At 40.1% G+C, this 72,089-nt stretch overlaps 3 protein-coding genes across 3 annotated transcripts in view; 2 read left to right on the forward strand and 1 right to left on the reverse strand.

Moving 5' to 3' along the window:
• Positions 1–1,332: 1,332 nt before the first annotated feature.
• Positions 1,333–3,748, reverse strand: LOC108644873. Its single transcript, XM_031891640.1, has 3 exons — positions 3,147–3,748; positions 1,667–1,963; positions 1,333–1,567 (listed from the first exon to the last, which is right to left on the reverse strand). Exons 2-3 carry the CDS (start codon positions 1,884–1,886, stop codon positions 1,347–1,349), a joined length of 441 nt encoding a protein of 146 aa, XP_031747500.1. The 5' UTR covers positions 1,887–1,963; positions 3,147–3,748; the 3' UTR covers positions 1,333–1,346.
• A 314-nt stretch (positions 3,749–4,062) lies between these two features.
• Positions 4,063–32,562, forward strand: tbc1d10a (TBC1 domain family member 10A). Its single transcript, NM_001142904.1, is given in 9 exon segments — positions 4,063–4,271; positions 18,667–18,766; positions 23,137–23,244; positions 23,409–23,515; positions 24,359–24,473; positions 24,553–24,618; positions 28,894–29,083; positions 30,866–31,020; positions 31,106–32,562. Coding segments are annotated over 9 exon segments (1,521 nt in total). The 5' UTR covers positions 4,063–4,089; the 3' UTR covers positions 31,604–32,562.
• A 15,582-nt stretch (positions 32,563–48,144) lies between these two features.
• castor1 (cytosolic arginine sensor for mTORC1 subunit 1) overlaps positions 48,145–72,089 on the forward strand; it is a 27,641-nt gene continuing 3,696 nt past the window's right edge. The window contains 8 exon segments of the mRNA NM_001103010.1: positions 48,145–48,494; positions 52,886–52,956; positions 63,569–63,762; positions 66,707–66,836; positions 68,948–69,071; positions 69,271–69,384; positions 70,648–70,730; positions 72,050–72,089. The exon segment at positions 72,050–72,089 is cut by the window's right edge and continues 55 nt beyond it. Coding sequence (NP_001096480.1) covers positions 48,382–48,494; positions 52,886–52,956; positions 63,569–63,762; positions 66,707–66,836; positions 68,948–69,071; positions 69,271–69,384; positions 70,648–70,730; positions 72,050–72,089 — 869 coding nt within the window. The 5' untranslated portion in view covers positions 48,145–48,381.

Below are 72,089 nucleotides of genomic sequence, written 5' to 3' on the forward strand. Positions count from 1 at the left end.
CAGTTTCACTTCCCTAAATGCAATGGACCAGAGCTTAACTCAGCCCCAAAACAGCTTTTTTTTTTTTTTTTTTTTTGCATTTGTCAGGGCAACCTACTCTCCACTCTGCTGTGTGTGCCTGCACTAAGGAGGAAGCTGTAGTTATTTAAGTGCAGGCACATGGAGCAGCATATGGAAAGATTGATTGTTCTCTCCATTGAGGTTCAGGGCTGTGTCGTCAGATATGTAGGTAGAAATATATATATATATATATATATATATAGATTCTTAGCACTAAATTATAAAACTTTGTTATATATCTGTTAAAAAATTGTACCTGTCTTAAGATACAAGCAATTGTTTCTGCAGCTTTCCTTTCTCTCCCTTGATCTCAAATCCATTTGAAGTCCAGTGGCTGCTGGCCGTCCTGCTCGTGTGTGATTTAATGGCAGCCCCTCCGATGCTTAAATGCTAGACAGGGTTCAAGGGTGTTTAACCCTGATATATCTACATATTTGTTCTGGAATTGCTGCCCCTCAGAGCACCAGGGAGTAGGACGGCCAGCGGCTGCCTAACTTGAAGGGGGAACATGATGACCGGAGAGAAAAGAAAGCTTGTATCTCGGAACAGGTATAACATTTTTAACAGACATATATTACAAAGTTTTATAATTTAGTGCTAAGAAACTATATATATATATGTATTAAAAAAAATTAGAATACACAGTAGTGATGTAAATTTTTAGAAAGTACATAAAGGAATATTGCAATAAATACAGAGATTATGTGTCACATGGTAAGAGGCATAGAAGGAAGGAGATCCCCACTCAGTAGGTCTTATAATCTAAGTAGATAACTAAAGCTACAGTACGGGTGGCCATACACGGTCAAATTTTGTATTCTTAAACAACCAATAATCCCGTAATGTCCGATAATGTTATTGTATAGTTGGTGGTGTACAAACAATTGCAGATTCACCAATCAGTCCTATATTATGATTCTGAAAATTGATAAGATGGGTTAAAAGATTTTGGTAATTCAACAATAAAATCTGCCATTGGATTTGAATGGCAGATATTTGTTGTTGAATGATAGCTTTCTGCGCATGTAATGACTGTACCTGTGAAGTCAAGGAACATAAATGCAAAGACCCAAACATTGGTTTTATATTTTCTATTTACCTTCCTGCATAACCAGCAAGCCTTGGCAACTGGTGACATTAATAACAAGCAGGCAGACATGTTAGTTACCTTGCTGTAATAGCATAATATATTAATAGGATAAAATAATACTTATACAAATTGACAAAACAGAATATTTGTATTTATTTTTTTATACAAATTAACAAAACAGAATATTTTTATATTTTTAAACCTGAGCATTAGAAAAAAAATATTCACAAACATTGCAAACATTTTTACATATGGTCTCGAGTGTGCTTTCTAAAGCTATAATAGAACTTTTAATGTTTGCCAACTCTTGCTTGCATTTGTCAATATCTCCTAAGATATTCTTGAGATTTTTGGGATCAGAAGCTCTGGAGGTTCGTGTGCTGGATACCTCTTCTGAAATTTCAAATATATTTTCTTCTGTGGAATAAAGCAAAAAAAAAAAATATATATCAGTTGTTAGTTTTGACTGAGGAGGGCACTTGGAAATAAAACATATAATAAGAACCATAAACCTACCTGCAGTGGTAACCAGAAGGGCTGAGCTGCTAGGAAGATTTTCATTCAAGTTTTTCCTTGGGTATGCTGGTGCTTCAGAGGTTTCATGTGTTTTTGACTGCTGAACTGAATTGTGGTTTTGGCATTCTTTTTCTGACTCATGGAATCTTGTTTCTTGGCTCTTGTTAGCAGTGTCATTGGAATCATAAGCTTCCTCCTTAATATCCTTCATACAAGGCATATCAAGGTTGTGCTCAGAATCAGAGACACCTCCTCTAGTATGTTTTATTGCCTGAAGGAACTTTTTACACTTTTCCTCTGTAATATAAAAAACACCTTTATTAGAACATGCATTTACATAGGCACAGTACAGTGGGAAACGCTTCAATAGCACACACACCATAAAGCCATGTATATACACATAGACAGAAACACACAGACACAGAATCGCAGAATTAGAAAATGTTTAAAAAAATCTATTTATATTCTGTGACTGTTCTGTTTCATGAAATCCTGCGAGAGTTGGTCTTTTTTGCCTGTGTAAAGCAAGAACTTGTCACCCAAGTTGCTGCATAATAGTTGCATGTGTCCTTTTTGACTATGGTACACAAAACTACATATACCTGTATATCTGTGTTAAGTATTAAAAGTCTCTAGTCTAGACAGTAAATGTATACGAGCAAGCATCTCTCTTTCCAGCCAACAATATCCCTAGCTAATGTACATCTAAAAATAAATAAGAATCTCACTGAGATTCTGATTTCTAATGCTTAGAAGTTGCTCTTTTTTTTCTCAATTTTAAGTCTGACCACCTTTTCTGAAGCTGGTCTTAAAGGAACAGTAACACCAAAAAATGAAAGTGTATAATACTAACTAAAATATAATGTGCTTCTGCCCTGCACTGGTAAAAGTTGTGTGTTTACTTCAGAAAGTCTACTATAATTTATATAAATAAGCTGCTATGTAGCCATGGGGGCAGCCATTCAAAGGAGAAAAGGCACAGGCGCATAGCAGATAACAGTTAAAACACTATTGTATTTTACAGTACTTATCTGTTATCTGCTATGTAACCTGTGCCTTTTCTCCTTTTTTCCAGCTTGAATGGCTGCCCCCATTGGCTACACAGCAGCTTATTATATAAATTATAGTAGGGTTACTGTAGCAAACACACCAATTTTACCAGTGCAGGGCAACAGTACATTATATTTTTATTACCTTTAAGATCTTGTAACACCAAACTTTTTATGTAGCCCTTTGATGCCCATGTCCAAAATAATATTTTTCCTTGTATTAGGCCAGAAATATTCTCCCTCCTTGCAGTCTTTTCTTTCCAAGACTGACACCAAGTACACCATCTCATTTTTGGACATAGCAGTAGGCTTTCTCCTGTCACTGTCATCCTCCAAAGCTTGATCCCTCATGTGCAGCTTGCATATGGCGTCTGAAACCAAGTTTTTGTTTGTACCAAAACCTTTTGTTTGTTGGCCAATTTGTGACTTACCTCGGTATGGAGAGGATCTAGTGCACAGCAATCCAATCTTTGCATCTGAGCGTTTGGCTGAGGGACACCTTTACTGGCATATTGCAGCAAGCATTTTATGTTTAAAAAACACACCTAGGCCAACTTTTGTTGGTTCTGTTACTTAGTTTTGCTGCAAGGAAACCATTATTGTAATAATAATTTATTTCAGATATTCCCAGCTATAATAGATCATGCCATTGGAGAATCTTATGAACCCTGAATTCTTGAGAGAATTAAGATGAGGAAAAGTTTGTGGCAAAAGCATAGCACTCCCAGATGCAAGGTAAAGGGTAAACTGGTAAGATGGATATTCCAGTTCCCACAGTAAAAGAGACAATAATGGGTTCTTAAAAGCTGTAAATCCAAAATAATCACAAATACCTTACAAACACCTAGTAGTACTTAGTAAGCAAGTCATAGCGGCATTTACTTGGCCACAAAGCTATGGGGGCTCTGAAAGAAGTAGGTGTGGGCGGCGCTACCACAGGATATACACGCCACTGGGCGGGCCAGGGCTGATTGAGACTTTCAGTGTTTGGAAGCTTCTGTTGACAGGAGACATTCCATAGAGATTAATAGAGCATTGGTTAGCTTGCCTAACCATAGATTCTATAATGGGTGGGGCAAATTACTGATTGGCTCCGTGTGGCCAAGGGGCTGGGGATTTGCTTTTTCCAAGCGAATACTTTGCTCGCAACTATTTTCCAAATTTTGATTGGCCGGTGAAAGAGATGTTCGCGGGATTGGTCTCATGTCGGAGGATGTCTTTGCTGATTGGCTGCGTGTAGTCTGTAAGGTTGGGTTTCTCAGAGAGGCCCGAGAGGTGTCGGCTGCTGCTGTTGTGGGGTGAACCGAGTGTAAGGCGCGGCGGGGGGATTAGGTAGAGCAGATGGCTCCGCGGTGTTGAAGCGGTGGAGCCGACATGGCGCGGAGCCCCGGGGAGGGCAACGCGTCCCCATCCGCCAGTTTACGAGGTACTAGGGAGACTCTGAGTGACTCCGAACTAGAGTCTGTGGGCTCAGACTCCGAGATCAACGGGTATGTAGCAGAAAGGAGGACCGACCGGTACGGCTTTCTTGTGAAACCAGAGTCCCAGGGAGAACCGTAAGTATCAAGCGAACCCACTGTAGGGACTGTTTGCGTCTCTGACTGCGTTCGGGCATCAGTATTTGTCTGAGGGGGGATAGCTAGGAGGGAGAAAAGTGAATGAATGCAGCCAGGTGGAACTGGACAGGTCGGAGCTTTCTGGAAGATGAGCGAGAGTAGCAGTGGCGGAATGTGCATTAGCAGGGCCCAGGGACGTGTGTTCCTGCCAGAATGTCCCTGGGATTGGAGAGAGGGATTACACGCGATTTACTGACACTTTGGGATTATAGGAAAAGTGTCAGCTCTGAGGGGAGTGGGAATCATTGGGAGGTGGCGAGAAGTGTCAGTGGGAAGGCGGTGGTTTGTGCTGTAGGGCTGACAGTGCTGCTACTCAGGTGCTGCTGATGTGTCACTGCCGTGTGTCATGTGGACTGCGGGGAGAATACTTGGACCTTTAAACTGGGTTCTGAGACAAGTGCCACAGTGCTTGATTGTGTTTCTGGCATTTGCCTGGCTTTTGGGTAAAAGATAGTGCCACTGTGTGTTTGAGCAAAAATCAGAAGCAGTATTCACACCACTATGTGTTGAGTTTGGCAGTAGTCAGAACAAGCATGTATGTGAGTAACTGAGCCACTGTGTCTTCCGAAAGTTGCATTTTATCAGTAATAAGGGCAGCATAGGTATCATCAGTCAAGGCAGTTAATTTACTTTATCAGAGAGAGAGAGAGCTTTTTATGGAGATTGTCATTTCTTTACCATATTCCTACAGCATGCTGTGGTCAGTGTCATCATGAGACAACCTGTCTATATGTTTTTAAACTCTAGAAGGAATCTTATGCAGAGAGAAAACATAGGAAACCCTTGCACATAGTGACCTGGCCACAGTCTAACTTAAGGCCATTGCTAACCTCTATGATATTGTGCCACCCACTTTGCAAAAGGCCATTGTGTTTATCATGGGAAAATTGTTGCTGGTCCCACTGTGTTTTGGTGGGGAAATCAAAGCCACTGAATGTACGTGTCACATGTGGTAGCAATTTCTAACAATTAACCTTACTGATACTAATGTCTTGTTATAGCTCTATCCCCACCATCAGGGTAATATATGTTATATGTTGAAAAAAGTTTCAAGTGCAGGACTTCATTCCTTGCAAACATGTGTTTATTGTGCCATTGTGTATCGAATGTTTGCAAAAAATGAAGTTCTGCAGCTAAACCTTATTTTAAGTGTGATGGAAGTTAGTGTCACTGTCAGTTGCAGTCAGTCAGTACCACTGTTTGTGTATTTTTGGATAGTTAACTCGGCACCAAGGTCAGCAGTTAATGACATTTTGTATCTGTGCTTAGGAAGAGGGGCACAGTTGACATAAATACATTGACATAAGTGTAGGGGCAAAATGGCAATAACAGATTAGTGTGGGGCAGTGACCATTCGTGTACGGGTAGCGCTAAATAGGTCATGCTTCAGGCTGGGGGTGGTCCAACATTTATTCTAATTGTGTTTCATTATGTGAGCAGTCTCAGGGCGTTCAACAAAAAATAATTAGCTGCTGTGTATGGTAATGGGCAGGAAGTTTGTATCGTTATACTACACTCAGGGATTAGGAAGTATGGGATAGTGCAAGTTTAGTTCCCTTAACCCAGTGAATAGGTTAAACAAATGTGGAACTAGTAGTCAGTATTTGCTTCTATTGCTGTGGGGGGTTGTTGAAAAAAGCATGTCTGTGCCTTTAGGGGGTTTCATTTGTCAATAAAGTATTAAATCAATGCTTATATGTTTGGCAGGGAAACAATATGAATATTGTATTCAGTAACAACCATAGAACTGGTCGTTAGGGCTATTGTGATTCCCAGTAAGGTGCTAAGTGCTGTTATGTCCATAAAAGGCGATGGTTTCAGAAAGAAATGGCATTAAGTAAATTTCCCGGCAAAGGGGTTAGTTTTCATGTGAATAAATGAGTATACTAGCCTGTAGGTTTTATTTTGTTGGTAGATCACAACACTAGCAAAGGCTAAGACTTTACTAGTAGCACAAATAGTGAGAAATAACAAATGTATCATCTAATTATAGAATGCAAAAAACTTTTGCTACCCCAATATTTCATATTGAAGACAAACTACATTAAAGAAAAATATACCATGTTTTTTATATGAGCGCCTTCAGTTGGGCTGATGTAAAAATGGTGCATAAACACTATCTGAACTACCAAAAAAAAAAAAAATAAAATAAAAATAAAAAAAAATATATATATATATATATATATACATACATACACAGATATTTTTTACACAGATATAACTGGCTGGTGTTCAACCCCTTAGGGTCCAACTGTAATGCAATACCTGCCTCACCTTGTTTCGTTGTAAAGTGATGTATTCTGAGGCTTGAGGTTCCATTGTTTTCCGTAGTGGCTTGTGCACAGATTATCTGGATAGCAGAGGGACCTTAAACCCCAAAATCCATCACTTCATTATGGAACACGGTAAACATTTTGCAAAACTGAATTGCACAAGGGGCTATTCCCAGAGTTTTGCTGCCCATGTGATTTCTGTCTTGGCAGGTAGGAACACTGGGAAATACACCTCCTTGCAAGTTAGGTGATTATGAAGAAGCATGGCGAATACCAATAAGTGAGGGAGGGATGGGCATTTTGAGGTTATTCTCCTTTAACCATGAAACAAAACAATTGAAATCTGCCCATGTGCAACTGCTTTTGTCATGTGAGCATTTTACCGTTTTTTTTCTGGGCTTTCCAGAGCTGATCTACCAACAACTCTAAGCATCTACAGGAAATGCTGTGTCTAGAGATACACAGTAAATTGTGGATTCTGCATTGTTCATACCACCACCCCCACCTCCCCCCATCTGTGGGGAATATAAAATCTGTTATTGATATTTACAATAAGAAACCTGCATTACTGGTGACCCTGTGCACACCTTAGTGTAGTGGTCAGTACGTTGAAATATTTTCCCTTAAAGTCACCATTAACAAACTTTGAAGAAAACCATAATGGTGTTATTGGTATTTAACATGAAGCCTATTGTATTGTATGTTTTCATAATTTTTCTGTAACCAGTGCTTTCTGTTTTGTACATGGTGAAACAAGACAGACAGGTATATGCATTTCTAAAGTATTCTCTGTATCTGTTGTTAGTAAAGTATCTTTTTTTTATAGATAAGTAGCAAGACAGCAGTCTTGCGTCTTGAGAGAAATATGACATATTACGTGCTTTGTATTAAATCAGAGAGTAAAATCATTAACCTACCCTAACAGGCTTTCAGGCTTTAATAGGTTACATATATGCATTTTTTAAATGTGTACCAAATACACAAAAAACCCAAGACACATATTTTATATATTTAAGGACATCAGTCCAAAATATAATTTTTTTGCCTAATGAAGGAAAACATGATTCTACGCAACTTTTCAATATGAATTTATTACACATTTTTAGTGCTGTAAAAGTTATTTGTAAATGTAATTACTGTTGAGAGCAGCATTTTCTTAACTCCTGGTTGTTACTTTTTAAACAATGTTGCAAAGGTCAGACTCCTCCAGCAAGACAGGTCTTTTAATCTGCTGGCGTTTGTTACATTGTTTTAAAAGTCAGAGACACCAGGGCAAAGAATAGAAAATGATAGACAACACTGCTTTTATTAGTAAGTATATTTACAAATAACTTAAAAACCATTATAAATTTGTAACAAAGGTATATTGCAAAGTCGCTTGGAATTATGTTTTCTTTTATTAGGCAACATTTCATTTTTGAGGTTGGCATGCCCTTTAAGAACAACCTTTACATTCATGACATTTTCATGACATTTCTACACACTGTACACACTTGCACAAAACGAATGCACTTTAAATAAAGGTTAATGTGATTTTGCATTGTCCCAAACATACCAATAAGATGAAATTGTTGCTGCTAATTAAGTTCAGTCGCCTTAATCACATTTGTAAAGAGAAACTAAATACAGCACACAAGTACCTTATTTTCCATAAGAGTAGAATTAAATGACATGTTGCTCCTTCCAAGAGTATTTCTTTCCCATGGTATATTGGGAAATGCAGTTTAAGCAGACAAGTCACAGGCTAACCAGATCTGAAATGCTTTTAACATTGTTTCACTTATTGAAAATAGACTGGAATTGCTGCTGCAATTCCTACACATCTTTGCAGAATTTATTTGATGTACTTGCAGCAGTTGAAACTGGAATAACAACTAAAGCTTCCCATAGTTCTCCATATTTCACTTCCCTTTTGGTCTCCTGGTAGAATGTGGCCCTTAAATACAGCTACAGTGGAGGAAATAATTATTTGACCCCTCACTGATTTTGTAAGTTTGTCCAATGACAAAGAAATGAAAAGTCTCAGAACAGTATCATTTCAATGGTAGGTTTATTTTAACAGTGGCAGATAGCACATCAAAAGGAAAATCGAAAAAATAACTTTAAATAAAAGATAGCAACTGATTTGCATTTCATTGAGTGAAATAAGTTTTTGAACCCTCTAACAAAAAAAGACTTAATACTTAGTGGGAAAAACCCTTGTTTGCAAGCACAGAGGTCAAACGTTTCTTGTAATTGATGACCAAGTTTGCGCACATTTTAGGAGGAATGTTGGTCCACTCCTCTTTGCAGATCATCTCTAAATCCCTAAGGTTTCGAGGCTGTCTCTGTGCAACTCTGAGCTTGAGCTCCCTCCATAGGTTTTCTATTGGATTAAGGTCCGGAGACTGACTAGGCCACTCCATGACCTTAATGTGCTTCTTCTTGAGCCACTCCTTTGTTGCCTTTGCTGTATGTTTTGGGTCATTGTCGTGCTGGAACACCCATCCACGACCCATTTTCAGTTTCCTGGCAGAGGGAAGGAGGTTGTCGTTCAGGATTTCACGATACATGGCTCCGTCCATTTTCCCGTTAATGCGAATAAGTTGTCCTGTGCCCTTAGCAGAAAAACACCCCCAAAGCAAAATGTTTCCACCCCCATGCTTGACGGTGGGGACGGTGTTTTGGGGGTCATAGGCAGCATTTTTCTTCCTCCAAACACAGCGAGTTGAGTTAATGCCAAAGAGCTCTATTTTGGTCTCATCAGACCACAGCACCTTCTCCCAGTCACTCACAGAATCATTCAGGTGTTCATTGGCAAACTTCAGACGGGCCTGCACATGTGCCTTCTTGAGCAGGTGGACCTTGCGAGCCCTGCAGGATTTTAATCCATTGCGGTGTAATGTGTTTCCAGTGGTTTTCTTGGTGACTGTGGTCCCTGCTAATTTGAGGTCATTAACTAACTGCTCCCGTGTAGTTCTAGGATGCTTTTTCACCTTTCTCAGAATCATTGACACCCCACGAGGTGAGATCTTGCGTGGAGCCCCAGAGCGAGGTCGATTGATGGTCATTTTGTGCTCCTTCCATTTTCGAACAATCGCACCAACAGTTGTCACCTTCTCTCCCAGCTTCTTGCTAATGGTTTTGTAGCCCATTCCAGCCTTGTGCAGGTCTACAATTTTGTCTCTGACATCCTTGGACAGCTCTTTGGTCTTTCCCATGTTGGAGAGTTTGGAGTCTGCTTGATTGATTGATTCTGTGGACAGGTGTCTTTTATACAGGTGACTAGTTAAGACAGGTGTCCTTAATGAGGTTGACTAATTGAGTAGAAGTGTCTAACCACTCTGTGGGAGCCAGAACTCTTAATGGTTGGTAGGGGTTCAAAAACTTATTTCACTCAATGAAATGCAAATCAGTTGCTATCTTTTATTTAAAGTTATTTTTTCGATTTTCCTTTGGATGTGCTATCTGCCACTGTTAAAATAAACCTACCATTGAAATGATACTGTTCTGAGACTTCATTTCTTTGTCATTGGACAAACTTACAAAATCAGTGAGGGGTCAAATAATTATTTCCTCCACTGTATCTGTTAGAGACCAAACACAAGTGAGAGTCCTATGCTGGTCAAATGCATGAGTGAGAGCAAGGAGAAACAAAAGTGACATGGTGTAGTTGTTGCTTGTACCATCAAAGCTTGGGTGAAACAACATTTAGGCACCACAGTATCATTTAAAAAAATAGTAATAGTAGTTATTAAATGCAATTGGTTGCAGTGTTTTTCTCAGGGCTGTGAAGTCTGTACATAAAGCCTTCGACCCCTCAGTTTACAGCACCACCGACTCTAACTCCAGTTACCCAAAACTGCTTCAGACAACTTCACAGCCCTGGTGTTTCCAATGGCAGCAGCATTATAAAAGGTTTGAACGTCAGTAGTTGATCTCTGTTGCACAGTTTGCCTATGACAGTCTTACCAGAGTGCTTTCAGAGCTCTTTAAGCCACTCTAAAGCTGGCCATACATGCACCAATATTATCATACAAAACAAGATTTCATACAATATTCGGTGCATGTATGGTGTATTGACAAGGCGACCAATATTGCAAAAGCCTTGGATATCTGTTGCCTGATCGATCGGGTGGAACAAAAGATTTTGATGGCGCCTGAGCAAAGCCTGCTTTTGGGGCATTTCGCAGATGGGGTAGAATTCCTATTGTTCTACCTCAATATCTGATGAACGATCTTTCCTGCAACCAATGAAGAAGAACAAAAGTCTCCTGTAACCAATAAATCTGACAGGTAGTATTATCCGGTGAATAGCTAAATAGACCCCAGTCACGCTGTGGTGCAACTAAGTTTATTACAATGATTTGGAGTACTTATTTGTCTGGTGTTTTTATCCAACTTCCTTGCACATGCATAGAAACATGTACAGTTTTGCATGGATCGGCAAAGCAGCCCTCTGGGGCCACTGATCTCAACTAATGCACTATTCTGATACTTTTAGTATTGTCCTTTTGAGTCAGGCTTGGGAGCAGCATCCAAAATAGCCAATTGGATGATGAGAGAGACTTCTCTGGTCTCTGCCGACATGAATACAAATTAACTTTCATTTTGGAGGTTTTAGAGATTCTGTTTGCTTAGAGACTGGAGGAAATTACAGGGATACTGAAGAGATTCCAGAGCTAACTGAAAAGAAGCTATCCTGAGGAATGTATGTACTGGGAAGGGTGAAGGGCCAGCAAAGCATATTTTAGTCTGCTGATAAGTACCAGGACAGGAGTGTGGCCAGACACTGGAAGGGCTTATAACGGAAGGGAAGGGGAGGGGAGGGTTTAACTACCTTATGCCTGTCTAAGCTCTCTAGCAGCATTTTACAGGGCAGCTTTAATTAAAGGAGAAGGAAAGGCAAAGTCTATAAATGGTACCATTAAATAGAGCTAGTATTGATAAACAAAAACGCTACACTTTTGGCTCTATTATAGCAAGACAAACTTCTAAAATCTTACTTTAAAGTTTCAGCTCCATCTAAAGAATGGTGCGGCCATCTTGGAAGTTGAATGCCCACTTCCTTTCCTTCAGCGTGTGCACTGCGTATGCGCAAGCTTCCTCCCCCCCCCCGCCTAGGCGCTTCCATGTGGGCGGAAGAGAGGGCAAACTCCAAAAAGCAGCTAAAGGGTTAATCCATTTGTAAAATGACAGCAGCAAAATTGCAGGGCAGATGGATCCAAGCCAAAAAGAATAGGATGCAAGAAGCCCAAATCCTCAGCACCGATCCACAGCACCAACCCGCTGCAGGGAGAGAGCAAACTCCACAATCGCGTCCTTGAATGAATGAGCGCCGCCGGATGGCTTCTGTTTATAGCGCTTCACAATAGCAACGAGACACTTGCTAATGGTCCGTGTTTCTAGGGGCCGGCTCAGGAGATGTAATTGATGGGGAGCGCGCCTGCTTGTGCGCGCCCACAGAACAGACACATGCGCAGGTGCCGCCTCAGTGCAAAGTCATCAAGTCTGGGCAGGAGTGAGGGATCATGGGAACTTTTTTCACACAGCTCCTCGGTTTTGTTTTCGTTTTGGCTTCTGTACTTCTAAACCATGGAGATATGGGGAGACTTAAGGGCACCTTTGAGACAACAGATGGTAAGCCTCCAGCCTGAGATTAAGTCTTATGTAGCCTTTCCTTCTCCTTTAAAATTTTGGTGTCATTTATTGGAGATTGGATGTTATTGGAGACAGACTGTGGGTCAGATTGTTGTCAAACTAAGTGTAAACTCTTCGTTCTCATTGAAAACCCCACCACTAATTTATATCCTAAAATTAATTAATTATTAAAGAATCTTGCCAAAGCAGCATAAGCATATCTGTAAAAGATGTTTACATCTTTCACTAATCACCTGAAAGGAAATAATGTATGTATCAGGATGGGATTTAAAGATAGGTGTGTTCATTCGTTGGCTTATGTAGTGTTGTAGTTGTTAAAAATCACCATTTGTTTATATAACACATAAAACTCTAGATAGGCAGGAATGATCGTTAGAAAAGCTTAAGAAAGCTTTAGCAGTACAGCATAGCTCTCGCTCTCTTTCACCCCTTTTTCAGTTTACTTTCATAACATGGGATCAAAAAGTCACTTTCCCAACTTCCTTTTAGTGACAACACTTTCCTTCCTGAATTCAGGAGTTGATTGTATGTATGACCCTTACCCTGTCCAGTGTTAGGACTAAGAGAGAAAGAAAGGTAAAATCAGTGGGTGGGGGGTGCCAAAATGTTAGCTACCGCCTAGTAATTGTAATCGCTTTCCTTATACTCTGGGCTGGTGCTCCTGTTTGGAGAAAACCGCACCAGCCTGGGGAAGCTGTGAGACAGCGATCCTCTTCCATCTGTCTTCGTTCTTCTAAATCCCGGGGCCTGTGCATGAGCAATAGGGTGAAAATGCGACTTTCTAGTTCAGCTTTTCACCATACTGTGCATGCGCAAGCGGCATGAAGACAGAAGAAAGAGGATCACTCTCTCACAGCTACTCCAGGCTGGTGCAGTTTTCTCTAAACAGGAGCACCATTCCGGGGGTATAAGGTAAGCAATTACAGTTAATATCAAATGTTAGGCACCCCCTAGTGATTTTACCTTTCTTTCTCCTTTAAGGCAGTAAGTTGCTGAAAGGAACCCTCATTTTTGAACAAAGCATTTGCTATTGGGTTCTTTGCACTTGCCACCACACCTTCCACTGTTTCAATCTATTGTCTCACTCAGATTTAAGGTAGCACCAACAGGAAAGGATGCTTTGGAAGTTGGCACTTTGAATTTGACAATAGAATCATTTATTTGTTGTGTTTCTTGCTGGTACCTAGTTCAGAGATATGGTATAAACCTGAAACTTGTTTGTTTTTATTCGGCCCCTGGTGGTGCTGTTCTATTCAAGTTTGAGAATGGCTCTTTATTTTAACTCAACAGAGCAAGCAGTATTTAACCTACCACTCATATGCATGTTTATATTTATGAATATAAGTTACTGAATATCCCATGTTTTTATTTTTAATAAACGTTTAAAGGAAAATTATGTGAAATTGTATCCTATTTATAATTAGGTTTTACTTTCCTTTGAAAAAACACTGCTGCCTTTATTCATCATGTTACCCTATTTCCTTATCGGTTATTTAACTACTTATCAAACAGCACAGCAGAGAATGCCAAAGAAAAAACCAGGTTTGCATGTTCCCGCTTTTGATCAGTAACTTTACAAACAAAACACAAATGTGCCTGACCTTCATTTTACTCTGTAATGGAGCTTTATCAAAGGCATGATGCAAGTAAGCCTTTAGTTTTTTTTTTATTTGCAACAAATACATTTTTTTCACACTCTGTGGTTTCCAGTGTGTTCGTCTCATGCCCATTGGCACAATGGCACATACATCTAGACTGCTTTTATAGCATCATGTAAGGGCTAGTTGTCACACACTAGAAATGTCATAGTCTATCACTCTACATACATGCAATGATTTACTAGATCCAGGATTTGGTTCTGTACTATGCCCATTTCCATCACTTTTTGAAGGGTTCAGATTTACTTACTAGCTCCTCATCTCTACTTCAAATCCACCCGAGGAAAGGCATAGAAACACTATTGGGGGAATTCACAAAAGTGGTGCCATTCATTTCACTTTAAAGGTGTATCCTGAAGGGTACTCAAAGTGTACCCAGGAAAATTATATATCAATATTTTCAGGACAAGCTGAGGGCACTGCTGCTAAAACTAAAATTTTGCCTGGGAGGTTTTAGTTTTCATTTAACTAAAGATATATACAATATTTTAATTCAAAACTTTTTTTATTCCATCATTCATTAAGCTAAAACTAGCATAATTGCTAGCATAGCAAGCATAATAATGCAAATGTGAGGTAAAAACTTTTTATATATAAGGTATAAATTAATATTTTCTGTTTTTCTCAAAGTTTAACTTGTTTATAAAAATGCACCTAGGGTTAGACAGAAACGGGTCCCCTGCCAATAGGCTGCTAATCCTCATTAATCTGCTAATGAACCCCCAATGGTGCCCCTACAAGTGGTGGTACACTGAGCTTTACTCCCTTTTGAAAATGTCAAGATAAATGTCCAGAAAGATGTTGTTCAAAATGTTGTTTAAAAGACAGATTCACAAAAGTATCTGTAAACTGTCTTTCTTTCACCAAAAAGTGACAATTGACTAGGAATTTATGTGGATTTTTGTTTGTGGATATGGAGAAAGTGTTTTACACCAGTTTTAACCAAACTCCAAAAAAAGGCTATCTCCACTTTTGCCCCCACCCACCTTTTATATGTCAACTGCTTGCTTCCCACTGAATGCCAACATGTACCAGCACACAGTGTTTTGTTATAAATGATATGCCATAGGCTTCTTGTATAAGCCAAAGAGAGAGATCACTAAACACTAGGCAAATTTGCACCTGGGCAGTAACCCCATAGCAACCAGTCAGTGATTCGCTTTTGTTCCAGCCAGCTGCAAGTAGAACAATAAAAATAAATTCCTCATTGCCATGGACTACTGCCCAGGTGCGAATTTGCCCAGTGTTTATAAATTACCCCAGTTTGTTTTGTTCTCCACTTATAGGTGTTGTAAAACAAAATAAGATTTCTTATGCAGAGTCATCCTCCCTAGATTTGTAAGTATTCTGTAATATCCATGCAGCAGGGCTTCCATGCCTCCATATGCTATGTCAGTGCTGTCCAACTGGCGGCCCGTGACCCCCCTCTGTGTGGCCCCCTCCTGTCTGGCTGCTTTGATGGCTTACCTTTGTGTAAGATTTAAATTATATCAGTACTGTTATTAACTGGCCCCCTGCATGGTTCTCATGTCTGATTTAGGCTGTAATCCCCCTGTATTGTTTAAACATGTAATCTCCTGTGTTGTTCACACCTTTTAATCCCTGCATTGTTCACCCCCTGCAGTGTTTAAACCTCAGGCTCAGGCTGTAATCACCCCCATTGTTAAACTGTTCACACCTCAGACATTGTATGTACTGCCTGGACTATGCTGCCTGTGTGTATGGCACACACAGGGAGAATAGGGTAGATAGATTATGGCACATAGACTGCATGAACAGGGAGGGTATGGCACACACAGGTAGAGCAGGCAGATTATGGCACACACAGGCAGGGTAGGGCAGGCAGAGCATGGCACACACAGGCAGGGTAGGGCAGGCAGAGTATGGCACACACAGGCAGCATAGGGGCAGGCAGAGTATGGCACACACACAGGCAGCATAGGGCAGGCAGAGTGCTACCTGTGTATGCCATACTCTGCCTGCTCTGTGCTGCCTGTGGGAGGTTAACCTGGCAGGGGTTTGTTGTGGGTTTGTTAGCAGTTGGAAATAGCCATTAAATGGTCCCTAAGGTGTGTAATTATGTTGCTGGGGTTGCTGTGCTATCCACAGGGGAGGAGGAGACATATGGATTTAAGGGTATATCTTAATATGACATAATATGATTCTTTCACATATGAATGACGGTTGATATCCCCGCAGTAGGGACAAAGTATTTGGGATTTTGCTGTGATACCACCATTGTGATAAAATAGGTGTGGGTGTGGTTTAAAAAAGGGGAGTGGTTAAAACTGGCTTCCATTAGCGGCCCTCCACCATTTATGCGAGAGAAATTCCGGCCCTCGGCACCGAAGAAGTTGGACAGCACTGTGCTATGTTATAGCCTATATAGATTTACACTGAAATACTGTCTTTGTTCTGTTTGTAAGGTTTGCTGACCTTTGTGGGGGAGTAATTTTTTTCTCTGCTCCTCTTACTTCCTGGTGAGGAAGTTGTGCTTCTCCTGTTATCATACAATGGGAAATTAGTACAGAGATACAGTTCTTTCCATAGCCTGCTAAATATAGCACATGCAAGTGAAACTTTAGGCCATGAAAGAATAGTTTCATTAAAGAAGCCAGCCAATTTAATGCAGGGGTAGATATTTAGCTGATGGAGGCATTGGAAGGCCTTGATTTACAGCCCATTGCATCTCCTTTTATATTTCAAATGTTGCCTTCCCCCATTGGCTTCCACTGTAGGATCTAACACTTTATAACTTAGATTTGAGCTAATTATTCCAATATAGATCTGGCAAAGTACTGAACCCTAGTATGCAGGGTTTTCCAATTAAAGGGGTTGTCCACTCTCCAAACTTTTTTCCAGTACACTTGTTTACAGATAGTACTTAAGAAACAAGTCCAGTTGCTTCAAATTTATTTATACTAGATATACCATGACCTGGATGAATGAAAATCTTCATAGACATAAGAAAGAGAAACTTTTTTTAACTTGCTTTCTAAGCAATTTAGCAAACTGTTCTAGTTCGACACTAGTTGATCCATTTCGTATCTTTGACCCTGTTGGGTATCATCAAAGGCAGCTCTTATAATTCATATAGTTTCAACTGATCTGATGATGCATATTTCAGGCCATATGGGATTTGCAAAAAAAAAAAGAGTTGGATTTGTTGCTTTTCCCTCTCCTATATTACATCATGTTCAAAAATTGTGTTGGAATGACAGACAAACGGACTTGCTTTTTATCAAGTGCTCAGCAGAATGGTGAGCAGTGCTGTTGGCAGCAGTTAAATCCTAGACAAACTTTTTGGTTTTGAAACTGCTTGTTGTACTTTGCATTGAGAGCTAGCTGCAGGACTGTGTACAGAGTGCAATGACAAATGCTCTTTAGCCTATGGAAGCTGATGTAGCCTTCCCCTCCCACTTCCCTATTCCAGGATTGACTCCACATATCTTACCCTTCCCAGGATTGTAGCACTACATTATTATACAGCACAGAGGGACACTCCTGCATTTTTCTACATCAGAGGACAGTTCTGCCATTTGGCTTCAGAATGAACTTTTCCAAAGCAGTGCAGCTGTTATTTCAGTGAAGATTTCAAATTTTAGTGTTGTGAAAAACTATTCTTTTACCTCTACTATTATATAACTGTGCTCTCTGTTGCTTCGACAGGAAGTTACACTTTTCTTCTATCCTGTTTGGTGTTTTTTATGACACATACCTAACTTCACCCTGCTATGATTAACGACTGTTAAAGGATGAGAGGCACAAAGCTTCACTGATCCAGGGGACTGTTAAAACCTAGGGAGAGATTTGGGTTTTTGTGGGTAGACCAACAGGGGTCACTGGAAGAATTAAGAGTTTTTCAGAAAAGACAGAAAGCATGGGTTATCTAATTATATGACCAGGATTTAAGTTATTTATGTTCATGTCCATTTCCATGTCTGGACTGAGATACAAAATAGGCCCTGTCATTCCAAGTACATAGAAGCCCAATGAATAGTGATTGTCATGGCATCTTACAGCCTCCCCTAGGCTTATGCTAGAATCTACAGATTGCCAGTCTGGTTCTGCCTATTTCCTTGGCTGGTTCCAGCAAATATACAAAAGGTTTTGCCCTAGCACACTTGATTTTTGCTGCTATATTACTGAAAAATTTTTCTACCTTGCGAGTATACAACCCCCTCCTTTCACCCTTTGTTGTAATTATTTTGTTAGCAGGAGTTCTTTATGCAGAGGGATAATCTCTGCACTGGTAATCTCATTATCTACCTCGCAAGGACCAAACATGGAGAAGCTTCAATCTCCATGTTTACCTTGTTCATCTCAAGAAATAACAGAAACCATAGATTTTCATGATTAGCAGATTAGGCAGAAAAGTATGTTCAGCACAAGTCCTATAGCACTTAACTCCCCTGTCAGTGTTGGTAGTAGACATGTGCTTGTCTAACAGTGACTGTGCCTGTTCTGCCAACCCCAAATTCCAGCTCTATTAAGTATGTCTGAGATAGGGCCAAAATTATTGGTTTCTGCCTCCACTGAAATTGTCCACAACTCCCATAGGTTTTACTACTTTCAAACAAGTCTTCATTGCTTGTTAATGTACTTAATTTGGGTTTATGTATGCCCATATTAGCTTCTGAAAGCCACAGGGCTGTGCAATAAATAAAAGGAGAATGCAAATAGTCAAATAACCAGTTTATGGCAATATAATGGTAGGTTGGTTTTAGTGATACCATAAAAACTTCCTACTTTGTGTTTTTACAGGCAGGACGATTTACCGGTGGAGGTGCTGAGGCAGAGGGAGGCAAAATGGCTGGACATGCTGTCAAACTGGGATAAATGGATGGCAAAGAAACACAAAAAGGTATGTGAAAAATATTATTTGTGTAGTAATGAAGGTGTTAACAGGCTCCAACCAAGAAATGTTCTGGTTTCCTCCCTCTTCTCTAAACTTTCCTAAATATGTCATCAGCCAGTGACCCTCCCCTTTAAACTGAATGCAGTGTGACAGGAGTTCTCTGAGCATGCTGAAATGCTCTAGATCAGCTTATACATAGCACTTCAGGAACAAATTCCTGCTTTGCGCCGCATAGACCAAAGGCTGAGGAGATGGCCTGCTTCAAGGTCAGTTGGATAGCCTTGGGCATGAGTGGCCAGCTAGTATCTCTACAGCAGTAAGCACTGTATTTCCCAATGGGGCATCCTTTAGGAAATCATTGGACCAGTGCATCTGTGGCCCCTGTGCAACATAAATGCAACCAGAAGTTAACTAACCCCACCCAAAACACCAGGTAAAATTGTTCATGAGTTAGGACCCCACTTGGCCTTCTGTGTTTGGGTGGGGGGGTTTGCACAGTTTTCTTTCCTATTGTTATGCCATTGCTTGCTTACCTCACATTTTTTTATTTGAATAAACCTTATATCTAATTTCACTGGCATTTTTTTTTCTGCAAATAAGCCAGTTTTAGCAATTTTTTATTATGAGGGTAGAGGATATTTTGTCTGAAGTGTTGGACTACTGCCTACAGATTTAGCAGTAGTCCAACTACTCACTCACTTGTGTGTCTAGGTGTATGGTACTAATCTTCAGGCTTGTAGTATTTTATATACAAATTAAGTATATTTATTTTATTTAAGCATAGATATTTAATACAGGTTCTTACAGTAGTGTAACACGTCTGACGTTGAGTATCAGAGAAAGAGTTAAGTGTTCAAATAGTGTTCAGAATTATTATTTTTTGAGTAACATTTACCAAAATAGATACATTTTGAGGAAGGAATGGTCCATCATTGGCTGTAATCTTTATTTTATAAAGTGGAGAACCTATTGCAATCTTCAGAAAAGAGAGCTCATGAAAGTGGTCAAATGAAACCCATTTCTTTAATTTTGTAAAATATTGAGCCCTAAAGATTATCACGTTTTGTAATGATGGAATCCCTTTAAATACACCCGTTTCACCTGTGGCACAACATTTTAACCACAAGTTTCATTCTGCATAGAGATGCTTTAATATCCAAAAACAAGCACGATGAATCATTAGTAAAAAAAAAAAAAAGACAAGGTCAAGCTTGCAGATCTGCTAGTATATTTCTAAAATCTGCAAGTGGTTAAAATGCTAGTTTGTTTTTGTCAGGATGCAGGAAATAGATTTCCTTTTAACCCTTCCCTCTGGGCAGCATGCTGCAGAGTGAGGAGTTAGTGGCTGGATCTGTAACCGCAGAGCTGTAACGCTGCTAACAATAATTGTCGGGAGGGGGTTGCTGACAGGCAAGAACAGTGCAAGTTCAGTCTTGCTGCCATTGCAGTTTCATGTGCTTTATGACTTGCTGTGATTTGAGAGATCTGCAGTAGGAATCAGTTAATCTGCCTGAGCACTGTCATTATAGGGTGATTAATATTAATAGAGTAAAATCAGTATGAGTGGGGGAGGGATAAGAGAAGACACAAAGAGTTATATTGTTCTGATACAGGCATGGCATTTCTTATTGGAAACCCAAAAGCTCTGAATGACGGGAAGGCCGTCTTCCATAGCGTTCCTATTTCTCTTTTAATAATGAAAAAGTAGTTCATACTCGATCCAAACAAAAATGAGTAACTCCATATGGTGGTGGTTTATATTCATGATAGTTTCATAGTATGCTGTCTAAATTATCAATATACTCCTTACCGGTAAACCCCAGGCCCCAAGAATTAAAGTAGATCCCATACCTGTATTTCATAATTTAATAAGTGCATGCTTAGGAGTTTCTTATTAGATTGCGCACTTGCAGAGAAAGAAATGTTACAAGGGTTGCTCCTATATGAACAAAATATATATAAAGTGGGGTTGGGGGGGGGATGAAGAGATCATCTGCACTCAATCATGTTAATATATTAAGGACATCAACTCATTTTGTGCATAAAGTTTCAAGCTGGCCAACTACGTCAAAGTCATCCCCGGTCTGGCCAGTCCTACATTCACTTTTATCTGATTCGTTAAAGGAGAAGGAAAGGTCTAATCCCTGGGGGGTGCCATAATGTTTAGGCATCCCCCCCCCCCCCCCCCCCCCCCCCCCCACTGCGTTGAGTGAAAAGCTGAACTTAAGCAAGAAAGTTGTCTTTTTAACTTCCCGGGATTCCAAAGATGAGTGAAAGAAGAGTGTCGCTCTGTTCCATGAACCCGAGCCACCCCCAGTGATAGTTGCTTTCCTTGTCCCTGAGCCACCTCCAGTGATAGTTGCTTGTAAGAGTTCTAGTGTATCCATGGGCATTTTTACATGAATTAAGTAGTACCTCTTGTTTTCCTAAGTTAAAACTGTGCTTTTTTTTATTCAACACCACAAGAATTACCTGATAAATATAGGGTATGATGGGAGCTACAGGAAAGAGCTCAGCATCTGTGTAAACTAATACCAAAAGGGAAAGCGGTGCTCACCATTGAACTACATACCCCTTGTGTCACCCTTGCACAAAATATAAACCTGTTACATACATAATGCAAATCTAATAGCTCTACTTTGGAGGGGATAAGGCTACTTTAATTTGTCCACCTCCCAATTGGCAATCAGAACAATATAACACATTCAGAATGCTCACATAACTAGTACATGAAGGCATAATCTGCAGTTACTCAGCTATACTCCCCCATACACTGTTCCCTCTGAACTGTGTGTATGTGCAAACACACACATTTTGAATCCATCAGATAGCTACAAATTTCGGTGTGCACAGTGAGTTTTGTGGAAAAACAATTGTGTAATTATTCTGACCCAACCACTTCTCTGCGCATTCAGTCTTAAATCGATAATTTTTGCGCACACAGCCAAAAAACCTTGCCCCACCCATTCCCTAAAGGCTGTCAGGAGTTTGAGAATTTTCTGTCGCATGGAGAGTTGCAGCTTAACAGCCCAAAACTAGATTGTTGGGGCACAGTCTTTTTGCGCAACAAGTAAAATGTAACTTTCAAAGCTCAGTTTATTGCCTGTAGCCTAACTTTTATGTTATGGACATTCATACATTATTCCAGAGTTAACTTTGGCTCCATACTGCGAATCATTGCCCTGCGGAAAGGTGATTTATTTCCCCAAGCTTCAGTGTTTAAGTAGATCAGAACAATTTTTCCCTTGCAGCATTTCCCTTTTGCTCCATACATTCTCCTTCATTTTAAGCATGATGCTGTTAGCACAATGATGCTTTCCTGCTTTGGTAGTGTGCTGAGGGAAGGAGGAGATGATATGAGTTTGTCCCATACATATCAGATAGGATTTGAGATGGGGTTTTGTTGTTTCCTTGCTAACACCCATACTAGCTGTATTTAGTGTTAAGCCTTTGATATAGGTGACACATTCAAAGCTTTCTATGTGTTTCTTTGTGCCTAACTTTGTTAGTCTTCATGTGTGCTTTTTCCTTGAATTCACTGACTAATTAGAAAACTGACAGTTTTATTTAGTAAACAATACTTTACAGCTTCAGATTACCTGGTTCTGAATCTTGGCAAGGTTGCCAAACGAGCAGATCTTCTCCCAATATGACCACCTAATGGAGGCCATACGGAGGCAGATTTTAGCTGATTTTCAGACTGATTTGGCAACTTATCTGCCAATGCATGGGCATCCCCGATGGGCCTACCTGACTTACATCTGGCCTAAAATTTGCCAGATTTCGGTCAGGTATTATTTTCCATCAGAGTAGGGACCGCTTTGGCTCGTTGATAGGGTCCTCTGTCCAACGACACCTATGCCTGCAATTTTAATTCAGTTGTTTGGCCCTAGGGCTAAATGATCGAATTAGCCCAATATCACACACCTCGAAAGAAGATCTGCTCAATTGTTGACCTTGCCAAATGAGCGGGTCACAATGTGTATGGCCACATTAAGGTGGGCTATATCAGGCTCATTTTGAATTAAAACAGCAGGCATAGGCACCATCGGACGGAGGACGGCATCAACGAGTCGATGCGGGTCCCAAACCAATTGAAAATTAAACCTGCCCATTCGAGATCTGGCCAATTTTAGGCCAGATGTTGGTCAAGTAGGCCTGTCGGTGGAGCCGATACATGGGATCGGCAGCTGAAATCTGTAATGTGCCATTAAGGGTAATGGCAGCAGGCAGAAATAACCCTACATAGGATACCATGGTAATCACGCTGTCCCTACAGATACATTTGCTGGTCAGGCGATTATTGTGCAAAAATGCAGCAGTGAGCAAGAAATAATGATAATGCTTGTGATAACAATACCTTATTTTTTGTACAGATAAAGCTGCGATGTCAGAAGGGTATCCCTCCTTCACTGCGTGGCCGTGCTTGGCAATACCTTTCGGGAAGCAAAGTTAAGATGAATCAAAGCCCCAATAAATTCATTGTAAGTAATGCCATTTAGCTGGAACACAGTGTAGCATATAAGCACCGTTCCTTGTTAAGTGAGTGTTTGATGTGTGATTTTTACTTACAAGTAATTCCATAAACGGGGACACTTCACATTATGTGCAAATTAAGTTTTCTTTTGTCCTCTTCGTTCATACATAGGAGCTGGACTCCATGACAGGTGATCCCAAATGGCTGGATGTCATAGAAAGAGATCTACACAGGCAGTTTCCATTCCATGAAATGTTCGTTGCTCGAGGGGGGCATGGGTGAGTTAATGACATTAGTAATAATTACATTAGTGATATTGACATGTTATTTTGACAAGTTATGGGAATGTGTCTGATTTATTAGGAAAGAATGGCACCAATCTTTATTTTTGTACAAAAACCCTCCCAAGGCTAATCCAGCTCAGTGATAGGTTAGAGTGATGGGTTAGAGTGCTGTTTACATTTGTACTCCAGCTTATGGAAGGATTGCCCCCCCCACCCAGCTCAGCTTGACAGACAGAAGCATATCTCTCTACTGGTCATGTAAGTAGCTCTCTCCTTAGCCTCGGTATTTTGCTGAGCAGGGGTCCGTTTTGTACAAAAAGAAGGCTGCAGCCCTTCTTTCAAAGTAATACATACATGTTTGTATTTATTGCCCTAGAAATGTAGTACAGGTATGGGATCCCTTATCCGGAAACCCAATATCCAGAAAGCTCCAAATTAAGCCTGTCTCCCATAGACCCCATTTAATTTTAAATAATTCAGATTTTGAAAATTGATTTCCTTTTTCTCTGTAAAAATAAAACAGTGCTTTGTATTTGATATATAATTAATCCTTACTGGATGTAAAATAATCCTATTGGGTTTAATTAATGTTTTATTGATTTCTTAGTCAACTTAAGGTATGAAGATCCAAATTACAGGAAGACCCCTTATCCGGAATACCCTTGGTCCCGAGCATTCTGGATAACAGGTCCTGTACCTGTATAACTTTTTTTTTTTTGCTCTTGGATCTGCAATTACAGATTGGCCCTCAGTGGGCTATCTTGTAAATTTAAACTTAAGCTTTTATAGAAAATTTGCCAAAGGCTGTGATCACTTCTGAATTCCTTCTGTTTGCAGCCAACAGGATCTATTTAGGGTTCTCAAAGCATATACGCTGTACCGCCCCGAGGAAGGATACTGCCAAGCACAGGCTCCTATAGCAGCTGTCTTACTCATGCATATGCCAGCAGAGGTAAGAATGGTAAATCTTCCTCCCTCAAATATCATTGATAGGTAAAGTTCGTTTGATTGAGGGCTTTTTTTTCTTTCAGCAAGCCTTCTGGTGTTTGGTGCAGATCTGTGACAAGTACCTGCCAGGGTATTACAGTGAGAAGTTGGTAAGAAATTCTAGTTTGACTTTGTTTTGTACACTCAAAATAATTCCTAAATGGTCTTTTAAGGAATAGTATCATTCAAAAAATGTATATAGACCAAAACTATGACATAAATTTAGATAAGTAGACTGGTGTTGAAAGTTTTGTGATTAATATTATTACGTATTAAAATTGGGCTTGTGTCTAAGTTGAATAACCCAATATATTTTATTCTACAAGATTTCAGACAAAGCACTTCAGCTGTGTCAATAGGCATTATTAGTGGTCCTTATGTAAATCACCAATAATTGTTTGAAAGGCTTGGAACTTTACAAAGGATATAGACATACTACAATAGTATGTTTTGTTTGACTTTTCTCATCTTCCCTAGGGCCAGAACTAAGGGTATACAGCAGATACACGTGCCTTTAGTTCTATTTGGCGTAGGGGTGCACAGAATGCAGGATTCGGCCAAGATTCTGCCTTTTTAAGCAGGATTTGGATTTGAATCCAGATTTACTCTTCCTTGTTCTAATTTTGCATATGCAAATTAGGATTTGGATTCCGTTTGGTATTCGGGCGAATCTTTCGCAAACGATTCCGCGCATCCCTAGTTTGGCGGGAGGCTACATTTTTTTTTTTCGAGGGCTGTGGGGATCAAGCAGCTGTGGGAAGGTACGTGGGCCAAGCTCTTTTATAGTGGTTGTGTGCTGGTAGAGCAGGGGTAAGCAGGCAGGGCACTGGGTCAAGTATGAATACATAAAGTGACAATACAGAGAAGATTAGTGTGTCACATGAGTTACATCCATTATTTTAATTTACATTCCAGTGCTTCCATATACAGCAATATAAGCAAGTGTCTCCATTTGTAATGTATATGTTTATTACTTTTGCCTACCCACTGCTTGAAGCTGGGGCTTCTCTAATTTCCTTTTGGTAGTTATGAGTTACTTGGCCTGGAAAAGGGCCGCTGTTAAAAAATATCCATAGATATACATAATTGAAAGCATCTTCCGGGATATCTAAGTCTTAACAGAGCAACAAAGGTTCCATTTAGTTAGCATATTGATTTTTCCAACAGTCCAAAAGACATGATGTTATTTGCATTTCCACATCATGTACGTTATTGCTGAATAACTAAGCAGGTAGGATTCAGAGTAATCTGGAAGTGCTATTAATGTCACTGTTTTCCACAGTTCGGTTCAGCATATAATAATAAATATAAGTAAAATGAAACCCTACTGTATTCACTAACCTTAAACCCCCCCCCCCCCCCCAGCACTTCTCTGCCATCTTCGTTGATTTTCCCATTTATTCTTTGCAGTGTCCTGGGCCGGTGCATAAGCAGTATAGTAAATGTGGAAATATCTTTAAAAATGACTATACTGTGCAAGCACCAGCCTAAGGGTGACATAAGGAATTCCTGGAAAAAATCATAGAAGATGGCATCTCTCTAATGGAAAGTCTCCTAGGCCTGTGCCTATATTTAGAGAAGAGACGTGTCGGCCCATGGTTCCAGGGTAGTGATTAGTCACGGGGGGGTTGCAATAGGCAAATTGCTTTTTTAACACAAGCCCTGTTAATTAAGCTTATGTTTAATACAGTTGTATATTGGCTCTTTAACAATACTGGGCTAGATTTACAGCATGGGAGAAAGGCAATGAGGTCTGTATCTACCAGGAAAAAATGCAAGCAAAATGTGTCTCTAACTTTTTTAACATTACACAAAATTTTTAAAAAATTACAGTAACTAAATTCCGCACCCCGCAGATAATTTTTTTGAAGCAGTAAATCATAAACATGGTGACATGGCACAAACACACATGTGAGTAATACTAGTTTCTCTTTTTAAATAAGTTAAATAAAGGCCCAACTAAGTATCTCTATAGGAAAGTCAGACAAAGTAAAGCAGGCAAGAGCTGATGGTTTCTGAATACTGAAATGGTGACATTAACCTTTCTGTTGCTTTCACATTCAAATCTATTTTCCACTGAAGCACAGAACACAGTCTATTCTTTCACAGCTCTTATTTTTGCTCAATAAACCAAGCATTGTTTTCCCCAGAGAATCTGAAATGTGCCAGCCTAGCAGTTCAGTGGCATGCCAATGTGTCATGCACATGGACAAATTCTGTTCATCTTTTCATCCATGTCATTCCAGTGTATATATGCTAGGAAGTTGTTTCTTATAAAGCCTTTATTATATGTCGCCGTGGTCGAAAGCATTTAAAGGAAAACTATGCCCCAGAATGAATACTTAACCAACAGATTATATCAGTTTATATCCTATTAAGTGGCCTATTAATGAATCTCGCCAAACTGGAATATATATATATCCGTAAATATTGCCCTTTTAGATCCTTTCCCTTGAGCCACCATTTAGTGATGGGCTGTGTGCTCCCTCAGAGATCACATGACCAGAAATTATGCAGCTCTAACTGTAACAGGAAGTAGTGTGGAAGCAAAAGGCACAACTCTCACCATTAATTGGCTGATGTGGCCTAGCATGTATGTGTGCCTTGGCTTGTTTGTGTGCACTGTGAATCCTATGATCCCAGGAGGCGGCCCTTAATTCTTAAAATGGCAATTTTCTATTTAAGATTACCCAATAGCACATATTACTAAAAAAGTATATCTTTGTGAAGATGGTTTATTTAGATGAAGCAGGGGTTTGCATGAGTTTGTTTATGTAATACATTTTTATATAGACCTTCATTGTAGCTTGCTACAGGTTTGAAGTGTAACATAGCTGAATATGTTTAAATGGTGCTAGCTAAGGCATGCTGTATTGCACAAGCCCTTTTACACCCAGAATTGTTTTTAATGGTCTCAGTGATGTTCTATAAAGTGGAGACGTGGAACACAACCCGCAGGATTCCTGAGTGGGGGAACGAAAAGGGCAGCAAATAATACACATGTTGCTTATTTCAATTGGTTTAAGCTGCTGCTGGAACCTGTTTGTGTTCTGTGATATAAAAGGATCCCCTTCTCATATTTTTATTTTGATCCAACCGTAAAAATAGGACATCATGTTCACTAACATAACTTAAAGGGATTCTGTCATGATTTTTATTGTGTACTTTTTATTTCTAAATTATACTGTTTACATAGCAAATAGCCATCTCAGTGCATTGTGCCTGAGCTTTCACAAAGAGCCAGCGCTACACATTAGTTCTGCTTTCAGATAACCCAGTGATCCCCAACCAGTGGCTCACCAACCCCTTGGATGTTGCTCCAAGTGGCATCAAAGCAGCTGCTCATTTTTTAATTCCTGGCTTGGGGGGCAAGTTTTGGTTGAATAAAAACCCAGTATAATGCCAAACAGAGCCTTTTGTAGGCTGCCAGTCCAAAGGTGCTATTAAATAGCCAATTATTTCTCTTATTGGCACCACCAGGAAACTTTTTCATGTTTTTGTTGCTCTCCAATACTTTTCCCATTTGAATGTGGCTCCAGGGTATAAAAGGCTGGGGGTCCCTGAGATAACTTATTGTTATCTTGTTATTCTCCTACTCCCATGTAACTGGAGGAGTCCCAAGCCGGACTTGGATTTCTTAGTATTGAGTGCTATTTTGATATCTACTGGGAGCTGCTATTTTGCTACCTTCCCATTGTTCTGCTGGGAGGGGGGTGATATCACTCCAACTTGCAGCGCTACAGTAAAGTGAGACTGAAGTTTATCAGAGCACAGGTTGCATGGCTGTGGCACCCTGGGATATGAAGAATATGGCTAGTCTCATGTGAAATTTCAAAATTAAATATAAGGAAATTGCTTTCTTTTTGAAAAACAGATTTCAATGCAGGATTCTGCTGGAGAAGCTCTATTACCTTATGACAGTATTGCTTTAATTATTGGCATGAAAATGCAACGCTTCCTATTTCTTGTACTTAGCAGGATATTATGACTGTTCGAGATGTAAGAAATACATATCATAAACAAGAATTGTGGTTGTAAAAAGTTCCTTTTGGGCTTTACAACAACCTAAAGTGGCATGCATTTCACATGACTCCTTCACAGAACTATTTAAAAACTAGTTCACACACGAAATGAGGGAAAAACAATCCCTTTAGAACTAATGTTGCTGGAAAATAGAATAAAAATAAATCTAGTATGGGGACAAATTTCTGATCTCCAAATCTTGTGTGCATGTGATGGAGCAGTTGAACAGTGACAGTCAAAGGTCTCTGAGGTGTTAGTTGATAGATATTCTGCGAATGACCTGTTCTACATCATTACATCGCTTTGATCATTTTAACAGCCAAAATGTATTCTTCAAAAATTGCTTCTTCTGTGCTATGCAGGAAGCTATTCAACTGGATGGAAGGATTCTCTTCTCACTGCTCCGCAAAGTGTCACCTGTGGCCTACAAGCACCTAAGCAAGTACAAAATCGATCCAATCCTATACATGACGGAATGGTTCATGTGCGCTTTCTCACGCACGCTCCCTTGGAGTTCTGTCCTGCGTGTCTGGGACATGTTTTTTTGTGAAGGTAATGATTGTGACTAGAGTAGTCACGCTACTAATTTACTACTATTTCCTCCTATAGCATTGACTATTTTTTCTGTTATATACAAAGCATGAAGGAATAATTTACTTAAAGGTCTTCACCACTGACTGCAATACGTATGCTGTTGGCACATTTGCAGAATACATGGCTATCATATTATATCATTATTATTATAATAACAACTGCCATTTCTATCATTGGAAACTGTGGGAATAGTCTGTGAACACGGTGCCCCCTTACACCGTTACCAGCATTTTACAAGATATGCAAGATAACAGCAGAGTGTTTAAGTTGTGTGAGATAATGTTTACTTTCTAAACCTGGTTACTGACACCTAAAAGTTTGATAGGCTGCACGAATATCCTCCCACATAAGCAGATTCATATATGTTTTTATAGTTCCCTTTCATTCTGCAGCATGCCTCATTTAGTTCAAATGGCTACAAGATGCTTATTGCTCTGCAGCAAGGTGCCAAACCCTTTCTCTTGCCTCTCTGGATTTTCCTGTCTTGCCACAGCTGGAGAAGATAGTATGGGTATGCCTATATGTCAGGAGTTTCATCTCCGAGTAGTGTGACGCTATAATTGGATATGGGCACCAACCAGGAGAGATCTGGAATGGGGGTATAGGATGTGAAGAACACTTACTCATTTAGGTGTGTTCATAGGCAGCATGGCCTGTCTGTACAGGGCCTGCAAGGACATGCCAAGAATTGTGTGTGTGTCTGTGTTTTGGTTACTGTTTCAGCATTAGTTAGCAGTCTGTCATGCCCTTCCCTTTATGTGTCATTTAATGTATTTGTTATTAGAATTTTTTTTTACTTTTACTCATTATTATCACAGTTAAGTACCTTATGCATTAAAGGAGAAGGAAAGGATTATTCAGTGGGGGGTGCCAAATATTAAGCACCCCCCCCAGTTACTGTAAACACTTACCTGATACCCCGGACTGGTACTCCTGAAATTGCATCAGCCTGGAGTACTTCTGTGGAAGCCCCATGGAGCAATCCTCCATTTGTAATTAGTCTATAGAAGCATACTTTATAAACATTATATTGTAGACATAAGTCTACAATATAAACATTAAATAAACCCAATAGGATAGTTTTGCCTCCAGTAAGGGATTAATTATATCTTAGTTGAAGTTACTGTTTTATAATTAAAGAGAAAAAGAAATATTCTTTAAAGATTTGAATTATTTGATTAAAATTGAGTCTATGGGAGATGGCCTTCCCATAATTTAGAACTTTCTAGATAACGTGTTTCCGAATAAGAGATCCTATACCTGTATATACATCCCTGCAGCAGTGTATGTATATTCATACAGAAGTATGTATGAGCCATCATTTGGATGTCATGTCTGTGTGTGTGTGTGTGTGTGTGTAACTTCCTGTGCTAAATGTCTCTCGGTGTGATTTTTATTATTTGCCGCTTCATCTGCAAAATTTCATTTTAACACGCAAGAGACTTGTTGCTATTATTGCTAAGGCACGAGCGGGCATTTTGCTTCTCATGAAAAAGTGGTGCCTGGCATTAGGGAATGAGATGCTGAGGTTGATGCTTAGCAGGGAGAGCGAGAGATTCACAGAGATGTATTTGGTGAAGGTGTTCAGGTTCAAGGCATTCAGGTCAGCATAGGCGGATTCATATGGTGGGGTAAGATGCAGAGGCTGATTCTGCATTAGGAGGGTTGTATTTGATTGGTGGTATGTTTTCAGATGCTTTATTTGCGTTTGTTGTTAATCCAACCTTTCCAATTTTGTAGGTGTTAAAATAATATTTCGCGTTGCGTTGGTTCTTCTGAAATACACTATTGGCTCTTCTGAGAAACTCAAAACCTGTCAGGGTCAGTACGAGACCATGGAAAAGCTAAAGGCTATCGAACCTCAATACATGTATGAGGGTTTCCTAATTGCAGAGGTGAGATTCTACAGCCTTCACTAATCACCTTTAGATATGAAAAAGAATACTTGTAAGTGACTTATTACTGTGTTCTTTCTCTTAGATATTAGACATTCCAATTACAGAACGAGATATAGAACGTGAGCATCTAATTCAGCTGAAGAAGTGGAAAGAAGAATTTGGGGAGCTACAGTACAAATGCCCTTCCCGCATGCATGGGTCCAAGGCTATTAGTGATTCTGAAACTGCAAGCCACAAGCTATTGACACACTCTCCTTCTATCATTCTTCCTCCCGATACAGCCACAGGACGGAAAAACAAGAAGCATGAGGAGAAAGAACAGGAGAAACAAAAAGCCAAGGAAACAAAAGAGAAGGAAAAACAGGAAAAAGAGAGAAAGAAACTAGAGAAGAAGAAAAAGGGCAAAGGAGACCAATCTAATGGAGCAGTAAAGGAGGAAAATGGAGGAGGAGGGACTATAGACCACCGGCAGGAACCGGAACAGTCTCTGATCCCTAAGCAATCCCTAAATGCAGCAATTAAAATGCACCAATCCAATGAGAGCTTGTGCTCTAAGGAAAGTGAAGACACCTATTTATAAAGTGTTTCCGCATTTAGAAAATGTAGGGATACAATCACCTTTCCTCTCTCCTAGGTGTCTCCATCAGGCATCCTGTAAGCTTCCACACACTACCCTCTAAATCACAGCTATATTGTGTAATAGCTTCAAAGTGACAGTGAGTAAAAGTGAGGGAAGGTAAACCTTTATGGAACTGGGAGGTGTAGAAACTAATCTGGATGGATAATATTTGCACATGGTAGGAATTTATGGATTATAAACATAGGACTGTACCGAGTTTACAACCATGCCACATATAACCATACTTTAGTAAGCTATGGTTTGAACCTAACACTGAAAGCCTGTTCTGCCTGAGAATTTTTTCCCAAGGCTCAACAGAAATGAGCAGTAAAATTCGGGCCACAAAGGGCAGTTGGAGAAATGTCATCCACTGTAGACTGTAAGATAATTTTCTGATTATGACTGGTGTCACTGTAAGAGGTGCCGAGTGCGCTCCCTGTACCATTCCAGATGTCTGACTGCTAAGAGCAGAACATCATCTACTATGCACAAAGATCTTATTGTTTTCTTTTTCCATGGGACCAACAAGAGAAGCTACAACATGAGGGCTCTCTTCCTTCATCCCACAGACACTCATTGTACCAATAAATGGATTAAAAGAATAGGAATCTTGCACCATATTCCGGTACAATGGAGTGTTTGTACTCTTGCCATGTCCAGTCTTAAAAGAGGAAATCTAAACTTGTAGTCAAGGAAATAAAGGATATACATTCAACATTACCTGATCGACACTATCTACCCCCTCCTGACACTACAGGATAGGGTTTGTATTACAGAATGTATTATATTGTTATACTAAACACAGCCAAGCAAAAAAAATATTTATTTATCTATGGTATTAGCTGTTGCAAAAAAAGCAAATAAAGAAGCTTGCCAATATTTAGATTTAAAATAAAAGGATTGTTTCCTGTTAAAAAATATTTGATTGTATTTGTTTTCACTGTTTCAATGTGTCATATTAAACTATGAAGAAACAGAGTTAAAAAAAACACATACATACATGACCTGTTATCCGGAATGCTTAGGACTTGGGGTTTTCCAGAAAAGGGGTCTTTCTGTAATTTGGAACTCAAAGGGACACCTGGGACATTGGTTGGAAGGTAGGTGAAATTCAGTTGCAGAGCTGGTATCTGTTTTTTTTTAACATTTTGGCACTTTCCAGTAAAATAGACTTTACATTCTTCAATGTCCCCTTTCTTTTCTACATGCACAGTAGGATTATAACTTATAAGCAAAACGCTTGCTTGACGTTCTACTGTGCATTTGTAACCGTTGAGCAGTGGAAGATGATGTGATATGGTGCTTTTACAGTAGTGAGTTTTCAGTGAACAGGAACACCAGTCCGGGCTATCAGGTAAGCAATTATATTAGTTGGGGTGTGCCTGACATTTGGCACCCCCCCCCCAGTGATTATAACTTTCCTTTTACTTTAAGTACTTATACTGCTTTAAGGGCTCTGGCACACGGGGAGATTAGTCGCCCGCGACAAAACTCCCTGTTCGCGGGCGACTAATCTCCCCGAGTTGCCATCACCTGCCATCCCACCGGCGAAAATGTAAGTCGCTGGTGGGATGGCACCCACGCGGCGGCACGATTTCGGGAAATCGCCGAAAAAGCCTTGTGAGGCAACTTCGGCGATTTGCCGAAATCGCGCCGCCGCGTATGCCATCCCACCGGCGACTTACATTTTCGCCGGTGGGATGGCAGGTGATGGCAACTCGGGGAGATTAGTCGCCCGCGAACAGGGAGATTTGTCGCGGGCGACTAATCTCCCCGTGTGCCAGAGCCCTAAGGAGCATTTATGAGCTTTCACTGGGTTGCAGTTCCTTTTGTTATGACTTAATTGATTGACTATAACAGTGATCAACATCTGTAGTCTGAGTAGTAGGATATTTATAATTTAAATGCCCACTGCCAAATTCTACAGTGAAAGTCCCCCCGCTTCCCATTTAAACACTTGGGAAGTTTCCATACTGACTATTTCTAGAATGCGATTTTAACAAAATGTATTATTTTATTTTTTTGCCTTGTTTTGGTAGCGCAGAGCACCAACGTGCTTTCACCAGCTGGTTCCTTTAGGACCAGGGTTCTAACAACTACATAAATTATATTTACACAAAACTGAACTCTGGTTTCTATATTACAATTCAAACTCCACATATTAATTTAGGCTAGATAGACTTCTACAGCTACAGTTTCTACCATCCTCAGCTAACTGCAACTGGCTATATTTCCTTGCTATTTTATTTGCTACTACCTGAAAAACTATAATATTGCTAAATTACTCAAAACAGACAGTGAATCAGGTTTATTAAGTGTCTGTTATGTTACTGCCATATAATTAAAATGTCAAATCTCCAAATGGGAGTGTTAAGAGGATTTGGTTTTAGGTATGGCATTTAAAAGACTTATTATAAATATAATTATCTCCTTTCTTTTCTCCCATACTCAGTCTAAAATTATGATTATCTTTACTCATATTGTGCTATTAACATAGTGTTCTGAGCACCCTTAAACCTTATATGACTTAATATTTATCTGATGGTGTCTGAATGACTTTCTCTTATTGAAATGCATTGACAGTTGTAGACAGAAATAAAATTGAACCATCTGACTTATGTGATCCAACTTACATTACAGCAGGGGGGATCAGAATTTGTAGCATCCTACAAAATCTTGTGTTACTAGACAAAATTTTATGGATCAGTTATGCGCAGTTCTGTCTTTGCCCTGTGTGGTGCTAGACACCGCAGTCTTTTCTGGAAAAAAGGGCCTTCAGGAGTTAGCATGCTCAGTCAGCATTGCATTTATAGACTATAGGGTACATTCACTTACCTAGACGCAATGCAACTCTTTTACCAGGATATCTGTGTTGTCGCAGACGAAAACAGGTCATTCTCTTGACACAATCGTGTCTGACTTGAAATGCATGTTGCATGCTTTATGTTAACAAAAAGCAGATACTCTAGTGCCAAATATTTTCAAAGTTTGCCTGGCGTCATACATTTTTGGGGTGTGAGTGTGCTGTGCCTATTGATGCAGGGTGCTGAGGGAATCCTGGAACTACCGCCTGGTAGGAGTTGGCAGTAGCTCCAGGGTTTCCTGTGCAGCAGCACCTGATTTGGAACAGAGGGCAGGAGGGACTCTGCAGTGGTGAGTACAACTATACGTAAATATGAAGAGTGCATTTTGTCGCAACTCACTGTGGGGAAAAGTACAAGTTGCCCACTGTGATTGCAGATGTAAATAAGCCCATATGATGCCAAAGGCACCCTGCCTATCTCCTCTCCTATCTGATTGGCACATATGCAAAAGTTATTTGGAGCACCCTACCCTCAGCTCTGGGCAGAAAAATACATTTTTTTTTCTATATACACATCTGAAGGTCACCCCTCAAAAGCAGTTGCCCTCCCAAAGCTGTATAGAAGTTCTGAAGCTACAGTAATCTACAGATGCAGAACAAATCTTCTTGCACATCACAAATAGGTTTAAAATCTCTTGTGTAGATGTATGATTTAGAGGTAAGTAACCAGTAAGGATAAATTCAACATATACAATAGTTTAACATTTTTAACTCCTATTATTAAAGGTCTGTATGTGTCATTGATTTTAGGACAACTTTATTGTACTATTCTGCCCACTTTTACCTTCCAAATCAACACCACATACAGTTTGTAGCATTTGTGTAGTATTGTAAAAAACATATGCAAGACCAAGAATCAGTCCAGTCCACTGGCATCAGCCTCCTACCCTGCCTGTACCCGGAGCCAATGTGCATGCAGTGTGTGCCTGTGCCCGGGCCAACACAATGGCTCCAGGTGCAGTCAAGGTAGGGGGCTGATTCTCAGCCTGTGTTTTTCTGCAGGTCCCTTTTATATAATTAGCCTTTATTTTTTTAGCATTGACATACACTCACCAAAAGGATTATTAGGAACACCTGTTCAATTTCTCATTAATGCAATTTTCTAATCAACCAATCACATGGCAGTTGCTTCAATGCATTAAGCGGTGTGGTCCTGGTCAAGACAATCTCCTGAACTCCAAACTGAATGTCAGAATGGGAAAGAAAGGTGATTTAAGCAATTTTGAGCGTGGCATGGTTGTTGGTGCTAGATGGGCCGGTCTGAGTATTTCACAATCTGCTCAGTTACTGGGATTTTCACTGACAACCATTTCACGAACATCCTTTGCTCACTTACTTTGCTTATAATAATGGTATAGCACAGCGCTGTCCAACTGTGGTAGGGAGGGCCAGAATTTTTCTATCCTACAAGGTGGAGGGGCGATAATGGAAGCCAGTTTTGGCCACTCACTTTCTAATGGAGTTATTAATGGTTGATAGCACACCAAAAAAGGCCTACACTCATATGTGAAAAGTTTAGTGCAAAGTATCGCACAACACAGTCAGGATAGAGCAGGGCAGGAAGAGTAGGGATGGAAGCAGGAAAACCTATCATGACGACATATGACCACTCCAAGATAAACAGTTTGTACTGCAGTACATGCATTGCTCCTACAGTCTCTCTGAGGTGTAAACTGGTGAACAATGCAGGACCTTAGCAGTGTGAACAATATAGGGGTTTACAGCCTGAGTCTGAGGTATGAACAATGCAGGGGTCCAGTTAATCTCAGTACTGATACCATTTAAAGTTTACACAAAAGGTAAGCAATCACAGCAGCCAGACACGTAGGGGGCCACAGGCCGGATGCGGCCCGCAGGCCACCAGTTGGATAGCACATAGGATATTATTTTATCTAACTGGAGCCACTATGTACAGTTTCTGCACACCTTTATACTAGGCACAAGTAACATAAAAGCTATTAATTTAGTATTATTTGTCTGGTGTGGTTTTCCTTAGCATCATGTCAGGTGGCCCTGAAGCTTGATACCATCAGGCATTCATATATCTTTTAGGGAGCAGAGAGCATATAAGCAGGGAGGCCCATACAAGCTTGATGCAAACAGGCAACACTGAAATAATCATCATTTAGTCTGTCAACTGTCTACCTGACCAAAACTATAAATAGTCTATGGCTGCCGAAGAAGGTTGAGCACTGTGAATAAAACACGTACTGCAGTTCAGCCTGGCTGGTCTTTGCACACGTGGCTTTAATCTCAGGAGAAATGGAAAGAATTTCTGAATGCTTTCAATCAGCCCCAGGCTTATGAGATAACTCAAGCTGGCCATGTGCTGAGCGATACCATCAGGTATTTCTGCCATTTTTTAAAAAAAATGCCCAACTATCTTATGAACTTACTGAAGTCAGCCAGTCTGAACGAGAAATCTGTTTCTTTTGTGCCATCCATGTGGGCCACGGGTCAATTGCTATCTCACTGTAGTAGAAACGTATTCCATGGCCCATTTGCCATCATTCTGGATGTAGTTTGTAGGATATAGAAACAATTCAGTGCAGTTTAGTTACCTATGTGTGTACCTACTCACTTGTTTGTGGCCACCTTCAGTCTTGTTCCAGGCAGGTACTGCTCCCAAACAGATTTGCTTCTGATTTAGCGGTGAACCCAGGGTGGCACTCTGCTTCAGCTCTTAGCTCGGGTGCAAGGTAAATGATTTAAATATCCAAAAAAGACCAGCAACACCGAGTTATATTCCAAAAACAATCAATTGTGTATATACAGGTCCTTCTCAAAAAAAATATCATATTGTGTTAAAGTTCATTATTTTCTGTAATGTACTGATAAACATTAGACCTTCATATATTTTAGATTCATTACACACAACTGAAGTAGTTCAAGCCTTTTAGTGTTTTAATATTGATGATTGTGGCATACAGCTCATGAAAACCCAAAACTCCTATCTCAAAAAATTAGCATATTTCATCCGACCAATAAAAGTGTTTTTAAAACAAAAAAAGTCAACCTTCAAATAATTATGTTCAGTTATGCACTCAATACTTGGTCGGGAATCCTTTTGCAGAAATGACTGCTTCAATGCGGCGTGGCATGGAGGCAATCAGCCTGTGGCACTGCTCAGGTGTTATGGAGGCCCAGGATGCTTCCATAGCGGCCTTAAGCTCATCCAGAGTGTTGGGTCTTGCGTCTCTCAACTTCCTCTTCACAATATCCCACAGATTCTCTATGGGGTTCAGGTCAGGAGAGTTGGCAGGCCAATTGAGCACAGTAATACCATGGTCAGTAAACCATTTACCAGTGGTTTTGGCACTGTGAGCAGGTGCCAGGTCATGCTGAAAAATGAAATCTTCATCTCCATAAAGCTTTTCAGCAGATGGAAGCATGAAGTGCTCCAAAATCTCCTGATAGCTAGCTGCATTGACCCTGCCCTTGATAAAACACAGTGGACCAACACCAGCAGCTGACATGGCACCCCAGACCATCACTGACTGTGGGTACTTGACACTGGACTTCAGGCATTTTGGCATTTCCCTCTCCCCAGTCTTCCTACAAACTCTGGCACCTTGATTTCCGAATGACATGCAAAAGTTGCTTTCATCCGAAAAAAGTACTTTGGACCACTGAGCAACAGTCCAGTGCTGCTTCTCTGTAGCCCAGGTCAGGCGCTTCTGCCGCTGTTTCTGGTTCAAAAGTGGCTTGACCTGGGGAATGCGGCACCTGTAGCCCATTTCCTGCACACGCCTGTACACGGTGGCTCTGGATGTTTCTACTCCAGACTCAGTCCACTGGTTCCGCAGGTCCCCCAAGGTCTGGAATCGGTCCTTCTCCACAATCTTCCTCAGGGTCCGGTCACCTCTTCTCGTTGTGCAGCGTTTTCTGCCACACTTTTTCCTTCCCACTGAGGTGCCTTGATACAGCACTCTGGGAACAGCCTATTCGTTCAGAAATTTCTTTCTGTGTCTTACCCTCTTGCTTGAGGGTGTCAATGATGGCCTTCTGGACAGCAGTCAGGTCGGCAGTCGCTGGGAGTTTTTAAAAGCCTCAGGAATCTTTTGCAGGTGTTTAGAGTTAATTAGTTGATTCAGATGATTAGGTTAATAGCTCGTTTAGAGAACCTTTTCATGATATGCAAATTTCTTGAGATAGGAGTTTTGGGTTTTCACGAGCTGTATGCCAAAATCATCAATATTAAAACACTAAAAGGCTTGAACTACTTCAGTTGTGTGTGATGAATCTAAAATATATGAAGGTCTAATGTTTATCAGTACATTACAGAAAATAATGAACTTTAACACAATATGCTAATTTTTTGAGAAGGACCTGTATATATATATATATATATATATATATATATATATATATATATATATATATATATATAATCTCTGTAAAGTGCTGCGAAATACACACACCAAAAGGATTATTAGGAACACCATACTAATACGGTGTTTGACCCCCTTTCACCTTCAGAACTGCCTTAATTCTACGTGGCATTGATTCAACAAGGTGCTGAAAGCATTCTTTAGAAATGTTGGCCCATATTGATAGGATAGCATCTTGCAGTTGATGGAGATTTGTGGGATGCACATCCAGGGCACGAAGCTTCTGTTCCACCACATCCCAAAGATGCTCTATTGGGTTGAGATCTGGTGACTGTGGGGGCCATTTTAGTACAGTGAATTCATTGTCATGTTCAAGAAACCAATTTGAAATGATTCGAGCTTTGTGACATGGTGCATTATCCTGCTGGAAGTAGCCATCAGAGGATGGGTACATGGGATGGACACGGTCAGAAACAATGCTCAGGTAGGCCGTGGCATTTAAACGATGCCCAATTGGCACTAAGGGGCCTAAAGTGTGCCAAGAAAACATCCCCCACACCATTACACCACCACCAGCCTGCACAGTGGTAACAAGGCATGATGGATCCATGTTCTCATTCTGTTTACGCCAAATTCTGACTCTACCATTTGAATGTCTCAACAGAAATCGAGACTCATCAGACCAGGCAACATTTTTCCAGTCTTCAACTGTCCAATTTTGGTGAACTCGTGCAAATTGTAGCCTCTTTTTCCTATTTGTAGTGGAGATGAGTGGTACCCAGTGGGGTCTTCTGCTGTTGTAGCCCATCCGCCTCAAGGTTGTGCGTGTTGTGGCTTCACAAATGCTTTGCTGCATACCTCTGTTGTAACGAGTGGTTATTTCAGTCAAAGTTGCTCTTCTATCAGCTTGAATCAGTCGGCCCATTCTCCTCTGACCTCCAGCATCAACAAGGCATTTTCGCCCACAGGACTGCCGCATACAGGATGTTTTTCCCTTTTCACACCATTCTTTGTAAACACGGTGCACGGCTTGGCGCTGGGGAACATGAGGAGCACGGGGAACTTGATGTGGCACCTATATGTGAGTATATAGTTTACACGCCTTGTATGTGAGGAGCACGGGGAACTTTCAGGTTACTCAATTGATGGTTGCACCTCCTGAAATGTTATCACTAGGTGCAAAGAGCTCTGGGGAAGGGTGCAGGGAAACATTTTTACGGGGAACTTGTTATGGCACCATATATGTGAGGAGCGCTCACAGTAACAGCACGGCTTGTTAAGGAAGCTTATATGTGAAGAGCTCCTATGGACTTTACAGCAGGCTGAAGTTTCAAGTTTCAAGTTTATTGTCATATACAAATAACAATGAAGCATCATTACTGTAATGAAATTTTTTGACCCGTGTTCCTCCCAACTTTACATAGACAAACAAAACAAAAAAAAACAAACAAATATTAAATATAATAAAAGTGTGCAATAAAGGTACAAGTATTTACAATAATAAAATGCAATGCAATATTTGAAATTGTGCAGTGAGGATTTAAAGTGGCTTTGCTTAAAGTGACACTGGGAAGAGTCCAGTAGTTATGGGGAGTGTGTGTTGGTTTGGGTAGAATGTCAGCAGTTTAGAAGCCTGATGTACAAGGTATAAGTTAACTGTTATAGCCATGTTATATAGGTATAAGCAAAGCACAGTGTTTTATTTACAATGGTAGTGTTCAAAGTGTATAATAATGTATAATATCGGTGCAAATATGTGTTTTAGTAGAGTGAAGCAAACTTACATAGCATTATCACACAACTTGCACACAGTGCTGCCACCCAGTGACTCACATGCAGAACACAGTGTGCTATACTCACAGGCCAAGTCAATGGAAGAGGCAGCAGGCACTGATTTGGGAATATATGCACATAAGCATGATCCGCATATATGGTACCCTCAGCAGAATTTACCAAAGCTTGCCAGTTGCTTGAATTTCCATCTTATGTATGAAAGTAATTAAAATTAAGGATGCACAGAATCCAGGATTCATCCAAATCCACACCTCTGGCCTTAAAATCATGTGACTTTTTTTCACATAAACACGGACTTTGAAAATTTTGAATATGCCAACCCTGATGCATCACAAGTAGAAGCTTTCCTGTCAGTTGTGCTGGGAGACATGCTGCATTGCGATGGGAGCGCACACAGCAGGATGGCAAGTACTTGATACTTAGTATGGCAGCTTCCTTAGCCTTCCCAAACTTGCCTGACAGTCAAAAAAAAAAACACACCCTAGGCTTATACTCGAGTCAATAAGTTTTTCCAGTTTTCTTAGGTACCTCGGCTTATATTCAGATCAGCTTATACTTGAGTATATACGGTACATCCACCATAAGATTTTCTAATTTCAGATCTCTAAGTTTGAAGTGAAAATTGTTCAATAGTAGACACTATACTAAAGGAAGACAGATATATTCGATATCAGACACAGACAAATTACACTGTTCTTCATTTGATACTAGATAATGTGAAAATAATTCAGTAAGTGATTTGATAGATTCAGAACATATATATCAGTACTGTTCTATGTGAACGTGAGTGTCAGTGTGCCAGTACTCTCTGCCAGTGAGAAACCCCAATTTTTTACATGGAGTTTTCCTGAATCCAAATCCCATCCCACTTACATAGCTTTAGATTCTTCAAATGCTCCTTGATGCTCCAGCAGATAGCACAGGTCACCTCCAGGGAGATATTCCATTACAAAAAAAGATGTGATTTTTCACTGGAATGTGGTGTATTAGGAGACCAGAAATGGGTGCTCTGTGATGGTAACCTTCTAAAGGATTTTCTTCTCCTTGAAAACACTGGTGGGAGAGTAAAAAAACTGTCACCACATGAAGCCTACACAGGGGAACTTGTACACAAAGAGACCATTTTACACTTTGTTTAAAGCAACATTAAACATTAATCATACTGAGAATACATTTTTGTGCAGAGAGACATAAAAAATAAAACGTTACAGAAAAAAACATATAATGTAAATGTAGGGAGGTAGTGCTGGGTCCCTGCACTTACCCCCCTCCTGCTGCTGTTCCCTGTAGGGGAGCTGGCACTGAGACTTTGTGCTGTGAGCTGCTGCCTAGCAACAAGGTGAACAGCAAGCTCAGGGCTGCCGGAAGTTGCAAAGCAGCCTGGGAGAGGAAGCCTGAGGGAGGAGACAGAAAGTCCCAGAGCTCCAGAAGCTGCACGTGGGCTCAGAGAGAGGAGCAGCACAAGAAGAAGCTGGCCTTTGGAACAGGCTGGTACAGGGAAGGCAGACCCTGTACCTGGAGAGACAGAGATCCTGTGAGGAGTCCTGACTGGAGGAACAAACACCTGCAGGGGAATCCCATCTGAGTACCTAAAGGGGCTAGTAGTCGCACTGCATGGCTGTGAGTGCTGGACTCGCCTGAAGATTCTGTGTGAATCACCCAAAGAGATCCCTGGAGTGAGTATCATTAAAGTGAAACTAATAAAGGAGCGCTTGAAGATTAAAGTATATAAACTTTCCTTTGGACTGAGCTAAAGGACTGTACATAGTTAGTGAGATAGCTTGCGCTGGCAAAGCTAGTTAGTAAGGCCCTTATTGCCACTTTGATAGGAGTGTTATCTGTATTAGTTTCCCCTTTATTCAGATAAAAGTTATTTCGTTTATCAAGTACTGTGTGTGCATTATTATTGTTCCTGGTGGGGCCACCCGTAGGTGCACTCCCGGATCCCACTAGGTGGAGGCACTGCGCTAATAAGTACCAGGTACCCAGTCTCTCCCAATACCACTGCGGAGTGATTCAGGTTTGTCCCGTGCCATCAGGTAAGCGCCACACGTGGAGTGTAACACTGTCAAAAGTGCCAGAAGCGGTGAGGATAGGGTTACATTTTGGAGGCACTGCTGAGATCCGGCTGGGACCTGGTTGCACAGAAAGTGAAACAAGATGGCGTCATCTACTGAGAGTCCCCAGAGTGTTCTGGACTGGTGCAAGAGTTTGGGCCTAAACCCGAAAAAGACTGCTGTAGTGGGCCCTATGATACCAAAAACAAAAGAGGAATTTATTTACAAGATCCTAGATGCAGATGGATCTATTTATAGACCTAGAGTGGTAGCTTCGCGACGAGACCCAGATGGCATCCTCTTAAATGTGCTTGTGGATAGTCCTGGTGAGATTAATAGAGAAACATGTGCACGTGGTGTACAGGCGGAAGACCATGATTACTGGCAAATTGTCTTACCAGATGTCCCTGAGGAGAAGGAACTTAGTGACAGTGAGGATGAAGTGGGAGGCGATCTGGAGAATCCAAATCCCTTGTGCAGTGGCACCCCACAGATACCTGCTGCTGATCACAGCCCAGTGACTAAAAGACTGTTTGATGTGATACCTGAGACAAAGTTGAAATACACTGCATCATGTGAAAGTTTGAACTCTGCTGGGAGGAGCCGACCTCTAAGTGATGTTGTTGAGGCAGCTCAGCTGGTGGAAGTCTTGGCCCAAGTCGGTGAGAATTTGAGACAGCTGGCATACAATGGAAATTATAAGAGACTAAAAATATTCTCAGGTATGGAACCTACTCCTCCAGGTGAAGAGACCTTTGAGGCCTGGAGAGATGCTGCTTTGGTTGCTATTACCGATTGGCCTGGCTCTGGTCCTGCTTTATGTCGCAAGATCCAAGAGAGTTTGCGAGGGCCTGCATTGGACCTAATTAAGCTCCACCGAGAGGTGTGCCCACAAGATGGTCCTGAGAAGTTGATAGAAGTACTGGAAGATACATATGGACCGGTGGAAGATGAAATTGAAATGTTGTACAAATTTCAGTCTTGCATGCAGAAAGAAAAAGAGAATCTGTCTGAGTACTTGAAGCGACTGCAGCAAATGCTAAAATTACTTGTTTGCCGAAGAATCATTGCTACAGATCGTGTTGATTCTATGAGGCTACAACAGTTATTCAGAGGGGCTTTATCTATGGATCCCACAGCTGTGATGTTGAGATCTTTCTACAGAGGAAAGAAAGAACCAACTTATCAGGAGCTGATCCGGGAGATCCGAAAGGAGGAAGTTAATGTTCTGCGACGAGAGAAGAAAAGTCGTGGTTCTGAAAGGACATACAGTGATTCGCAGAAAGCGGAAGAGATTGCTGAGTTAAAAAAACAGGTTGCTCAGCTCAAGGCTCGTGTGTCCGAAAAGGAAGAGGGGTCAACTATGTCTAGAACCTCTTCATTTCCTAAAGCAGGTGGTGCTCGCGGTGACCCACCAAAGTGCTTCCGTTGTGGCCGGTTGGGCCATATATCCCCACACTGTCCGACGCAACGTGAAAATGCTGCAGCTACAGAAGTTATTTCATATGGCTGTGATGTGAGGAAGCCACCCCAAAAGAGGTATCGGAAGAGACGTAATCAGGTGAGGTGTTACACCTGTGGTTGGTACGGTCATACTTCCCACACCTGTGACTGGGGACGGAATGAAGACTTCACTGATGTATATGTGACATCTTTTCCATGTGAAGTGGATATTTGTGAAGAGAAATCCTGTGGCACGAGGATGGTCTCTGAGCACTCTGGCATCCCCAATAAAAGTAAGAGACTGGGCCTGGGAATGCGTAGACCTTCAGGCAGGGGAAGTGTCAGGGCAGTTAGTGAGAAAGCTTTCCCCTGTGTATCTCCCCCAAAGGTTAGGGAGAATAAGAATGGTGAGAAAGGGCAAGCGAGGACGTTGCCCATTCAAGCAGGGGGAGAATGTAGGGAGGTAGTGCTGGGTCCCTGCACTTACCCCCCTCCTGCTGCTGTTCCCTGTAGGGGAGCTGGCACTGAGACTTTGTGCTGTGAGCTGCTGCCTAGCAACAAGGTGAACAGCAAGCTCAGGGCTGCCGGAAGTTGCAAAGCAGCCTGGGAGAGGAAGCCTGAGGGAGGAGACAGAAAGTCCCAGAGCTCCAGAAGCTGCACGTGGGCTCAGAGAGAGGAGCAGCACAAGAAGAAGCTGGCCTTTGGAACAGGCTGGTACAGGGAAGGCAGACCCTGTACCTGGAGAGACAGAGATTCTGTGAGGAGTCCTGACTGGAGGAACAAACACCTGCAGGGGAATCCCATCTGAGTACCTAAAGGGGCTAGTAGTCGCACTGCATGGCTGTGAGTGCTGGACTCGCCTGAAGATTCTGTGTGAATCACCCAAAGAGATCCCTGGAGTGAGTATCATTAAAGTGAAACTAATAAAGGAGCGCTTGAAGATTAAAGTATATAAACTTTCCTTTGGACTGAGCTAAAGGACTGTACATAGTTAGTGAGATAGCTTGCGCTGGCAAAGCTAGTTAGTAAGGCCCTTATTGCCACTTTGATAGGAGTGTTATCTGTATTAGTTTCCCCTTTATTCAGATAAAAGTTATTTCGTTTATCAAGTACTGTGTGTGCATTATTATTGTTCCTAGTGGGGCCACCCGTAGGTGCACTCCCGGATCCCACTAGGTGGAGGCACTGCGCTAATAAGTACCAGGTACCCAGTCTCTCCCAATACCACTGCGGAGTGATTCAGGTTTGTCCCGTGCCATCAGGTAAGCGCCACACGTGGAGTGTAACACTGTCAAAAGTGCCAGAAGCGGTGAGGATAGGGTTACATATATATGACTAAATTAAAGATTTCAGAATATCACAGAGAGCAGAGAAATAGTAATGAGACCCATTTTACTGACCTCTTGATATCACTCCTGGCAGTAATCTTATCTTATAGTCTTTATGGCACATAGTTATTTTGGGTCCTTGTACTCTGCCAGGAACACCTGGAATGAGACCATAGGTTCAGTGCCTATGCCTTAGTATGGTACAAATCCTTATTACGGACATAGCAACACACCTTTCTAAAGATGCCTTTGCCCAATACATTTACCAGACTGAAGTTTTCCAGAGATCTGGGCATGGCGCTAAAAAGAGAAATGTTACAGGCTGAGAGTTAAGAGGCTAAAAAGCAAATTGTAGTTATAATAATAATAGTGAAAAGCATAACAGCAGAATACTAATAATATTGAGACTATGGCCCAAATCAATATCTATCAGATGGTCCTTCTGTGCCTACTAGTGATGTGCGGGTCAGGAAAAACTCAACCCACACCTGACCCTAACCCGCAAAATGTTTCCATTGTAGGACCCGCACCCGCTTATCAGTGGTGTGAGTCACAAAAAGCCATATTTTAGAAAACACAGCCAGGATCTCACATTATGGTTTCTTGGTCAATGCAATACAGCACATTGATATAGAGTCAGGTATACAAAAGCAAAAGACATGAACCTTTTTTTACTTATTTTGTCTAATTGTGACTCCAGACAGGAGGGCCACCTAAGCAGTTTCATCCAAATGTAGTGCAGGATCAGTGTAGATTGTAAGCAGTGAGTCCAAGTCTTTTTAATCGAGGCAGCTCAATCAGTGGGGTAGGGGCCAGGCCAGGGGGTCAGGCAACAGTGGGGGCTTTACTTGCCTATTAGACTGCAGGAGTACAGTCAGTCTACACACACATAGTTCATACTAGGTATATGAATTAAAACTAAAGAAAATAATGTAATGCCAAACTCACACAGAAAACCTGTGAAAACCTCATTGAAAATGAGAAGTAGTAGCTAAATTAGTTGATGGCTTGTACTGGAGGTGGTGGTGGCACTGAGTGTGGATGATGCTGTACTATAGCTAATAGTTGCTGTGGCAATGGTAAGGACTGTACTACTGCAAATTAAATCAGGCAAAAGCCTGAGGAGGATTTATAACTGATTTTTGGCTCGCTCATAAACTCCTTAAACCAGGGCACAAAGAGGGACCGATACTCTGGAACTCTTGCAACTGTTCCAGATTTTTTTTGCATTTATCTATAATGGAGATTACCTCTTTTATTTCTCGTGGTAATGAATTGCCATCAAACGTATGCTTAAGCACTGTATTCAGTACATATGCTCAACATAGAATCCAATGACAATTGAGAAGAGCAGCTTTGATGTTTGCACCTTGGTCACTCACAAACACAATTTTGGAATATAACTTGGATGTAATGCCATATTCAGACAGTTCTTTGTTAATCTGCCCAGTAAGATTTTCAGCTGTTTTAGAAACTCCTGCCTCAAATTCGGATAATGCAATGACTTTGGCTTTTAATAGCCAGGTATTGACTACATGTAAAAAGTGGCAAGTTAGCACAGTATATGCCTGTTTATGGTGTTTGTCAGTCCACATATCAGTAGTGATTGCTATGCCATCTTCTAGTGCTTTTCTAATTTAGCTGTTTCTACAGCCTTCTTACATATAGTATTTCTGTGGGGAAGAATCATATCTGCACTAACAGATCCATAGGTAGCACCAATATTAATAAGTGACTGGGCAAAGCGCTTAAATCCTTCCTGTCACAATATCAAAAGGCCTAATATCCATACAGTACAAATCAACACATGAATCTAACAACTGTAATTTGACATTTACTGGAATTTTAGATACATCTTTTAGAAAGTATGACACTATAGGCTTTGTTGTTGCTGGCTCTGCTATGTAAGGAGAAGATGCTGCAGTGGTTCTACCTGTGGAACTTTGCCCACATATGTGTCTGCTTAGATTAGAAGTACCAGTCTTGTGACTGTCATATTTATAAAGTGCTTTGCATTTCACACAGCTTACATAGCCTTTGTATTTACATTTGTCTGCGCTAACTACCTCCCCCAAATTGTTTCCACACTATAGATTTCTGCATCTTTTTTCTGTTGTACTTTAAGTTCTCCACTTTGCAACAAATCACATGTATTTTTAATGTCACAAGCAGGTGGGATTTTCCTGGTGTGCCTTTGAGCTACTAGTACTAGATCAAGCTGAAGACATGTTTATTGTTGCTGCTCTCAAACCTTGCAAACCTGAAGAGGCAGAGAATGTTTGGGAGGCGAGGCGGTTCCATGACGTTATGGGCGGGGCCACAATAAATTCTATTGCTGATTGAGCAGCTGGGCGGGCAACAAACCACAGGGGGCGTGTATAAGGCTGCTCTCTCCTCTGAACAGTAATTGCTGGCAGTAAGGCACTGGCTGCCTGTGATACAGCATCAGGAAAGGCTTTGCGGGCAATAAAATTACAATGATAGGCAGTCGAGTAGCTGACTACCAGAGAGGGAACGATGCACACACTACTAGAACGTCTCTACTATTTAATGAAAAGTGTAAATTTGCCCTCAGTCCCTAACTTCTGCAGCTTCTCGCCCCTCCCCTTTCCCCACATCAATCAATGTTTTTTCCCTCAGTGAGCGATCTGCTATCCGTACCGCCCCCCCTCTGGTTCCTGTTACTGTCTGTTCAGCCTCTTCCATCCCATGGCCTGCAATACCTTCCAAGAATATCAGGTACCCGACCCGCACCCGCCATGAACATCCAATATTCGGGCCGAACCCACTGGGTTTCGGGTCAGCCGGCACATCACCCTGTGTGTCACTATGAGCCCGGCCCATGCTACTGATTGACACATCCCTTCCTAGCAAGGCCACGCCCCGTGGAGCACGCTGTGGGTCTCGGCTGGGTGTCCGTGCAATGGATCTACAGCTGCTGGAGCATCGGGTGCGAGTGACCAGCATTGAGAAGTGTGGCCTGTGGTTCTACACCCACCCGCTGGTCAAACTACTGTTCCTGAGGCAGCGCACCAGGTATATAAAGAACACACGGGCGGGGAGAGAGCCAAAGCTGCTGGGCTGTGGTACTCGGGGAGAGAGAGCACTATTGCCCCTAACACTGGCAGCACCAGCTGCATATGAGTGAGGAAGGGACCTGCACTGTAGATCATTTACGAGTTGCACGGCTTGCCCGACTAGTCCTAGAACTTGGCCGATGGTTCAGTCTCATTGCATTGCATTGCATCAGGGAACCATGTGGGGCAAGGACTGCACTTGCACTTGCCTTTGCCTTTTGATTTCATCCTCACTAGCGGTTAGTGTGGTTGCTATTGGTTACTGCACCTGTCTAATATCTGCACCTACAGTGCTGGCATCCTGCAACCTGTGCCTGGTATCCTTGCTGTCCTGCCATTGTGGGTAGGGTTCTCCTACAGCTGTTGCACTACAAATCCTAGCAGCATCCACTGAGCTCCTGAAGCTGTAGTCACATGGTGGGAGTTGTAATTGAACAACAGTTGGGCAGCTCATTTAGGGGCATGAATTGCACAGGCCAGGCAGCATGTTCTGAGTTTGGCTTGCTGCCCCTGGCAGTTTCCTGACATTCAGTCTATGTGAGAGCGTTTTATCAGCTGTGACCACTTGCTTCTATTCTGTAATGCACCGACTGATTAGTATTGGGCTCTGCATCCAGTGTGAGTGTGATGATGGGCATAGAGAAACTAGTTATGCCTGCATGCCCTGCTGTTGTGTTCCAGATCCCAGTGAGATCAATAAAGCATGGTTTCCTGCAGTGTGTAATAAATATATATATATATATATATATATATATATCATAATAGGCACTGTGCTACATACAATACAAGGTTCTTGGTTAACCGTTTTTTTTTTTTTTTTTTATAAAGAATTTCTGTAAGCGATTAATGATATGACCACATTTCATAAGACATCCCAGTGCTCACATACAAAGGCATCCTATACATTTGCACAAGATTAACTGTGTGACCTACAAAGACAGACACACTCTCCTCAGTGCAAGAAAGCACTCACTGTTACACTTAAACAATTAAAAGGGGGACCTAGAGTAAAAGAAAATGTGTGCTTCATTTCCTGTTATTTATCTTATTATTTAGTTTGCTACTTTGCGTATGAGTCACTTTCCTGAAATACAGTTATGGGATCTGCTATTAAGAAAGCTGGGGACCCAAGGTTTTTGGATAAAGGGTATTAAAGGGTCTTTCTGTAGCTTGGGGCACTGTACCTTAATGCTTGCAAAAACATTAAATCAACTCAGTAGGACTGTGTTGCTACCAATATGGATTCATGCAGTTTAGTGTCAAGTACAAGCTACTGTTTTAATATTACAGAGAAAAAGGAAATGATTTAAAAAAAAAAAAAATGCTTGTTTAAATTGGACATTATGAAAATTAAAAATTTGTATGTCAAACCTTTCTGGAGAATGGCTTTTCACATTAAAGAGTCTATATCTGTACCCATATTTACTTTTAAAATATATAGAACAGCTCATTCTCTCATGTTAAAACAAGACAGGTGTTCCTGTTCTCTTGCTAGAGGGCCGGTGACGCTTATCTACTAAGCAGAGTAGGAAATGAGTTGGTATGTCTGCCATTGTGGACTGCTTGTTTTAACTTGCTGGAGAGAACAATCTGTTTCTATTATGTAGATGTTTTAACTAAAACAATTTATGTTATAGCTAAAACAATGGAGCTTGATGTGTAGTAGCAATAGAAGCACACTCTCTTCTGGCTATAGATTGCACTTAGTGTAAAGTGATCCCATTCAGGGCTAGGTATCAAGTGGTGCTAAATCAAATCTAATAGTACTATTTGATGCAAAATTAACCCTGATTTATCTTAAATTGGAAATCTGCCCTGTACTGGACACATACCACCTGGATATGTTCCATTTGCTCCATATGTTGCTGTCCCATGTGATAAGTAACATTTTTCCATGGCAGTTTTATGTACTGGCTTTCTGAGCTGGAAATGGCTGTAACCTGGTTACTGCAGAAATTATACACCTGTCGCAAATGGATGTGCTTGTTCTTCCTGTGTGAGGCTATTTAAGGGAATATAGCATGTGGAGCTTTCTGATAACACCAGTGTAAAATGCAAGATACAAGCTGCACACATCAGTGGGGGTGTGCAACAGGTCTCCCCAAACCATCTCTTAAGATTGTGGTGGTGCATTGCAAGTGCGCCTTTCAGCTCTCAGTTGATCTCTGTTAGGGGTGATCATTTGGTGGCATTGGGGTTTTTCAAAGCAAGAAGTAGCAGAAGACTGCCTAACTGAGTTGGGATTTGATGGAATCTATACCTATCAGTAGACATGTTACATGTTAGTAGAAAAATGCCTACTGGGAAAATAGTCAGTAGGCCTATATTTGTGGGAAAGCCATTATGGTTTAGGCTCAGAGAATTACTGAATCCATTGATATACATTGAATTAGCAGTACATTTTCCATTACTTAAAAGGAGTTGTTCACCTTTAAATTCACTTTTTTTTTTTTAAACTTTGTTTTTATTTTCATGTCATCAAACATTTCTATTACAACATTTGTGGTTATTTGTTATCTTAAATTTGTGTCTTGTAGGTAGAGTAGTAGAAAATAAAACATTTGGGTTCAACATATTTAACAAAATTTGAACTTTTAGCTCATACCTGTTCGTCCTGGACCTTGTGGAATTTATTTTTACTGTAAGTATGTTGCCAACATTTTATTTATTTGTTGACTCCTGGGGGGTTCGTAGTTTTGTTGGTTAGTTTCTTGGATTTGCAGGTTTTGAAAGTACTGGGATGCTTCAATCAGGAGTGGGTGTTCCTTGAGTGTTTCTATGTCATACCATGTGGTTTGTCTGAATGTCTAGACCGTGAGATTTATGATTGTCTGAGGTAAAGAGGATATATATGTAAGCCATGTGTTGACGAATTTTGCAGTGATTTCTTCTTTCTTAGTTGTTGTCTCCAACCAATCCATGTAGAAAATATGGTGTAGTTTTTGTTTTGCTAGTATTATGGGATGGGGTATCTGAGGCTAGCCATTTGTGTAGTATTGTCTTCCGGGCAGCTGCCATTAAATTCACTTTTAGTATGACATAGACATTGTCTCAGAATATCAATTTGCAGTTATCATTTTTTTTTATTTTGGGTTTTTAGTTATTTAGCTTTTTTTTGTTCGCCAACTCTCTCTAGTTTGGAATAATGTCAGCTTTCTGGTTGCTAGGGTCATGTTCACCTCAGCAACCAAGCAGTGTTTTGAATGAGAGACTGGAAGATAAAGGGATTGAATAGAAACTATAAATAATGAATAAGTAATACCAATTTTGAAGTGGCTAGGAATATGGCATTCTCAATAACCGGGATCCCCAACCTTTTTTACCAGTGAGCCACAATCAAATGTTAAAAGATTTGGGGAGCAACACAAGCATGACTCAAGTTCCTGGTTCCATATAGGAGCTGTGATTTGGCTATTTTGTAGCCCCTATATGGAATGGCAGCCTACAGAGGTCTCTGCTTGGCAGTACATCTGTTTTTTTGCAGCCAGCATAAGCTAGGAATTCTTTAAGCTAGGAATTAAAAAATAAGCACCTGCTTTGAGGCCACTTGGAGCAACATCCAAGGGGTTGGTAAGCAGCATGTTGCTCCTGAGACACTGGTTGGGGATCACTGCACTATAACGATAAAAGTTATCTTAAAGGTGAACCACTCCTTTAAAGCAGAGCTAAAGCCAGACAATGCAGGCTTAAGCCTTTTTAGTCCAAATGTACCCCTGTACCTATAACAGTTTATTACTGACCAGCTTTGAACTTTTATCTTTTAGCATAAATCTAATATAACTTAGGCTCTGGCCTCTAACACGGTTTTAGTGATTTTCATCATGCTTGAAAAAGTTCCAGTACAAAGTATTGTTAATCATACTCTAGGCCTAGGGTCTAAAAAGTTAGTGTGGTTTACTAGACAAGAAAAGTATAAAGTTTGTCACTTGACTAACACTTACAGGAAAACATTTTCTTAGTAGTCAGCTGGACTTTTGGTTTTGTCACTTAGTAGCACACTAGTGAAAATACCAGCCTTGTGCATGCTGTATAGTGCAAAACTATAATTTGTAACTTTGATTTCAGTACCTAGGTGCAAGTGTTCACTTCTATGTGAGGGGGTTTATAGACATGGATTTTTGCAATCATTAGAATCTGGTCACACAACATCATTCACTTTGTGCATATTAAATGTCAGGGTGTCCTTTATTATAATATTGTGCTATAGAAAATCTGTCAATGTGGCACACAAAAAATTGCAGAGCATTTGCTATTGATTGGAATAATTGTTTGGCTGCTATCTAGTTTGTACATTGAGCCAACCAAGCTGTACTTTTCATTTAAATGTGAGTTTCTCTCTTTATTTGATAGATGCAAGTTCTTCAGCTTGACAGAAACACCAGAAGATTACACACTGATGCTGGATGAGGAAGGCTTTGAAGGTATGAATATTATTTATTTCACAATAATAGACTCAGAGGAAGTGTAATATGTAAAAATAAAATTTGTCATTTTATTAGGATAATGTGCCAATGAAATAAAAGTAATTTGAAATCTGCTTTAAATGCCATACAGGGAGGAAAGAGTTCTGTTCCCACCCATGCTGGAAAGGACATTTCCTGTTTTGGATCCAACCTGCCTTAGCCTGGCATGTGTTTTATTTCTTTTACACAAAGCCTGTGATCAGAAGTGCATGCTGGCTTGCTGCAGGATAATAGATATGGAAAAAGGCTTTTCTTTTGGATAAAATGTAAAATGACAAAGAACATACACTGTAACCTGTAACCTTGTTCTCGTGCATGAAAATTTAGAGGCCACCGTACACAACAAATTGCAATGCACACAAAAAAAATTTGTGCAAGAACACAACATTTTGTAATTTTTCTGACCTCAGCACACACTTTTTAAAAATGCGCACAAAATAATTTTTTGCTTACATAGCCAAGAAGGAATTAGAGGGTACATTTTTTAGAAAATCTTTATGTTGCAGGTAATTCTTTTATGTATTTCATGTGGGACTGGGAAGTTTGCACACAAGCTGCCCATACCACAGACCTAGCTATAGTTAGGGACTGACACTCTTGATGACAGAAAGGGATTTTATGGCATATTTTGTCCATCAACATGAAACCTGTATAACTCCAGTGTAGTGATGTGCTGGTTGACAAAATGTCCCTAACCCACTGCCTCCCAACCTGACCCAACAATGCACCTTTATTTTAGACTCGCACTCTACCTGCCCCATCTCTCATGCCACAAAGGAGGCAGGGTAGGGCAGGCGTATTCCGATACATAGAGGCTTTCGGATGTGGAAGATGGGAAGTGTAAGGTCTCAGGCGAGGAGGATCCCGACCCACAGGTCCCAATGTTTTCGGGCTGGTCGGTACATCGCTAATCCAGAGGCCCTTGCTTATGCTTCTGATTTTTTTCCTTTTTGCCTGCTAATGTTACTCATTATTGTTTTTTTCTTTCCCTGTCTCTTTTGCACAGGCAGTGGTCAGCAGTATATGGCTATATCACTGATTCCAACATTTTGCTTAGGCCAATCCCTCAAACCAAACAATGAAAATGTTGTTAGTGTCAGGGAATGAGCTTTGCAGAACTGTAAATTAGCCATGGACAGTCTTCAGTGATGTGCCATTCACAAATGCTCTGAAAAAATTAAAATCAGTCACAAAATAAGTTCTTAGTAGTTCAAAACATCACATCTGAATATGTAACTCATGAACTCTTTTAGTAGATAGATGATGATTAATGGGCTTGTAACATGTTTTTGGCTGATGTTGTAGTAAATATTACCCATGTGTTTGTTTGATTTTAACGTGTCATGCATACAGCACAGCAACTAGGTTTACAAATTTAAATGAGCAACAATGCATTGAATTTTCTGACGGAAAATGGAGAGGAAGTTGTTAGCCAGTGTCCCTTCAGACTGAGTTGGCACTTAATCTGTCCCTGTATAAGTGAAAATTGGCCAGATCTCTATCAGGCAGGTTTGATTTTCCCATTGGATTGAGGACCACATCGGCTTATTGGTATTGGCATTGGGGAACTTTTCATCAGTCTTCCCATACAGCCAACAACCTGACGGTAATTCTACAGCAGTGGCTTGTTATGGACTATACACAGTGGTGTCAAGTGACTACATTTTCCCCTTGGCCTGTTCCCATAACTATTGGAGGCAGATTTATCCTCTCTATGTTTGGCTCTTTTGATTGCAGAACTATAGGTGACCATATTGGCAGCAAACCAATAAGCGGATCTTATAATATATGGCCAGCATTAAGCCCTAGGGACAATTGATTGGATCATAATGACGGGATACAGGCCATCAGGACGTGGACCACATCAACAAGCCATTAAGGTCCTTGATCCAACAGGAAAATCAAGCCTGCCTGCATGATCAATATTTGGCATATTTTTGGCCAGATATTGGTCACGTAGGCCCATTGGAGGGCCAATAAGCTGCCAAATTGGTCTGATGGGGCCAAATTAGCATCTTAAGTATGCCCATGTATGGCCATTTTTACTCTGGCTTGTTATGGCCAGAGGTGGATTGAGATTTTGGGGTTTCTTGTGACTAAATGCAGTTAGTGTGAGCCAATTTTGCTTCTGCAAGCTGCGGAATATATCACTTTGTACCGTTACACATGTGAAGAGGTTGTGGATCAAGCAGTAAGGCAGGTTTCATTTAGGTATAAAAGGTTGAACTTGATGGAAATGTGTCCTAAGTGGCCTAAATTACTATATTATGTTACTTTTTACAGTTTGTTCTGACTGTATACAAAACCGTTCAAATATTAGTATACTATGTATCTCTGTAGGCATGCATGTACAGTACCTCATTTACTCCCAGTTTGTAGCCATTCAGGTGTGACTGTAGATCCTGCATTTAGCATTATTATACAGACTTTATGGCTCTTTTGCATACTCAGTGTTAATTAGATTTCTGTGATTGCTTCATTTGACAGCATCTGGCAGTACATTTTATTCCTATTAGAAGGAAAAAGTATTTAACTGAGACCTGGAGTTTCACCAGTTCATTGTTCTTATGTGCCGGTGGCTCCCTTCTCTTTCCTGAGCAGTAGCATGTTTGTATCCCTATGGAAAAAAAAAATTCAACTTGATAAGCTATTGTGTGTTATTTAAACATATTGGTTCCTGATGCCTGAATGTGTTCTTGATTAGGTTTTTTAATATTACAAGTAGTGTATTTATTGGAAAGCTAGACAGCAAAATCCTTAGTTGAGGGGTTTCAGTGTTTTGGATTTTTGTATTTTACAGTGAGAGTTACAGATTAATCAGATTAGTTATTCTTGAAGGAGTTAGAGACATCATACTTCTGGTTAACAAACATGGAAAAGTGGCAGAAAACCTTAGCCAGTCTGGATATGTTGCATTAGGTTTTTTCTTGACTGATGTATTTACAACAAGGGAGAAACCAATGACCCACTCCCTTCCGACCTGACATGAGTTGTTAACTGCATCTTCCTGTCAATGATCAGTGAACCTGTGTTATATTAAAAATGTGTTGGGTGAATGGGTGTTAATCTGTGTGTCACATACATAGTCAAACTTCATGTGGCAACCCCTAAAAAATATCATTTGATATAGGGGGACTAACCTCAAACAGAACCGCAGGTGTTTTGATCGCAGCAGTCTGTATGGAGAACACTGGCTGTCAAAATACTAAAACCCACCAGCAGCTGATTCTCATCTTGCTCCATGGCCCATAAATGTTCCACTAAGTGATTATTGGCTTAAATCTCAGAGCAATACTGGCCAAAAGACTGTGTGTAATAGTTAAGGATTGACAGTTTCCAGTACAATAAGCTAGTATAGGATTAAGGCTACTTTTAGACAGGGCTAATTGAATTAGCTGGCCAGCTAGCCTCTACTCGCTTCCGTATCTGCACCAAGTGGCATCGGCCTAAGTGCAGGCACATGAAGGTGGATTTTGGCACGGAAATGCAGAAGTATGCATTTCTGGACCAAGATTCACTCAATGTGTTCAGTGCTGTATTTAGGTCCAGTGCCACCCTAGGCATTGGATATAAATGGAACTGACATCACTTCCCATTGTGAGTGACGGCACATCTGTGTGAGTGACATCATTTCCCTGCCGCCTTGCAGTGCTTTCTCTCATTTCTTTTAAAAAAAAATCTATTATATAGGCACCCGAGGACATGCATATATATTAATACTGCCCTGCATGTGTCTGTACCGAGGCTGATGCAGTGCCTTTTCATTGAGTCAATGGAGGGAGCAGAGGCTAGCAGATCAGCTGATTCTCAACCTGTGTATCAGCCCGTCTGGCAGTTTCCATAACCTGTACAAACACAGGGGAACAAACAAGTAATATGGCGCACTAAATAAATAAACAAAGATAAAATGTATTTTTTAAACATAGAAGAACATTTAATGGAATGCCTCCCACCTAATATTCACATCTTAATTAATTGCACTTAGTGGCTTCAAAGTGTAGATATTAAGTTTGTCAGACTATAGCGTTTGACTTGTAAGTACTGATGGTTCCAGTAACATGCTTGGGTGTTATTTCAGTATGTAGCTGTACTATATTTCACATTCCTTATATATAATTAGATATAGGCAGCATTTAGTTGGACGTGTATTAGTGATTCATGTAGATGGAACGTGGTGTGGTTTTGCCATAGAACGGTGCAATAGGGATTTTCAATGAGTGTTGTTTGTTGTATTTGTTATTAAATTTCTCATTATATAAAATGGAGAGAGAATTGTGGGAAATAAGATATTTATATGAGAGTCAAACATTCTGACTTGCACTATTATTGGCTGGTGTCTCTTTAGTGTGGGTTGGGCAGTGTGTAGCAGTGTTACGCTAGCTAATATGTCTGTTCCTTGGAAACCACATAAAGTCTTGTAACTTGAGCTTCAAGAATGTAGCTACTTAATACAGCGATCCCATTTTATTGAGCAGGGGAAAACATTTATTTTTCCTTTTTTTGAATTACAGGAAATACGCAAATCACTCTTTCACATAAGCTACCTTGCTAACTGCTATAAAATAGCATGACTCTGAAACCTTTTACGATACAAGTACTTTTGCTTTAATACAATGTCCAAGTAGAATATAATCCTCACTAGCTGGCTGTGTTGTAAACATATTGACATCCCACAAGATATATTCTTATACCAGAGCTGGGCCAAGGAGTTTTCGCACCCAAGTCAGTGTATTCCTCTCTGTTTTACTATTTTATACAATATTTTACATTGTTTTTAATTAAAGGTGAACATTTTGTATGCTGATATTTATTTATCCATCATGATGATAATAGGACCTGCATCACAAGCCAGACGTGACATAAAGTACAAAAGAGGAGGCATCAGTGCATCATGGTATAGCTCCTAGATGGCAGACACAGTACAACTCATGTAGCAGGTAGGGCATAAAAACATGTAATGTAATACTGAGAGCCAGGGCATGGCATCAGAGAAAAAAGAAACACAGAAAACATCATGTTGTCTGTAAATGGTACTAATCTACGAGTCTGAGGGCCAGCACCTGGCAAATAGTGGCTCAAAGAGAGTTAAGACATAGCCAACGCACAGCAGCTTGACCCCCCCAAACCCTCATAGTACAGCAACCTAACAGCACCCCCAATCACAGCACATGCATGTACAGACCAAACCCTGCTCCTTCAAAACAGTTACAGCAGCCCCCCCAAATACAGACTTTAGGCATCATATATTGTTTCTTTACTGAGCTCACATATTGTGCCCAGCTTCAATCCTGCTTTACGCAATTCCTCCTGCCACTGACTTGTTCAACTGTGGCAGCCCCCAGGCCAGAGATAATAGCAGGTAACAGCAGCTGGGAGACAACTTAGGCAAGCCACTGACAGGTCAGACACAAACTGTCAGTGTCTCACTCTCTGAGTTAAGTAGTATGCCTTTCCCCTCAAGAGTGCCCCTTAACTAATTTACAGCCTGTCCATTGTATTTTTCTGCTTCAGCAGCCTGTGTGATCCACAATCACACTGGCAACACTTACCAATACCAATACATACCAATTTGTGTCAAAAAGAAATGATGGCTCTTGCGCTGATTCAGGAACAGCCACCTTATGGTTTGGTTGGTGCTTGCTGAATATGGTGCAACAACCCTGCAAACTGTTGTTGGTGTATTTCATTGTTACATTATGGATTTGTGCTGGTGCTTGAGTCAATATAAATACAATTTAATATATTATATTGAATTGTTCCTTCAAGAGACTTTCACGTCTCCAAAATACTTTATTAAAACCATTACACCAAAGTTTAAAACAGTGCATCTAAATAAATGGCTAATTGGCCTTGCTGTATGTAAGCATTGTATGTCTGGTTGCAGAAGGCATAACCAGGAGAGCATAGTAGGTGTCAAATGATAACTTTTGGGTTGTTCCTGTGTGCAGTAATTTACACAATCAGTAGCATGTGCCCAAGTAGGGTAGAACTATATCTCAAACGTATCTCAAAGGGGATCCATAGTCAAAAAAGAGCATATTGATTTTGCTATGATAGAACAGAATAAGTTTATTTATAACATATATTCTTTTTTCTCCACAATTTTTATGCTAAAATAGCCTTTTCATTTATTCTCTGGTTAAACAGGAAAATACTGTGGTTCTCCTGGTAACGGCAGAATTCCAGCAGCCAAATGAATAGACTTGTCCCTGCTGAGTGTACTGAGCAGTCTTTGGCCACCACACCAGTGCCAGACACATATACAGTTCTACTACAAGGATAGTAGCACTTTCTTGCTTAAACTTTATGTAATAGAAGAAGAAATTAAAAAAATAATTAAATAACCATACATAACATAGTGGCTTGTTTTGCCCTTTAATAGCAGTACTTAAATACAAGACCGATCATCTTTTCAGAATCCCATGTCTTTTTGGGCATTGCAAGCTCATGACGACTACTAAGAATATAAGAGCTTGATGCAGATACATCAGAGTTGCTGTTAATGAAAACATACTGTAGATGTTTCTGGACATGCATTAAAACACCACCTCTGACGTCAGGGTCTTGCTTGAACCATGGACTTTCAACAAACTTCAGACTGCCTCATCGGGGTTTTTTTTACTTTTTGAATGGATTAAAAGAATCCACATCGTCCATCAAAGGCCAGTGATGGCTAATCAATTAATCTCAAAAATAACCAAGTTGGTTTGCAATGTTGACATGTGGCCCACATAACACGTGCTGTTTATGGGCACTAAAGTCTATAGACTTTGTTCTCCCTGGGTTCTATTAGTTACATTGTAACTACAGTTGTATTATTGTTCACACTTAGTACATACATAGAAAGATAAGGCCACTTTGTAGTCAAAGAAACAAGGGCTTTTAGGGCTCTGGCACACCATTGCAATGTTCTTTAAATCACTCAAGCTCTTAATGTGAGGCTTCTGTGTCAATTTATATGTGCAAATCTATTTGATCCTTGGTCAGTGCCAGCAGTGTTGCTGCTGTGTAGTTAAAGATGAACCACTAAGGTCCTGGTGAAGTACAGAAAAACAATAAATCTGCAACCAGTGGTGTGGCTTAGCAAGTGGAAAAAAACATACAATTCAGTAGTTCAGAGGCAGAGGTCATAGTATATCAAAAGAAACCAACTGTTAAAATGATCTGTTGGCTACTTGCATATGTTATACTTAGGGGCAAGGACACATTAAGATCTAGTGTACAGATTTAGACTATGCTCCAAATAATAGATGATGGAAAAGCTGATATTCACATACCGCGAGGAATATGAATTTAAAAGCATTTCTACTGTGAAACCTCTACTTTACATACCCTGGTTTTACGTTTTACACAATTTGTTGTGGTCCCACCTATATATATACTGAATTTCCATGATTTTACATTTTCCTGGATTTTACACCTTTTTTTTTTTTTTGGCCCATGAAAAACGTGTAAAATGTGGTCAGCATTATTCCACCAGATTAGCAGACCATTCCTTTGTATACCATTTTGATATGGTTTTCTGATTAAAATGCTGATTAGGAACAAAGAAGCTATTGGACTGTGATAAAGAAGAATGTGGGGCTGCACCTTTTTATACTGTTAATTATCAATAAAACATGGATGCTACTACAGAATTTGAGCTTCTGTAGTAGGTAGCCAGATCTGGTTATATTGCCAAACCATTTCTATTACAAATTTGTTTTCCCCAGGTATATGTACATTAATTCTACAGAGCTATAGCTCTTGAGATATCTCTTTCAAATGAGAATTTTGGGTGAAGCAGAATATACAGTATTGGCTGTTATAGTATTTATATGTCTGACAACCTAGTTTAATAAGCCTGAACAGGATCAGAACTCCCTGCGGCAGGCATGAAAAGGAAATGGTTCCAGGAAGGAAGAAGGTTGACCTTGTTCTATTATACAATATCCATGGAGAACTAGCACTTTCCATCATACACCGTAAAGAACATGAACTCTCTAAAAGGCTGTTAATGTACATAGTCGGGGGCTATGTTATTTGTCCATATTCTCTGTGCATTTTGTTTGTTTATATTTGTGTTTCTTATTTAGGGCTCTGGCACACGGGGGAGATTAGTCGCCCGCGACAAAACTCCCTGTTCGCGGGCGACTAATCTCCCTGAGTTGCCATGACCCGCCATCCCGCCGGCGAACATGTAAGTCGCCGGCGGGATGGCACACGCGGCAGCGCGATTTCCCGAAATCGCCGAAAAAGACTAGCCCTTAAAAGTCTTTTCAGCATTAATCATCATTATAGGGTAGCAAGATTATTAAAGCTTCTATATTGTTGCTTTATATGCTGTCAGGTTTCAAACTCCATGACAACATTTAACAAACCTCTGTGTAGCTGTTAATGGTTATGTTAAACACTGCTACCAGATCTGGTAATAATTGCTTAAATGTCTTAAAATCCAGGCTAATATGGCTAGTATGGTCTTGATACAATTTGTAAGCTTGTGATGATTGGCATAATTTATCTTTGCTCTGCAGTCCACATTGGCTCTACAGCTACACCAGATGCAACAACTAACTCCATATCACCCAGACAGGAAAGTAACTTGGCAAAACTTGTTGCCTAATTTTGTACCTTATTTTTAAAGACACATTAGTGCTAATATCTCAAGGCCTGCAAATGTAAGTCAAATCTATTTAAAAATGGCTTACATTTTAGCATTTATAATGCAAAAGATATGATATACAAAGATGTATTTTGCTACAAGGGAGTGTTACGGCTCAAACCACAGAGCAGAGGTTCCCATGCAGTGCACAGCAGTCTCTATGGGATTGGGGGCGGCAGTAGTAACAACAGTGCTAATTTCCTGTTTTGGATAATCCTGGAACACACTAGCAGTAAAACTGATGCCAATATTTTCTTGTTGTATGTGTAGTTATGAACATTTTACTGTTTCAAGTGGAAATTAAGATACTCTTCATTTGCAAATGTTGGCCTTTCGGTCATTTTTGTCTAGAAACCATTTGTTCTAAATTATTTCTAAGGTTTATTCTGTAAGAAGGGCGTTTAGTAACAAGGTGCAGGTCATGGGTACTCTGGAGAATGTGAATAGTTAGAAATCATTTCATGCTTGCTTATTTCAAAGCACTTGCTGGAAGGTTAGCTCTGGTTAGCCAAAAATCATCTTGGTTACATGGTACTTAACTGCAGTAAATAGGAAGTATCGCTGCAAACTGCCATGAAATTCCATTTAAAGAAGATAGTGTTTTAAACATCATCATGTATTATGATTATCCTTCATTTATATAATGATGGCATGGTTTACAAGAGATGGTTCATCCTTCCTATCATTCTCTCCCACAGCAGAACTTAAAATCTATAGTCTTGAGTTTCAGTATAGCTACATGTCGGCAACTAGAATAATAGAATGTAAATATCTACTTGTCTTCCTGGCCGATGATAAATGATGTATAATTTTCAAGAGGACTATAAATGTCATGAGCATTAGGGATTATTCCATTGTATATACTAGAAGCATAACATGTCCTTGTTCTAGGTTTTTATCCTTGTAGTGCACAGAGATGCATTATGTGTAATTATATGTTTACTTATATTTGTCAATTGGTCGACAGTTAAGGAATATCCTGTCAAATCTATTATTAGTTGCAACATATCATTTGGTATATGTGTTGACATATAATACATGGTTGTTGTAATATGCAACATCAACATGTTATGCTGCTATTATGTGAATTGGGATAATCCCTAATGTTCATGACATTTATAGTCAGGACCTATTATATATAAATATATATATATATATATATATATATATATATATATATATATATATATATATATATAAATTATGCAACACTTCCAACGGCAAAATTCTCTGTGCACATGATGAGAATCACCACAACCTTATGTGGCACATAATATACAAAGTTCAAAATGACCCAGCACCATGGCCTAACATGTATATGTGCCTTGGTTTATCTGTTTGCAGCATGAAGGGGGCGGCCCTTAGTACTTAAAATGGCAATTTTCTATTTAGAAATACCCAATGGCACATTCTACTAAAAAAAAGTATATTATTATGAAAATGAATTTATTTAGATGAAGCAGGGTTTTACTTATGAGCTGTAATGTAATACATACATTGTTTGTAGTTTTCCTTTAAACATACCAAAATTAAATTCTCACCATTAGCTGGACCATTGTAATTTTAATTATATTATACATCAATCAGTGTTAAAGAAAACTGGAAGTATTCTTACATCCCTTTTTACCTAGAGCAACATGAGCAATGTTTAGCTATTGTTGAGATGCTGGGAAATGCTGAGATTTTAAAAATAATTTCCTGCAAACTGAGTGCACTTTTTTATATGTAGAAATAATCTTTTTTTTTTACAATTTTACAAATCTTCTGGTAGCAAAATTCTATTTGTATTTACCCACAAAAATGTAAGAATGTATTTAACGAAAAAGAATCCACCTTATTGACTGTTGTCTTTTTGCTCATATAAGCCCCAGTAGGAGTTCTGCGTAAGAGGAGTTAGTAATGGACCAATACTGATTTTACTTCCCACAGAGCTGCCTCCATCTGAGTTCCTACATGTAGCAGAAAACACATGGCGGGTCCTGAATGTGTTGTCAAGTGGCTGCTCCTCCAATGGAATCCAGACCGTGGGAGTTACAAAAATTGCCAAATCGGTGATTGCACCCTTGGCGGAGCACAATGTGTCTGTGTTAATGCTCTCCACATACCAGACTGACTACATACTGGTGAGAAAATGTTCATTACACATAACTTATAGTTATGGAAAAGGGCTGCATAACATGTGCTAGAATTGTAATAAACATGTTCATTAAATATGTCATGTATTATGGGAGTGGCATTTTGTTCCCTCTTAGCGCACCTTTTTATTTAGTGCAAATGTCCAGAAACAAACATGTCAGTAGAAATGATTTGATATACTATATGAACACCTGGAAGAATCAAGGAAAAGTTACATCCCTTAGGGTAAAGACACGCGGAGCTACTTGTCCCTGCTACAAAAACAGGCAATGCTGATCACTTACTGATTATTGCCTTTATGTGTGTTTTAGCAGAGGTAATTCTCAGTATTATCTATGGCATGGTATTTTCTGTAGCTGTGACAATAGGACATTCTATAACATACTAAATGTTAACTTAAATAAGAACTACTCCTTTAAAAAAATGATTTTTTTGTATTCGGAAGCAATCGTACTTTGATAAATGAGCCCCATAGACTGGCATTTACAGTATGTGATCACAACGCAGATGCTGGCATGCTTTTTAAAACTAATTAAAGAGGAAATAAAGCCATGCTAACAAATTTTTCCTTGTAGCCCCCCACTGTTCAGGCCCCTGATCAACCCCCCAGTTGCATCATTCACAGCTACCCCAGCTTTACTGCATTCTCATCCCAACTGCGGTCTCCATGATTAGTAAGCAGACACATGCACTCAGCAATCCAAGCTGTGACCCTGGCCCAGTGTGCATGCGATTGCTTGTCAATCGTAAAGACCAAGGTTAGGAACAGAAGTGACACGATTAGGGGAAGTTGTGAAGGGTTTACTTCCCCTTTAAGGGTGAGATAAATCATTTCTCCCAATGTACTTAAAGGCAATGTTATTGTATAGGCATGTAGTTCTGTATAAATAAACATATAGCACCTGGGCATCCATGCAACATGTGGAAGTTGTGAATAAATGTTAATGTTTTTTTCAGTAACTATTTATACATTGTAATCCCTATTTATGTGAGTGCAGCTGTGCATATATGAACACATTTTTTATTTTCACATATGATTTCCCATACATAAGCATCTGTTCATTATCCCTTATTTATATAGCATTGGCTTATTCCACAGCATTTACAGAGGTTATTTATTATTCACATCAGTCCTTGACCCAGTGGGGCTTATGCCTTAAAGCGGTTCACCTTTAAATTAACTTTTAGTATGATGTAGACAATGATATTCTGAGACAATTTGCAATTGGTTTCCATTTTGTTATTATTTGTGTTTTTTTTTTACTTATTTAGTTTTTCTTTAGCAGCTTGCCAGTTTTGAATTTCAGCATCTACAGTGGATATAAAAAGTCTACACACCCCTGGTAAAATGTCAGGTCCCTGTGCTGAACAAAAATGAGACAAAGATAAATCATTTCGGAACTTTTTCCACCTTTGATGTGACCTATAAACTGTACCACTCAATTGAAAAACAAACTGAAATCTTTTAGGTGAAGGGAAGAAAACCAAAAAAACTAAAATAAGGAAGGCAGAGCAAGATCCTAGCACTATTGCCCCTTGCTCTTGCTCTATCCTCAGATTGCCGGACCGATCACATGACTGTGCGTGTGTGTGTGTATGTATATATAATACATATATATATAGCATACAAAAAGAGAGGGGGGGTTGATCAATGCACATTCCCTGGTCCCCTGTTTCATAAGTAAATTATCTATGCTAGTGCATGTGTTAACAAAAACAGGGGTTGTTAGTTACAAAATTATGATCATAAGATTGGTAAGCCACCATACCACGTCAAGGTAAACCCTGTATGGTGGGCCTATCTATTTACCTCTGGTCATATTTTTCAAAGACTGGCACTCCTATGCACTGTTGCCGTTCTTGACCTGGGGGCTGGTTTGAGTCAGAGGGCTTAGTAATTCCCATGCCTTCAGCTTTTATAGAAAGAGATTGCCAGGACCACAGCTTGGTTCTACAGGTTTAATCCTCCCCCGCTTGCGGCTTGTAGAGGAGAAGACTACCCATTTTATTAAAGGCATAAGACCACCATTAAAGGGACGGGTGTGGGGGTGCTAACCCACATGGAAGTTTGGCCATTCTTCCTGCAGAATAACTCTGCTAAAATACATAGATACACAGAAAGTGGTTGTGGGAGCACTCCAAGGCTAAATAGAGTATACAAATACAATGGAAGTGCCAAAATAACTACAAAATAATTACAATAGCCTGGGTGCAGGTCCAAGTTAAGAATTAGATACGGCAGCGAAGAGATCCGCACTCACAGGATTTATAGAATTAATCTGGTGTTTATTGAGAAGACTAACATTTCGGCTATATCGCTAGCCTTTTTCAAAGTGACTCACACAGCTAAACCAGTGCCTAATTAACATTCAGGGGCGGGAAAAGTGGGGAATGATATCATCAGCACAAGTCAGTCATTGGGGGAAAACACCAAAGTTGTGAATAAACAAATGAATTTGCAAAAAAGTAAAAATAAAAGGGAATATATACACAGAAAATATGGCAACAACTATATACAGGAGATTCTGAAGCACTTCTGGCTCAGGAAAGCGCAACATTGTATGCTGTTAAATGTAACAAAACAGAGCTCAACTGGTGAGAAAAAAACATCAGCTACATCATCATAGATTTGTTGCAAAGTTAATTCAAGTACCTTAGAGTCAGTGAAGGAATAGGGAGTTCACACTAGGCATATATTGCAATAATTAGGAGCGGTTACAATGTATTAGGGACTCAGTATATATATATATATTTGTACCTACATACATGTGACCTAAGGAGCGCTCAGAAAAAGCTATAGTTGACGTTGTTATAGGATCTAGTAGTTTTACCTTTGGTGCCACCCTTACAACTGGAACACACAAGTTATTTTATGTAGAAAAAGACGTTTTCTTACATATCTCTTCCCTGTCTTCTATGCATGTTGTTTAGGTACGGGAGGATGACCTTCCTGTAGTTTTTCACACATTACTGGACGATCTAAGCATCTACAAAGAGGAAAATGGTATCCTGGTTCCAGTGAAGCCCACAGAGGCTAGGAATACCTTAAAGCCCAGGACTTGTAAGTGAGCTGCCTATTAATGTGAACCATAAGGTGTGAGGTTGTGCCTTATGTACTTTAAAGCAGGACCAAATTGTATTTTGTAGCATTAATATAGTACAATATATATACACCATAGTATTAGGTTCTTTGCTCTGCTCCCCACAAAGACTTCATGTGCATATAGAGCATATGGCTTAATGCGCTGGTTCCAGCTTGTGTGTACATGTAAGTATATGGGAGAAAGGCAAACACATTACAGGAAGGAGGAAAAGCTCAATTCCAGGATGAGGCAGGCCTTTACAGTAGAACCCCAATTATACCTCTCTAAATTAGCTAGAATTGGTTCTGTGTTTCCACAGTCCCACACAGGTAAACTGCATTTTTTTCTTTTCAAGATTTTTTTCCAGTTTGTTGGGGCTCTACTGTTATTTCTCTTAATGCACTGATACACTACTAATAATGATTGAACACATTTATATACCCGCACTGACCCGGAATTTGGAGCTGTCTAGATAATGGGTTTCCGGATAACAGATCCCATACTTGTACAGGCCATCATACTCAAGCAGAGCTCCTCAAGCTTTAATTAGGGTCCCTCAAGTTATGAATCTTTTGAAAACAACAAAGTTTCTCAGAAAAATGTGATATCACTTTCTAAAATCTGTCTGTATACTTTAACCATTAAAGATTATTTTCTGGACTGATCTTTTTAGTGCAAGCAGGAAGTTGGTGCAATGTATTATCCCAGTCCACTGTACAGCACTGGGAGATTATGTGGACACTTTTATAAAAATCATAATATCTATATGTTTGTCCTGATTTTTTTTTTTGTTGCCCATTAATTCTGTGTGACCTGCAGATACAGCAGTTTTGCCTGAAGAGGGAGCCTTTGATCCACATTTTAGTTTTAGACTCACTTGTATTTACTTTCAGCATTTATACCTGCCAACATTTGAAAACAATTCAAAAGCCCTTGCTGTAGGGAAAGCAAATTTAAACCCCTTCATATGTGGCCTGCACTGTAAATGGGTTTAAGTACCACATCCTCTAAACAGGCATGTCTGGAGATCATGAACATGCTGTAGTCATCTTGTTTTCCAGTCTGAAAGCCCTAACTTTTACAGCAGGGATGTTGAATATTGCGCCAGCTGTTGCTGCATTATAGCTTCCAAAGTGCCCCTGGTTGGGGGTACTGGGTTGTATTTTGGACATTTCTGCTTTAAAATTTCTCAAGACATACAAACTGGGAATAGACCCGTACTAAATTTAATGTAAAACGGATGAGTAGCCTACTGTTTAGGCAATAAATGTGGTAGGACTTTCTACACACAATTGTGTTTCTCACAGTATGTATATCTTAGGGGACCGTTTACTAATGTTAGGATTTTATTTTATTTTTTTTACGATTCTGATAATTTAGCACCAAAATGTTAAAAAGTTGTAACTTTTTTTAGAGATTTACTATGCGTTAAAATGGCTACAAATCCGAATCCGATAATTTGCTGCTAAAGCTTGTCGAAATCATGTAGAAGTCAATGACAGATATCCCGTCCCTTCCCTTCCCTGAAGGATCTTCCTTTGCTTCAAAATGTTTTGGTTTTTTTGACGCTGGTTTTTTGTGCAACAAAAAGTAGAGGTTCCAGTGCAACAGTTCGAAAAAGACTCACTTTTTCCCATGTTGACTTTTTCAGTTCAGACTTTTTAGTAAATGTCAGACATTTGTGAAAACAAGTTTATTTGAATTCTGAAATAAAAAAAAATGAGAGTTAAAATGAGAAAAGTTAAGAGTTTTAGTAAATCTGCCCCCCATGTGAGTGTGGAGCAGCCGAGAAGGTTAATGCACTGGAGCATAGACATAAGATGTGGTATGCTGAACGTACAGTATCTTATACAGTATGCTTTAAAACTTCCTAATAGCTCTTTAAGAGAATGGGACTGTCCAAGCAAGTTGGATATATTACCGTTGTGTTTCTCGTTACAAGATCTGTTTATGTTAAACTCTCTGTATAATATGCTTAGTGCTTATTGGACAGGACATGTGCTTGTAGTGCTTTAGGTAGATTCAGTTCACTGCAGGTAGGACTGCCTTACTGCTCTCGTTTTACAACCTTGTTTTTCCTATCCCACAGTATTTAATCTGACAGTGCATCCTGTGCAGAGTCCCCAGAACCAGTTCTGTATCCTGACAATGGATCCAGATACCCTTCCTTCTGTTTCTACCATACTATTGGATGTGCTGTTCTACTCCCACCCGTAAGTGTCTGTTCCAGTGTTGAGGGACCCTACCAGAGGTGCTCTTGTTGCTGCCATACCTTAGCCTGATTAGTATATGGAACATTATATATATATATATATATATATATATATATATATATATCATCTTTCATGTGAAGTCTCTGGAATGATCTTTCCAGCAACTGTCTCACTTACATCTTGTTGATTTTCTTTGCAGTTTCCAGAAAGACACTGCTGCAGGATCCCAGGATCTGGGCTTCTTTCACTTTTTTGCCTTCTCCTTGATAGACGGGTATATATCAATAGTCATGGACACGAAGACGCAGGAGAAGTATGTAAAGCTTTGGGTTCCAGGGATCTTTTCATAGGATCCAACAGGAAAATCAAGCCTGCCCAATCCACATCTGGGCAATTTTTGGACATATATTGATCAGGAGGCCCCAGGCAGATAATCTACTGAATCGGACTGAAGGACCTGAATCAGCATCTTAAATATGCCCCTGTATGGCCACCTTTAGACAGTGCTCTTCAACCTGTGACTCTTAGATAATGGTTGTTATTGGGATTCTGGCAGTTGTAGTTCAGCAACAGCTGAGCAGAGTTCTAGGAATTTTATCTTAACAAATTAGCCATCACCATTATATTACAATTTAAAGGGATACTATTGAAACAAAACATTTTAGACCTGAAAACAATGCATAATGTTAATAGATCACGGTTGAAAATATTATATGTTATTGCTTAAAAGTAATGACTATTTTTAATTGAGTAAATCTCAACACACATGCATCAATAGAATCTGTATCCAGGGGAATAGATAGATTCCATAAATGCTAAAAAATACACTACACTACCTAGCCTGAGTAATGGGAGAATATTATTTATGTGCTATAAGCTGGGCATACATGTAAAAATTTGCTTGTTTGTCAAGGTTGCAATTGGGCTGATCCAGTAATTGACCTAGGGATTTTTGAAGCTGGCCAGTTATTAGCCAGGCAGTGAAACCAGCATCCCAGTCATTTAATTCTGCCTGTAGAGCAAACAATAAGGGATATCCATAGTCCAGCAAACTAGCAATTATTGCTCCAGTGAGTGTTTTTGGGCTGAGAGCACCATTACCACTGCTGTCATGGGTTTCTCCTTAACGTAATGGCAAATGGCAGTAGATTTGTACACATTTCTGCCAGAAAAGAATACAGATAGCCCTAATAGAAAAGGAAATGTAGCATATGCTTTTATCGTCTCCATTTTGTCTGTATAAATAAATAAAATAGGCTCACTGACCACTTTGCAGAGGCCGAGCTAGAATAACATCACCTGGGGGGAGCAGACAGGCTCTTCTTCATTAAACTTTGTTGTGTTGCTTTAATTGTTAATAAACCTTAAAGTATCAATAAGTAACATTATTTTGTATAAGTAATAATAAGAGCAGCTTTAATTCAAGTGGGCTGTTTTTCCCAGTAATTCCAGTAATTCACAATTGCACAGTAGTGACTATTATTATCTCCTATGTAAGGGAAACATTGACAGGTTTAGATTATATCTGTGCTGGTGATTTCCCCGAGATCAGACAGTCTGCTTCTTTGTGTTGCAGATTTCCCACTGACTTGCTTTTAACTAGTTCATCTGGGGAACTTTGGAGGATGGTGAGAATTGGTGGACAGCCCCTTGGGTTTGGTGAGTTTATCTGAACTTTCATTTCTCCTGACAGAGTTCTTAATAGAAAAAAAAGAATAACTAAAAATCTTAATACAGTGTCATGCTGCTGATGGCCATTAAACCTATGGCTGGCCATGGCAGTGTCCATGTTGTAACCCACTGACGCATAAACTTGTGAAGAAGACAAGGCCATAAAAAAAGATCCAGTATGTGAGCTCAGCAACTGGATCACATGGAAACTGGCCAAACTTTTCCATGATATTATCAGATTTCATTATGTAGCATGCTGTCTTTTTAACTAAACATGTCTTCTATGTGCGTCGCATTTCGCTCTATGCTTTCTGCCACGAAACCAGGAAATGATTCTCGAATAAAAGCTAGGTGGAGTAATCACAAGACCTATGTAAAATGAGAAGCTGTATACATGTAAATTAGGATAACAAAATCGAGCCAATCAAAACATCTAGAAAGTATTGTTGTTTTTCTTAGTAAACTATAATTCTGTGGTGCTCCAGGCGGTCACCAGCTACATGGGTTAGTCAGAGGTCTATTTACAAGAGGCAATGGCAGAGTTTAGTAATTGTCACATCCTGCAATCCTAATGTGCTCAGTATGCTTTTAAACAATGTATTTGCCTAAGGCTTCTTTTTATGGAAGGTTGGACACTACAGAGACTAGAAAGGCTGCAATAGAATAAATAAGCAGATTTCAATTTAGGTTTGTAGCCCTTAGTGTACAATATGATGCAATCCTATAGCAGTGATGTGATTTCTGTTGCACTGAAATCTCTTTGAGACAATCACTGTGAATTTCACATCTTGTGGCCTCACTCAGGGCTGGTACTGACCTTAAATGAATACTGTCATGGGAAAACGTGTTTTTTTCATCAGTAGAGCTTCTCCAGCAGAATCCTGCATTGAAATCCAATTTTTAAAAGTTCAAGCAGAGCACAGGTCACATGGCTGTAGCACCCTAAAAAATGAAGGACAGGGCTAACCCCATTCAAAATTAAATATTAAAAAAATATGTTTGCCTTTTTGAAAAATGGATTTCAATGCAGGATTTTGCTGGAGAACTATTACTATTAACTGATGTGTTTTGAAAAAAACATGTTTTCCTATGACAGTATTCCTTTAATAAATCCAAAAAACTTTCACCAACTTTTTCATATTGGTGTAGGTGTTACCTGATTTGTACAGAGAAATATGGAGCTCCAAATTTACTTCGAGTGGTGTTGTGAAATGGATTAAGGCTCCAGTTTAACTCGACAAATATTTCTTACTCCATTACTGTTGTGCCCCCCGTAAAACTAATACTTTCCAATCTGATTAATGCAGATGAGTGCGGAATAGTTGCACAAATTGCTGGACCTTTGGC

Source organism: Xenopus tropicalis, chromosome 1, assembly GCF_000004195.4.
Source record: "Xenopus tropicalis strain Nigerian chromosome 1, UCB_Xtro_10.0, whole genome shotgun sequence".
Classification (NCBI taxonomy): Eukaryota; Metazoa; Chordata; class Amphibia; order Anura; family Pipidae; genus Xenopus; species Xenopus tropicalis.

What these genes read in the sequence shown, in the direction of transcription:
- LOC108644873 (XM_031891640.1), bottom strand. Translation starts at nt 1,886, where the DNA reads ATGCCTTGTATGAAGGATATTAAGGAGGAAGCTTATGATTCCAATGAC. An exon ending in CCTTCTGGTTACCACTGCAG is followed by an intron (nt 1,568 to 1,666) that starts GTAGGTTTATGG and finishes TTTATTCCACAG; the next exon opens with AAGAAAATATATTTGAAATT.